At 48.9% G+C, this 68,205-nt stretch overlaps 6 protein-coding genes, 1 long non-coding RNA gene and 1 other non-coding gene across 12 annotated transcripts; 3 read left to right on the top strand and 5 right to left on the bottom strand.

Annotated features, from left to right (window-relative positions):
• Positions 1 to 6,183: 6,183 nt before the first annotated feature.
• Positions 6,184 to 12,574, bottom strand: LOC120691449. The gene is made up of 3 exons (XM_039974519.1): positions 12,434 to 12,574; positions 11,805 to 12,152; positions 6,184 to 6,558 (listed from the first exon to the last, which is right to left on the bottom strand). The coding sequence occupies exons 2-3, from the start codon at positions 11,915 to 11,917 to the stop codon at positions 6,351 to 6,353; spliced, it is 321 nt and encodes a 106-aa protein (XP_039830453.1). The 5' UTR covers positions 11,918 to 12,152; positions 12,434 to 12,574; the 3' UTR covers positions 6,184 to 6,350.
• On the top strand, positions 9,152 to 10,193 carry LOC120691450. Its single transcript, XR_005682233.1, has 2 exons — positions 9,152 to 9,684; positions 9,765 to 10,193. It is a non-coding gene; the product is annotated as an uncharacterized LOC120691450 (long non-coding RNA).
• A 9,285-nt stretch (positions 12,575 to 21,859) lies between the features above and the next one.
• Positions 21,860 to 25,519, top strand: LOC120690319 (glucan endo-1,3-beta-glucosidase 7-like). Its single transcript, XM_039972934.1, has 4 exons — positions 21,860 to 22,306; positions 23,816 to 24,195; positions 24,330 to 24,959; positions 25,039 to 25,519. Exons 1-4 carry the CDS (start codon positions 22,228 to 22,230, stop codon positions 25,246 to 25,248), a joined length of 1,299 nt encoding a protein of 432 aa, XP_039828868.1. The 5' UTR covers positions 21,860 to 22,227; the 3' UTR covers positions 25,249 to 25,519.
• Positions 25,451 to 32,054, bottom strand: LOC120690320 (DNA polymerase I-like). Of its 3 annotated transcripts, XM_039972935.1 has the most exons (15): positions 31,717 to 32,054; positions 31,162 to 31,393; positions 30,348 to 30,427; positions 29,864 to 29,902; positions 29,751 to 29,769; positions 29,177 to 29,233; positions 28,524 to 28,651; positions 28,314 to 28,382; positions 28,012 to 28,097; positions 27,821 to 27,930; positions 26,950 to 27,000; positions 26,513 to 26,571; positions 26,174 to 26,218; positions 26,005 to 26,079; positions 25,488 to 25,909 (listed from the first exon to the last, which is right to left on the bottom strand). In XM_039972935.1, exons 1-15 carry the CDS (start codon positions 31,819 to 31,821, stop codon positions 25,793 to 25,795), a joined length of 1,272 nt encoding a protein of 423 aa, XP_039828869.1. In that variant the 5' UTR covers positions 31,822 to 32,054; the 3' UTR covers positions 25,488 to 25,792. The 3 variants fall into 3 exon arrangements, 2 of the variants coding, with proteins under 2 accessions (XP_039828870.1, XP_039828869.1); XR_005681708.1 differs by lacking the exon at positions 26,513 to 26,571 and having other exon boundaries at positions 25,451 to 25,909; XM_039972936.1 differs by lacking the exon at positions 29,177 to 29,233 and having other exon boundaries at positions 25,451 to 25,909.
• Positions 32,055 to 32,134: 80 nt separating this feature from the next.
• TRNAE-UUC lies at positions 32,135 to 32,208 on the top strand. Its single transcript has one exon. It is a non-coding gene; the product is annotated as a tRNA-Glu (tRNA).
• A 354-nt stretch (positions 32,209 to 32,562) lies between these two features.
• Positions 32,563 to 39,986, bottom strand: LOC120690317 (coatomer subunit gamma-1). The gene is made up of 18 exons (XM_039972932.1): positions 39,645 to 39,986; positions 38,861 to 38,958; positions 38,674 to 38,724; positions 38,431 to 38,544; positions 38,143 to 38,343; positions 37,970 to 38,071; positions 36,843 to 36,950; positions 36,509 to 36,739; positions 36,175 to 36,425; positions 35,923 to 36,094; positions 35,178 to 35,333; positions 35,033 to 35,083; positions 34,710 to 34,850; positions 34,434 to 34,628; positions 34,229 to 34,360; positions 33,971 to 34,144; positions 33,433 to 33,672; positions 32,563 to 33,025 (listed from the first exon to the last, which is right to left on the bottom strand). The coding sequence occupies exons 1-18, from the start codon at positions 39,727 to 39,729 to the stop codon at positions 32,831 to 32,833; spliced, it is 2,697 nt and encodes an 898-aa protein (XP_039828866.1). The 5' UTR covers positions 39,730 to 39,986; the 3' UTR covers positions 32,563 to 32,830.
• Positions 39,987 to 41,509: 1,523 nt separating this feature from the next.
• On the bottom strand, positions 41,510 to 44,277 carry LOC120690318 (proline-rich receptor-like protein kinase PERK5). Its single transcript, XM_039972933.1, has 8 exons — positions 43,743 to 44,277; positions 43,167 to 43,658; positions 42,995 to 43,081; positions 42,831 to 42,901; positions 42,670 to 42,746; positions 42,430 to 42,574; positions 42,116 to 42,280; positions 41,510 to 41,971 (listed from the first exon to the last, which is right to left on the bottom strand). Exons 1-8 carry the CDS (start codon positions 44,275 to 44,277, stop codon positions 41,732 to 41,734), a joined length of 1,812 nt encoding a protein of 603 aa, XP_039828867.1. The 3' UTR covers positions 41,510 to 41,731.
• A 4,528-nt stretch (positions 44,278 to 48,805) lies between these two features.
• On the bottom strand, positions 48,806 to 52,331 carry LOC120690321 (forkhead box protein D1-like). Of its 3 annotated transcripts, XR_005681709.1 has the most exons (5): positions 51,896 to 52,331; positions 51,566 to 51,816; positions 50,966 to 51,289; positions 50,690 to 50,797; positions 48,806 to 49,436 (listed from the first exon to the last, which is right to left on the bottom strand). XR_005681709.1 is itself a non-coding variant. In XM_039972939.1 (3 exons), exons 1-3 carry the CDS (start codon positions 52,296 to 52,298, stop codon positions 51,384 to 51,386), a joined length of 663 nt encoding a protein of 220 aa, XP_039828873.1. In that variant the 5' UTR covers positions 52,299 to 52,331; the 3' UTR covers positions 50,705 to 51,383. The 3 variants fall into 3 exon arrangements, 2 of the variants coding, with proteins under 2 accessions (XP_039828873.1, XP_039828871.1); XM_039972939.1 differs by lacking the exon at positions 48,806 to 49,436 and having other exon boundaries at positions 50,705 to 51,392; XM_039972937.1 differs by lacking the exon at positions 48,806 to 49,436 and having other exon boundaries at positions 50,705 to 51,289.
• Positions 52,332 to 68,205: the final 15,874 nt, after the last annotated feature.

Here is a 68,205-nt window from a genome sequence, read left to right as displayed (position 1 = left end):
GCAGCAAGGAGGTTATCCTATTGCTTTTGTTAGTAGAGCATTGGGACCAAAATCCAGAGGTCTTTCAACTTATGAGAAAGAGTATCTTGCTATTTTGCTAGCTGTCGAACATTGGCGCCCATACTTACACTATTCTGAATTCATTATCAAGACAAATCAAAAATCACTTATCCATCTGGATGATCAAAGGGTTTCTACTCCTTGGCAACAGAAGGCACTTACAAAATTGTTGGGATTACAGTATAAAATCCAGTATAAAAAGGGGTGTGATAATAGAGTTGCCGATGCTCTTTCTAGAGTGTGTCATCCATCAACTTCTGAATCTCTTGCCCTTTCTGTGGCCCAACCTACTTGGTTAGCTGAGGTACAGCATGCATATTTATCTGATGAAGCTGCCTCCAAATTATTGACTACTTTATCCACATAATCTCCAGTGGGTCACTACAAATTGGTGGATGGTCTCATCAAGTATAAAGACAGAATTTGGGTGGGGCACAGTACTGCTCTTCATAGCAAGATTCTACATGCTCTCCATTCCAGTGCCATTGGAGGGCATTCTAGTTATGAGGCAACATACAATAGAGTCAAGAGATTGTTTGCTTGGCCTGGTTTGAAGCACAGTATCAAGGAATTTGTTGCCCAGTGCACAATTTATCAGCAAGCTAAGTCTGAGCGAGTTGCTTATCATGGATTACTCTCACCATTATCTGTTCCAGATGGTGCTTGGCAGGTGGTCACCATGGACTTTATTGAGGGTCTTCCCAAGTCTGCTCAATTCAACTGTATTTTGGTGGTAGTGGACAAGTTTTCTCGGTATGCTCATTTCCTACCCCTTACCCATCCATTTACAGCATTCCAAGTAGCTCTATCCTTCATGAACAATGTCTTTAAGCTGCATGACCTCCCTGCTGCAATTGTTTCTGACCGTGATCGCATCTTCACAAGTCATTTTTGGCAAGAACTATTTAAGCTCACTGGCACTGACTTAAGAATGAGCTCAGCCTACCACCCTCAAAGTGATGGTCAAACAGAACGTGACAATCAGTTTCTGGAGACCTACTTGCGCTACTTTGTTCATGCTTGTCCTACTAAGTGGTCTCAATGGATTACTTTAGCGGAATTCTGGTACAACACATCCTACCACTCCACTCTGGATAAGACATCGTTTCTGGTTCTTTATGGTCATGAGCCACGTCAGTTGGGTATCGATGGCATCGACTGTTTTCAAATTCCTGATTTGAAACAGTGGTTACAAGAGCGATCTCTGATGCAGCAGTTGCTCCAGCAGCACTTGTTGCGTGCTCAGAAGCACATGAAACTTCAAGCCGATAAGAAGAGAACTACTCGGAGTTTCGAGGTGGGGGATCTGGTCTATTTGAAAGTGCAGCCTTATGTTCAGACATCTCTTGCTCAGCGGTCTTCCAACAAGTTGGCCTTCCGGTATTTTGGTCCTTTCAGAATTCTCTCCACTGTGGGTATCGTGGCCTTTAAACTGCAACTACCCGAGATTTCTCTTGTTCACCCAGTCTTCCATGTATCCCTGTTAAAGAAGGCCGTGCACCCACATGTTTCGGTAAGTCAGCATTTCCCTGACTTGACTCACAAGTTGTAGGTGCCCCAGCGAGTTCTGGATCGTCGTCTCCTTCAGCGTCACAACAGTACCATCTCTCAAGTTCTGGTACAATGGTCTCACTGGCTAGTGGAGTTGTCCACCTGGGAGGATGAAGAAGCTCTCCATCAACAGTTTCCACAAGCTCCAGCTTGGGGACAAGCTGGTTCTCAAGGGGGAGGGGATGTTACCGACCAGTTACCTGCACCGCAGCAAGCACCTTCTACTACTACGCCAAGAGCTAAGGGAGAGCGGGAAGCGGCAAGGCACCACCGCAAGCCGAACACCCGGTTTGTTGGGCCGGACTGGATCACGAATGTAACAAGCTAGGCCCAAGTGAGAGAGTCGTGAGGAAGTAGTATAAGAGATGCCTCCCTGCGTGGAGAAGAAGTTGAACAGAATGTATTGGCTAAACTGAACCGAGCGCGAGTTGCCGGCGTTGGCAGGGACGGTGATCCGCCGTCGCCTGAGAATCAAATCCATCCAGTTCCACCATATCGCCGACGATTCCTACTTCTCTGGTAGTAGTTCGGTAACAGTGAGGTGCTGTATGGCGCCGACCATGCTGCGGTAGAAGCTTGGGTCGGTGACTGGTGTGCCGTCTTGTGTCGACGCCTTCGCCTTAGTGTCACAGGGCGTGGCAACTGGTTTACAGTTGGCCATGCCAGCGCACTCGAGGAGGTCGTGGACATAGCTGGCTTGTGAAAGGAAGAAGCCGTCGTCGGAGCGGTGGACGTCGATGCCAAGGAAGTAGGAGAAGGCGCCCATATCCTTGACGGTGAACTCGGACTTGAGTCGGTCGATGAGGTGCTGTAGAAGGCCTGTGGATGACGCCGAGAGGATCATGTCATTGACGTACAGAAGGAGATAGGCCATCCCTGCAGAAGAGCGAAGCACGAATAGTGACGAGTCCGAGCGGGCTTGCTGAAAGCCGATCGTCGGGACGAACACCGCAAAGCGTGTGAACCAAGCGCGCGGAGCTTGCCGGAGACCGTAGAGAGATCGCCGGAGTTCGCACACAGCCGTTGGGCGCGTAGAGTCGGCGAAACCCGTGGGCTGCTGGCAGAACACGCGTTCCTTGAGTTCGCCGTGAAGGAAGGCATTGGAGACGTCAAGTTGATGCGCGGGCCATTGCTTGGAAGCGACGACGGCGAGCACCGAGCGGATGGTGGTGGGTTTGACCACCGGCGTGAACGTTTCACCAAAGTCAACGCCCGGCCGTTAATGGAAGCCGCGAACCACCCACCTTGCCTTGTAGCGCTCTAGCGTCCCGTTGGAACGCAGCTTGTGTTTGAACACCCATTTGCCAGTGATGACACGAGCTCCAGGGGGGCGATCAACAAGAGTCCAAGTCCCATTGTGCAGCAGGGCATCAAACTCGGCCTGCATCATGCCGTGCCAGTTGGGGTCCTTGAGTGCGACACGTACTGACGAGGGCACAAGGGAGACCGTGGCGTTGGAGGTGGAGAGGGCATATCTAGGGTTGGGCTTGTGGATGCCGGCTTTGGCGCGCGTGATCATGTGGTGGCCCGTGGGCGCAGGAGGCGTTCGCGGCAAGGGACCGGGGGAATGGGTTGGAGAGGATGCATGCGGGATAGTGGGTGATGCATGCGTCGTCGTGGGTGTGGTTGGCGGTGCTGGTGGCGAGCTGGGTGGTTGGGGATGAGGAAGAACAGGCACGGTATCGTCGACCAGCGGCGTATGCGTGTTTGGCGATGGATGGCGTTGCCGAAGAGGGAACTGACTCTCATCGAAGACGACGTGCCGGGATGTCAGCACGCGATGTGTGGCAAGATCGAAGCACCGGTAGCCGCGGTGACCGGGCGGGTAGCCGATGAAGATGCATGGCGTGGACCGGGCTGGAGCTTGTGAGACGTCGTCGCTGTGATGTTGGGGAAGCACAGCGCGCCGAACACCCGTAGCTCGTCGTAGTTGGGAGGGATGCCGAAGAGGAGCTCGAACGGCATCGTGGAGCCGGTGGCGCGGCACGGTCGGCGGTTGATGAGGTGTGTGGCCGTGGAGAGCGCCTCGGCCTAGAACATGTACTCCGCGCCGCTATGAACGAGAAGGGTGCGGACGCAGTCGTTCAGCGTACACAGGATCCGCTCGGCCTTCCCGTTCTGCTAGGATGTATACGGGCAGGAGAGCCGGAACTGTGCGCCATGGTTGGCAAGAAGTGTTCGCAGCGCGCCAGTGTCGAATTCCCTGCCATTGTCTGTCTGCAAAGCAAGCACATGCAAACCAAACTGGGTACCCACATAAGCATGAAAGTTGCGCAAAATCAGTAGAGTTTTAGATTTGTGGCGCATGGGAAAGGTTCAGACACGGTGGGTGTAATCGTCGAGAAGAGCAAGGTAGTACTTATAGCCGGAGAAGCTGAACACAGGGGAGGTCCAAACATCCGCATGTATAAGTTGGAAGGGGAAGTAAGTTGTGGATTCACTAGGAGCAAATGGCAACCTTACATGTTTGCCCATCTGGCAAGAAGAGCAAGTGTGGGAGGTAGCTTTATTACACTGAAAATCAAAAGACTGAAGCAAAGTAGATAAAGTTTCCCGGCCGGGATGTCCGAGCCGCTGATGCCAGAGATCACGGGAGCTTGACGAGCTGAGCGCGATCTGTGGCGGCAGGCGCAGCGGATAGAGGTCGCCGGAGCTTTCACATCGGAGGGTCACCGTTCGGGTTGGTAGATCCTTGACAGAGAAACCGTTAGGATCAAATTCAATAGAGACATTGTTATCACGTGTGAGTTGATGAGCGGAAATCAAATTCTTGACAAGATGAGGAGAAACAAGAACATTGTTGAGAAGAAGAGGATTACTGGAAGTGGGAATGGAGGTGCAGGCCGAGTGGGTCACCGGCAGCCTAGCACCATTCCCAACAGTGATGTATGAGGAGGATGGAACGGGAGAGGAGGAAGACAGAATACCAGGGGTGTTGGACATGTGAGTGGTGGCGCCGGTGTCGAGGAACCAGTCGCCGGAGCTCGGAGACTGCTGCTGAGGAACCCCGGTGGAGGCAAGCGCCGAGAGAAGGGCCTGCTGATCCCAGGGTGAAGACGGCGCGGCTGGGGCGGGCAACTGGAGCTGGTGCTGGGCCGTCATCGCCTGTTGAGGCTGGAACGGGGGGCGCGGCCCAAGGACGCCGGCGCCTGGTGCACCGAACGGCATGGGCCAGGCCTGGACCAGCCCGGTCCAGGGGTTGTAGCCAGCGGCCCAGGGCAGAGGCTGGGAGGAGCCGCTCTGGGGTCGGTCGCCGGGAGCGCCGCCGGTGCGCATGCCCTGGGCGCCGCCGGAGGTCGAGCCAGAGTTGTTGGCGCCGCGATGCTTGTTCCGTTGGGAGTGGTTCCTGGAGTTGCTGGCGTTCCCAGAGTTGGTGGACGTGTTGGAGGACGTCCCGTGGCCGGCGGTGTACGCCTGGCCTGACACGACCTTGTCGTCGTGCTTGTCGCAGAGCTCCTCCAGGAGGAGGAAGGAGCGAGCAGAAGCGAAGGTATGCGGCGGCGACTTGGACGTGACGATGGGCTTGAGGTGACGGTAGCGCGGATTCAGCCCGCGCAGGAGGTTGAGCACCTAGCTCGGCTCGGAGACGGGGTGACCGAGATCACGGAGGATGTCGGCGAGGTGCTTGAGTTGGCCGCAGTAGTCGTCGATGGTCATGTCGCCCTGCTGCAGGGAACGGAGTTCGGCTTCGACGAGGACGGCGCGGTGCATCTCATTGTCGCGGAACAAGCCCTCGATGGAGTTCCAGACGGTGAAGGTAGATGCGCGCGGCTGGTAGATGAGGTTGAACACCTCGGTGTGCACCGTCGTCTGGAGCCAATTGACCACGCTGTGGTCGTTGAGGATCCATTCGGCGTCGCGCTCGTCGAGGGGCGGCGGCGAGAGGACGTGGGGTGCGAGGCCGAACTTCCCAAGAACGGAGTTGAAGCAGCAGCGCCATTGGCTGTAGTTGGACTCCTTGAGGCTGAGGGTGATGGGGACGTGGGAGCGGATGTTGATCTGCTGGATGACGGCCGCCGGAGCCGGTGGGAGGGCGACATCGCCGGCGTCGTCCAAGGAGGAAGAGGAGTGGCAAGGGGAGGCCATGGCTATGGAAGAGGTGGGCACGAACGGATTTTCCAGGGAGGATCGTTCGTTACTTGATACCATGAAAGAAGGGATAGAGATGGAGAGAACAACTGTAAAACTTTCATTGATCTCTCATATAGTTTATATACACCGTGTGCATACAATGAGCGGGCATGCTGGCGTTCCCGGTCATGCGTGATCGCATGCGCGTACAGCTAGCGGCGTCCGAGTCCTATGCCGCATGTGCTCATGCGGCGAGTGCGTCATGCGCGGCGTCGCGGGCGCGTCGCGCGGAGTTTGTTGGCAACGGCAACGCCTCCGCTATCAATTCCAACTGACGCCGCAGTTGACCAGAATTTTTCACATGATTGCAGCCACCAGCAAATGCACTGGACAAACAAGCTACGGGATTTGTCCAAGATTTGCCGTCAGAAACCCCAAAAATATGCATTATCTTTCAAAGTACGGAGTTTGAAAAGAAAGGGGAAAAAGGCAAAACCCAAGTGTCGGCACATATGTACGCATGCGCATAACAGCAAAAACAGGAGACATACAGCATTCTGGAAACTGGAAAGTGTAACCTGGGGCTGTGAATCGAGTTAATCTGCCGGGAATTTCCTATCTGTAGTTGAGCAACTTTACTGAAAATGTTACATGATATGGAAACATATTCACATGGACAGTGGTAACAGTAATCTCCTTTCTCTTTTCCTCTTGAGCCTTCTATGCCTAGAGATTTTGAGACTCACTGGAAGAAGAATTCCGAAAATTACAAACATGGCTGAAAGTTTGAACCATTTCAAGTAAAGGGCAACATAGCAGGACACCATGAGAAAACAAAACAAGACCGCATAGATGAGAGCAACCTTCAGATCCTTCCTGCAAAACAAAAAGATAAAAAAAACTTAAGCATAACTGACTAAATGCAAAATCAGCAACATTGGAACAAACAGGATTAACATCAGCAACATACATAGCTTTTACACTAACCAAAATATCAGTTTCAATTTACAAATATGTAATTCTATTGCTCATTTGCACCGACTTACTACAGTAGCTGTGATAATGGCTTGACACATGATGAATCCCTTTCATGATAGTCACATTCCAGAACCACATAAGAAAAATCGCTGGTACCAGGAAGCTGATGCATATATGAACATAGTTCAGACATTATTTCAGAAACTGCCAAAACCGATTAGGTTCAGGATGGGAGTTAATGATAAAATGATATCCCAGTATTATAATAAATACAATGGCATTTATTGTCAGTAAAATAAGCTAACTCCAGTAGCTACAGGGATTTATATTTTATAGTACCAAATTAGTGCACAGATCAGTGCAGCAGTTATGTATGACACTAAAAAATAGTTTACTTTCAGTGACTGATTGAAAGTAGGTTGGCAGTTATTCTCATTCATGAAGTATTGATGTCCTTGGAATTTAATAGCACTCTAGCACTGAGGACATCAACAAATGCAACACCCTAAAATGTAAGAAAATGCAGATCATATGGTTGTTACATAGGTTGAAATGAATGAGCTTTTACTTTAAGTTGCAAAGACATGGCAGCTATTCTCATTCATGTAGATATTATATTGTTGTAACTTTAAGACCCACTGAAATGTTGCAGGCCATGAATTTGTTCCTTCCATTCAAGAGTGGGCCAAATCTTTTCTAATAATAGAGGGCATGAGATTGTGTTAATGTTCAATTGAAATATTAAACACTGAAAAGAAATACAACAATAACAACAGAGCTTTTTAGTTCCACGCAAGTTGGGGAAAGCTTGATAAGAAATACACAATAAAAAGTTGGTTAACCACCACTTGTTTACTGAAAGAACTCAACTAGGGAGAGAGAAACATTGACCTTGATTTGCTCTTAAAATTTGGTGAGAATTCTTACATGACTTCTGTACTTGCTAGCCACTACTTTAACGAGCATTTAGGGTTTGTTTGTATGTATACAAAGTTACTATTAACAGGATAGCTTGCTTAGTCTTTTTTCACGTGTCATTATTTTGTGCTGAGTTCCATTTCCTTTCTTTCGGCATGTAGAATAATGCTCCTGCAGTTCTAATCATTTATTCCCTATTGATTGACAGTAGGAACAACATTAAAAACCTTATTTGTAGCATTGGAGCATGCAAAATGCGTTAAGTGACTAGATGAGAAGTGAGGAACCCTCCCACTATCCATTTCACCCTAAGAGTGCTCACTGGGAGCCATGCGAACATGAGTGGTGTTTTTGCATTCAACCTCGATAAGCCATGTGGCATCATGCCGCTTGTGTCCATCTAGATGACCAATAGTCAATAGACTTAGCATAGCTTATAGTACCATATTTTCTCATCCATGTTGGTCATATCCTGCACACATTTGCATGGATCAAGGTGAAGCAGCAGCACAAGTTAGAACTGAGCAAATTGAACCCTCGACCTGAGATCAACAGGGTTGGCTCAGGCTTAAGCCAGGAGCTAGGATCAGAGACAAGGCAGTTGGCTAACTCAGCTAGCCTTTGGGTTATACCTGTCTACCTGAATTGTGTCAGCTGGCTCAACAAGAATCTGGCCAGAAGCAAGCCTGAAAAGAGCTCTGCTCACAAGTCCAAAAAAGTGGTGGTCGTGGCATCCATTTTGTTCCTAACTCCTCTTACATTCACTTCTTCAGCTACTAGCGTAGCATCAGGGAAATGTCCATGGTTTAACAATGTTTCAGTTGGTCAGAGTTGCAGTAAAAAAAAGAAATCCATATGTTCCACCGAAATGCCAACCAAGCACACTAGCTACGATATTGTCATCACACGAAAAGCAACCCCTGTCTCTTAACTTGTACCCACGTATCATGCTTCTAGCAAGCAATCTAGCGTGATGAAAAGATTATTACTTGGAGAAAAACGAGTTCGACGCCAACACTTCTCAAGAACTCCTATCTGCAAAAGTCAAGTTTTTTTATTAACTCCAAGCATAGGTCTTCTAGTGACATTTTGTACGATATTATGCCTGTAAGTAAACATATTCTGTCTCTCCAATGAGGCCATAAGTTGATACTTTTCCTGAATTAAATACTCTATATCATATACGCCGTGGGAGGGGAGCGCTAAGAGCGCACAGAGCTAACACGCGTCGGAGAGAAGCCACCCGACGCGAGCCATGGATTGGCGGTTCGGTCCTTTGCCCGCGCCGCTGTCGCTGTGAGTGGGCCGCGCCGCTCCTGTCCACCCCCAGCCCCGCGCACCTTCCTCCCCCGGCCTCCCCTGCCCCTAACCCTAACCCTCGCGTCTCCCGCTGCCGCCCACCGCTGGTCGCCTTCCTCTGTCCCTCACCTTCCTCCCCGCCACCGGCCGCCGCCCCCTCCCGGGCTCCCCTACCTCTCGACCCCCGCCGCCGCCGCCCCTCCGACCCCCGCTGTCCACTCCTCCCCGCCGCCGGCGGGGGATCCGACTAGCGGCGTGCCGGTGGCGGATGGGTTTGCTCAGCCCTCCGACTCTACTCACATGCTCATCTCCCTTACCCCCTCCGCCCAAACAGATCCTGATGCTCCATGCTGTGGCCGTCGAGGGGTGCTCCAGCACAGCTGCACTAGCTAATCACCCCTCTTCCTTCCGTGCCATGGATCCCAAGTTTGCCTCTTGCACCTCTCACGCCTTTCCTTCCCCATGGTTTCTAGGCAGTACATGGTAAGATGCGGGCTTTATCGTTTCTGGTGGGTTTGGTAATCAAATGCTGAGATGCAGTATCGTTGCTGCTAAATTGTTTATCCCCAGCGATTTCATCTTTGTGCGGGTGGGTATTTCAGTGCAGTATGTTTGGTTCAGTAGGTCTGTTCATGCAATTGGACGCTGATATAATTTAGGCCTGAGCAAGTGCTGGTTCCTAACTTAGGTACATGAGGTGGTACATATCCAGAAAGCTCGCAGCTGTAGCTTCATAGGGTACGAATGGCTACAAATTTGAAGCAGGGAAATACATGGAAATGGGAAATGCCTAACGAAGGGCCTAAAGTAACATGCCTCCATGACATCTTGCGTTAACAAGTTTATTTTGTTCCTTCGTCAGTTCGTAACTCCATGTGAGATATCAGGGATGTATGTGAACCAATAGAAAGCCAATGCCACGTTTGGATCTGATGTGCAGGATGAGTGGCCTCTACAAACAGGGCATCATTATTCATTATTCCAATTGCTCTTCCATATGCTAACTAATCAGTGTAAGTTTTTCTGATCTACTACTAACACAATTGACAAATCCTTATATGACAACATGCATGGGTCCATTGCCTTCTTTGCCTCAGTACCACCATGCTTACTTCCAATATATAAGCTTCAAATCAATGGTAGTAAAAAAAAATAGATTAAAGAAATTCATGTGCAGGCTTGCAGAAGTCTGCCTATGTATACAATTTATAATTGGATTTCAGTCTAATCAAACTACTTTATTAAGGTTGTACCTCCTTTTGAATACTGGCTTAACTATTGACCAGCTTCCACATTTATGTTAGCATGTGTCCGATCAGTATGGCATCTGCATATTTTTTATCCATGTCATTGGGAGTATGGACTGCTGTATCAGACCAAAATTGTATGCTGCTCATTTATTTGCATCAGGTCTGATTGATTACTTCAGCTTATACATTTAGACCGTCATATATAGGCATATAGCTTCAATACCTCATCAGTCAGATATAGCTCTTAGGTATATAATAATGTAATTATTGTAGTATCCATTTACACTTTGATCTTTGTTCATGCTTATCTATATATCTATCATTCATGCATGTTAGCTTTAAGCTTTCCAACATCAATATAATTGCTATGCCCAAACCAATGTGGTGTGGCATATGTCTTTGTCCTTGGAAGTCAATAATCAGTATGTTCGGAGAGTGGCATATTTCAGGAGGAGTTTTTCTCTGAGACCATTAGTTGATTTCAGGTAGGTCTCATCGTGTGTGCCTTGGTGCTAATACTTAGTTTTTTTTACAAGAATTTCTGTTGCCTAATGCCTATTGTATGGTCTAATATTTTGGTTATGGACACATGAGTTGCAAATGTGTGCTTCTTGCACTGTAAGTGAGATAGCAGCTTAAACCTAAGTGATCTTTTGAGTTTCGACACACCTGCAGCTAACCTATCATGTATAGGTAGTAAAATCTACAATCCACCTTGAACGTGTAATATTTTTCAGTGTCATATCCCTTTCCTTAATCTGTATGATACAATCTGTTAGCTGATGTACTGGGCTGATAAGGTTTCAAAAAATTGGACCGAACTGCAACATTGGTGTTGACTTATTTTTTTTAAATACCTTCAAGTTTCAATTTAGCAATTGTGTATTGCCTAATCGTAGTTCATATTTACCTCTTATACATCCTGTTTCCTTTCTAACTTCGCGTGATTCTGTTTCCTTTTGTACCTATGGGTTTCGGATGAAGGCCAACAACTTGAGTACAACTCGAGGGATGGTGAATTTGAAGATCGGTTCCTAAAAAAGGATTAGGTGGCACCACTGCGTTTCTTCAGAAAAAAATATGCACCTTTTTTCATGGTTATCCGTTGAACATAGTTCTCTGCTGAGGGGCCCACCGGCAAAATCTAAACACTGTGTATGATCTGTTTCTTAGTACAACTGTTGTTAGTGCTGTCTGCCATATGCTGATTGCAGTATTGATATAGTATCTATTACTGATCGGTTGTTTTGATTCGAGTTAAAAACTTTGTTATCTACTCACACCCTAATCTTCCAAACATGAATGAAAATACTATAGGGTCTGGTGCATTATTACTCTTTTAACTATTTGCAAGTGTAAGTATTCCGAAAATCATACTAAGCATTTCTTGAAACGGGCGCAGCGTAGCGCGCCTGACATCCTAGTCTCTTATAACTGCTCATATCCATCTCGTGCATCGCTGCTGGCTCCTATCCGGAACTAACAAGCCAAAAAATATGCAACTAAGGCCCATACAGACCAGCCAAGATCCACAAGATCATGCCTGCACAAGATTAAGGCGCAGCCTATACCGCGCGAATCTGGGCGATTCCTAGTTCCCTACTCCCTACGCGTCACGTTAACAGCCAAGCGCACCGAATTGGAAATCGGACGTGAGCAGGTTGATGGGAGGCTGACCTGGAGGCGATGTGGGGGCTGGGCGAGAAGACGGCGAGCGCGGCGGAGTAGGACTGGGCCGACCGGATCTGGTGGTCCCGCAGCTGCTCCACGAGCTTGGCTCGCGTGATCATCTCCTCTCCCGCCCGCAGGCAGCCGCTCCTCCCGACGGCTGATCTCTCGGTCCCACCACGGCGAGAAATATCCTCGAATTGCCGGAAACGAGGAGGAAGAACCGCGGCGGGAGCCAGAAGGGGAAGAAGAGCGATTGGTTGGAGCCAAGAGGAAGAAGAAGACGAGCTCGTATCCTCCCTCCTACTGTCGGTCGCGTACCACCGTTGGATCGGAGATCAACGCCCTCGATCTCGTCTGTAAGGAACATACAATTTTTTTTTGAGAACTAAGAAACATACAATTTGGAGGGTAATGTTTGGAGTTAGCATGTCTCTTCGACACCTGATATCACATATAGATCTCCTAAAATCCCTGAAGAAATTATAATATTTTGTGCAAAAGGTATGCTACATCGCAAACATTTTCACCTGTTGAGGTGAGGATTGTTTGCGATCAAAGGATGAATTTTCCAAGAAAAAAAACTGAACTGAACATATCATCTTTTAGTGAATTGGAAGGGCTTGTGAAATCGCTACCTCATCGACGACCAAATCTGTTTGCGAAGGAGCGGTTTGCGTGTTTCTACTCCTGCGTTTGATTGGAGCGTGGGCTGGCTCTTTTCCGTGTGGTGTAGCTGCATCTGCATGTGACGGCACCAACCTTTCCAAGCTGTCTGTCTCTGACTCTCTTGTCTGAACAGCATCCGATCAAAATAATAATGGAAACAAACCCCGATCATGAATTCATCTTGGACCTCGTCATACACTCTGTTCGCTGGCCTGGAGCTGGAGCTGGTGGCTTGAGTGGTGTGAGAGAAAAATACTGTTGGCTGGTTGGTGGCTGGATACTGATGCTGTAGCTGAATGAGAGAAAAACACTATTAGGCTGGAGGCTACTGGAGCTGCCGAACAAGATCAACCAAGAAATTTCCACTGCACGCTGCTACGCACGGTAGAGCCCATGGGCCATGGGCTTCACCAACCTTCTGCAGCCCGCAAGTGATGATGGGCTTGCTTTCTTGGTTGAACTTCGGCCTTGTTTGCTTCTTTTCTACAATAGACTAGAACGTACTTTGACCGCTAATTAGAGGTGTAAAATAAAGGTAATTTACAAAACCAACTTCAGAACCTCTGCTAGGAACCCTGAAGAATGTAATGAGACTTTTGACCGCATGATTAGAGGATAATACTGTAGCATCGCTGTAGCCAATCATCAATTATATCGTCATTAGATTCGTCGCGAAAAGTTACACCCATCCCTAAAAAAGTTTTACAATTAGACTTCATTTAGTACACCATGCATGCAAGATTTTCGTCTCGGGGCGCGCATTCTAGGAACTCTAGAACAAACCAAACAAGGCCATGGCCTGCAGGTGACGAACTGGATGGAACACTTTGCATATAGAGAGGTTACCCATCACTTGCGGGTGATAGATGAACCAACCATCATCCGAAGAAGCAGCCCATCTCCTCAACAACCGGCCCACGAATGAATACATTATCTTCTTCCGCGCAAGTGAAATTCCTCAAATCGTACCGACGTTCGCCTCGCACCGTCCTCCAGCTTCATCTCTGGTGGCTCTCTCGTTGCCGGATTCACCTCCGCCACCCACCATCACTCTAATCCGCCAGCCGCCGCAACCGGGTGCACCTCCACCACCCACCTCTGTCGGACCTCGCTGTGATGCTCCCGTCGCCTCCACCGCCCACTGGGGGTCCTTCAACACCCGCGGTTGGCGGCACTTCGCCGCCCAGCCCACAACCCATCCCCACCATCGATCTGCCACCGCCCAAGACCTTTCCTCTATACCCGTAGGTCACTGGAGAAACCAGACCCCAGCAGCCCGAACCCCGAAGCCTTGAACCTCTGAAGTCCCTTACCCAAACCTGAAGAAGCAGGAGGCGACGACAGCGCAGTGGAGGAGAACGACAACAACGAGATAGAGGATGTGAGGAACCAGCCCAAGTTAATCCCGCCTAATCGAGTCATCATCCATTGATCAACTCCATTAGAGAGGACTAACCCCGGTAGTCCTTGGAATGTGTCATGAGCATCGCCCAGGATTTAAACACACTCCACTAGCACAACAGCAATACCGTTACATAAGCACATCCACACACACAAGTTCTATATTACAAAGAGGTTCAAAGTTTATTACATCAAGTCTTCAGAGTTTTTGCAGCGGAAAGTTCTACTACTCGCACTCCATACACAGCGCAAAATAAGAAGGTAAACACTATATGCCGATAGTGCCCTTCTCGTAGCCACTAGCCATCTACTCCTCACCCGCACGCCCGTCCGCGAGGTAGAAGTAGCCAAACACGGCCTCCGGCGGGGTATCACATGCAACAACTTTTAACGATAACACCATGAGTACAAGGGTACTCGCAGGACTTATCCGACATGGGTATATAGCCCGACCTCAAGGAGAATGTATTTGGTTAGTAGCAAGGATATGTCATGGTATTTAATTTTTGCATAAAAGGCATCTATCTTTAATCAAGTTATGATAAGCAAAAGATAAGCATCTATAATCTCTAGGTCATTCATCAATACAATTACATAAGTAAAGTGATCATATATAACTTGAGATCAATCTTCCATGAACTCCATCACGAGACTCTACATTAGAGCGAACCTCAAAGAGCGTGCTCACTGTCTGAGAGCGCGGCTATTGCAATAGATTAAAGACCCTGCAGGGGGGTACAACTTTACCCACACGAGGATAAGATCAACGCACATACCCCCGCCAAGGATAAGGGTTGATTCATACCTCAATCTTTCACACAAACACAACCGACTCTGAGCGAGACGGTCGGGAAGGACAAGTGCACCGGAACCGCCGATCACACTCCATCACAACTCGCACCGAATCCGATCAAGGCAAGGTGTGACTCATGCTAAGTGGCTTACCTTCCCATTATTAAGCATGTGGTTTGTACTAAAAGTGTGGCAGAACCGCCTAAATTATCCCGGCTCAAGTGCGCAGGCCATCACCATAAAAGCAACATTAACTCAAATGCACTTCAAACGGAATAATTTTGGGTCTGTCGGGTAACGTCCCGATACAACCACCGGTTCTCGGATCGAACAAGCGTACCCCGCACGAAGGCGAGTCCAGAGATATTACAACCACAAGTTTTGCAACACAGGCATAAAATGATTACAAACCAGTTCTAAAATATTATTACAAGTACAAACTTAAAAAAAAACAGTTATACAAACCATAACTTTAACTTCAGAGTTTGAAAACAGCGGAAAGAGACAACGATGGCTACAACACGTCGCAAAAGTATACCAAGCTAGCCCAAGCAAGGTATCACTCGTCATGGTCATTGCCGGCCGAAGACGAATCCCACTCTACAGACCAGCCAGGAGGCAAAGAGCAGGGATAGGTCAAACTAGCGACCTGGTCCTCAAGACTCATACCTGAAAAAGGGTATCAACAGCAAGGCTGAGTATTCTAATACTCAGCAAGACTTAACCGTCAACGGGTATAAGTAGCCCACTATAGCTAGACTATGCAAGGATTGTGAGGCTCTGGTTTTCCTTTTTGCTGAAAAGCAATAAAGAGTAGATTCTTACTTTCAAGTTTTAGCCTTCAAGATTCTAGTAGATTAACCATTCTATGTAAGCAACTACTATCCAAACATGGTAGAAAACTAAGCAAACATCAAGATTAATAAATAATATTGTTGCTCTTATTACTCTGTGTGGCAAAGGGATCAAGCAGTCTCATTTCATCGTGAGAGGCGGACGATTCTGAATCGAAATTCAACCTTGCAAGGATAACCTAGCACACACGTCTGGAACACCGTCGGGTCGTTTCCAAACAACCGTTGACCTTTCTTTCCGGCTTGTGGATAGTGCCACTCTCCCCGACTACAGGGCTCCAAGGTCCACCCGTGCCCGGTCCACCCTTGTCCCTTGAAGTCGTAGTGTTGATCAACAATAACATTTAAAAACCTATCTCTAAAGATAGAGTGGGAGGTATATCCACTCCCCGGTCCAATCGGCTACTAGGCTTGCCGCGTACCATATTTACGGCATGTGGCTAGTACTTTCAAAAACTTAACCACCGCTACCACACCCCGCGACCTTAGCAAGTTCATCAACACAGACGGGGTCTCACATAAAGTCATGATATCGATCACAACCCCGTCCGTCGTCCTTATATTGATAACAGAAGTAAACAAACAATTCCTATAAAGCTCGCGAGTGACAGGCAATCACTCGACTTTTACCGGTCATATAAGCTTAGCAAGTAGTCGATCTCGAGTCTAGTGTTCAGTACATAGGTTCCTAGGATCATGCATCTAGGGTTTCAATTCAAATCCTAAGAACTGTAAATGCACAAGTAAATAATAACAGTAAATGATAATAATTTGAAATATAGGTTATGTCCGGGGCTTGCCTTCTCGGTAGTTGCTAACTATTTCAGCTCTAGGCTCTTCCGAACTTTGGTTCGGGGCTTCAGTTAGTTCAGCTGCATTCACCTGGACTTCTGGATCATCTCTGTCAGACTTCGGGATCAACTCGTACGTCCCGTCCGATAAGGCAGTCGTATCTATATGAAATGCAAGAGGTGACATTATAAATACACTCAGATCATGGTAAAGTTGTAGGCTAACAACTGGCAAACAAACATAACACATGGGCAATCGTTTATAGAGTAGTTAACTAACAAATCTAACTACACAGGGCATCATGATCAACAGCACAACTGAAGTGAACTACTCCATAAACAAGTGGGAGTGGTTTTCTATAACAAACAAAACATAGTTTGCTAATAAATCAACTACTCAGAGTAAAAATAGTAATAAATTCTGCAAAAGTTACACTAAACAGAACATGAACAAAGTAATCTACCCTGTAAAAATCATGCCATAAAATCTAACCATTTATTCAGAATAATTCATTCACTCAGATAATATCTAGAACAAGCATGAATTACACAGGTCAAACTAGAGCAAAGTAGAAGCTCACAATTTAAAAGGAGGTTGACACAGAAAAGGACTAGCTACTGTGAAATTTTCATGATTTTATCTACAGAGAATTAATTATGAGAAAATAAACAAAACAGAACAACAGATTATAAAGATTTATTTTTATCTCCTGTTCTAGCCATGATCTGAGGCTCTAACTTCCTGGACAAGCTAAGATGATCAAGAAGAACATGCAGAAATATTTTCATGATTTATTATGAACAGAAACTATTTACCATAATTAAAGTCTACTAAACAAGGATTAAATCAAATAAAAAGCTACACCAAAGAACTGATCATGAAATTTTTATATAAAATCAAGTGTTACAAGAGTGAACTACCATAAAAGTTTCACTGCAAGACAAGCGTTTTATCATCAGATAAGAAAAAGATAAAACATTTAGTATTTATTTACCTAGTGACACAAAACCATTTATACAGCAAAAACTTTCAACAAAAGCCTAACATATTATGATTCTACTGCATAGAGCTAAACACAAGGATTCCAAAACATCAAAGTTTATATTTTTCTAAATTTCCTATGAATTTCTATGGAATTTCAAAGTTCACTGCAAAAATTACAAAGGAGTCCCTACTGGCACTATTCATATGAGTCATGGGGTTTGCAGAAAGCCCCCTGGAACTTTTGTTCCTTCTAACACGGGGTCCTTGGCCGCAGAGGAGAACAGGGGAAAGGGCGCCGGCCATTACCGGCGGCTAGGCTCGCCGGCGGCGAGGGGAAGGGGGCCAGGGAGCTAGAGGGGACCACGGCGCACCTGTAGAGGGTCTTGGGTGGGGCTGAGGTGGACTGAGGCGACGGCTCAACGGATCCCGGCGGCCGGCGGCGAGCTGTGTTGACGGAGGCGGCGCTCCGGCAGTGGGAGGGTGTCGAGGAGTGGGGGAAAAGCTTCAAGAGAGCAAGGTGAAGCTTCTAGGGTGGTTGGGAGGGGCGGAGCAAAACTAGACTGACGGGTCTACGGCGAGCTGGGCGGCGGCGGAGCTCTGCTACGACGGCGAGGGGGCTCCGGTGGAGATCTGAGGGCGGGATTAGGCCTGAGAGCTACGCGAGGTCAAGGCAAAGCTACTGGTGGGGTCAATTGAGTGCGAGCAAGGGAGGAGGAGTGGGTTCGACGGCGAGAGTGAGCTCGCCGGCGTTCTGTGGAGCGGCGGCGGTGTTCTGGGGCGTCGGAGTGGGGAATCGGAGAGAGAGCGTGCAGAATAGAGTGTAGGGGTTCTCCAGAGGCCGGGGCGCACGCAAAAGGAGGCCCTGGGGCTCTACGGCGAGCATCGCCACGGCGGCGTCGCGGTGGCGGCCGCGAGACGGTTCTGGGCGGCGTGGCGAAGGGAGGGAGCTCCAGCGCGCGGGGAGCTGGGTCCAGAAGCTCGTGGGGGGGCGCCACGTGAAGCGGAGGCGAATTTGGATTTGGCCAGGGGCGTCCCAGCGCGGCGGCGGGCGGCGTGGCGCTGTCGGTCGGCGGCGAGAGAGAGCAGAGGAGCTGGAGGAAGGGGAAAAGGACCCAAACGAAATTTCCAAAAACTCTAGGGACCAATCTGTAAACTAGCGATAACTTTTAAAATAGAGCTCAAATGAAAAAGTGCCCAACATGAAAGTTGTTCAATTTTTCAAGATCTACAACTTTGATGTTGTGCAAAAATTTATTTGATCAAAGATTCAAGAGCTAATTTTGAAAACATGGAAAGAATTTTAAATTCCAGGAACTTTGTCTTTTTCAATGTATTTTCATTTTAAACATAGACTTAAAAGCAAAATTTGCTGCCATATAATAAATGCTCTGAATTTTGCAAAAACACCCTCCACAAAAGTTATAAATGCATACTCTATTCAATAAAACTACAGAAAGGACCTTGCATAAAATCATAATTACACATAGAACCTTTTTATATTTGCAAAAAGATCCTTTTTCAAGCAATTCAAGCATATGATGCATGATTTGGTTCTAATTACCCTAAATTGGCTATTTAAAAACCTGGGCCGTTACAAAAAGGGTGCTCAAGAGACCGGCGACTAAAGAGACGGTCCTTAACCAACTCAAGCAAGACTAACCATTTGGACTCCTTTCCATCATGGCCCTACCATTCTTGCTCAAGTCCGAATCACAATTCATTGTTGTTCACATTTTATTCATCATCAACTAGGAGTGTGGAAATAATCAAACATCATATAACTCGCGAGTGGTGGTGCCCTTTCCACCTCTCGTCTTCTACCGTAGCTAAGCATGGCTAAGCATATAATCTGTGACTCCTAATCAAGCATACTCACCTAGATGATAGTGTTCTAAACAAGATTGGTAATGCATCAAATAGGTTCTAATCAAATATTGATATAATAGTAACGCATGCACAATTGAGACTAGTATAAACTTCATTGATCCAAAATATAGGACAAGGATGCTTAGGTGCCTGCCTTGAGTTTCAAAGGAAGCGTCGTCTCCCACGGGCTCCGGTTCACCCTCCTCTTGCTTCGGCGTCACGGTCTCTACACGAATGCAAATGATGCTTGAGAAATGAGCATGTCATGAATGTGTGCAATGATTTGTAAATGACATGAGGAGGCATGATCTAACGAAGCCAAACTATGATATAGGGACTGGGTATAAGGTGCATAAGTGGGTTGTTCATGAGTGAGTGCAAGGGTGTTAAGCAGGAAAGGGCGGACTGTCCGCTGAGAGGAAGCGGACCGTCCGGTTCTGAACGGCGGACTATGCGGCGGACTGTTTTAGGGCGATAACATGTTCTCTGTGTAAATCGCGGACCGTCCGCGTAGATTAAGCGGACCGTCCGCCTTACAAATTTTGAAAGGCTAGAAACGTCCAGAGGCTTTGCCGGTTGGGTCGGAATCTGGCGGACCATCCGGCCATGTCCAGCGGACCGTTCGCAACACGGCCGAGGCTCACCGGCGAGCTTGCCGTCGGCGATTCAAGCCACGGTTTGGGGCGGGGTTTGTTCCTAGGGGTTCCTGGGAGCTTAGAGGGTTCACTTTGGGAGCTAAATCCCACATGCATAGGTTTCAAAGCTCTAGGTCATCAATGGTGATTTGTGCTTTAGGTGGGTTCTTGGACTCAAATCCTAGGGCAATGGGGACGGATCGGGAAGGGTGGTGCACTCACCGGCGACGAGTAGAGTACCGGCAAGAGCTCCAAAGCGACAAAAAAGGCTTGGGGAAGCTCGGGGTCGTCTTCCTTGCTTGGAGTTTGAGGAAGGGGATGAGGATGAGGAAGAAGCTTATTGGGGAAGCTCCTCCCCAAGGAAGAAGAGGAGATCGGGCGGTGCAGCTCGCCGGCGTCGTTCTTCGGCGGCCTCTGGCGAAGCTCCGGCGAGGTGGAGGGGCTTCAATGGTGGGGGAGGTGGTGGAGCTCCTCCATGGCTTGGAGCTTGAGAGGGGGTGAGTGGAGTGAATGAGAGTGAGAGAGAAGGATGGGGGGAGACTCCCAGGTGTTGTGCAGGATGGACTGACGGGTGGGGCCGAGGGGTGGACGTGGCATCAAGTCTCTGCGCGTGTGACACACATCAGGGTGCTCTAGCAGACTGTCCGCATGTGGGGTGCGGCCTGTCCGCGAGTGGGTGACGTGGCAGGGAATCGATGCGGCCGAGGTTGACCGTGGTCAGCAGTGTGGAGGAACTGCGACCTAGGCCGTTGTGGTGCCCACCGGTGCTCAGGGGCGGATCAAGCATGGGGCAGAGGGGACTGGAGCCCTCCTACCCCCCTTCATCCTATGTATGAAGCCCCCCCCCCCCACCAATTCTTTAGCTATGGATGAAGAAGATAATGAGAAGAAGAAGAAAAGGAGAAATAATCTTTCCAATATTCACTGTTTTTATCCGCCACTGCTTCAGGCGATGTATTCATCAGTTATAACATATACTTGCTGCTTTGACACCAACCATGGCCAAGTTCGCCATACTTTGATGTGGCATGCCGGCGTGCAATGCGTGTGTACTTGTGCGAACGGCAGGCATACTCATGCACATGTCGCCGCCGTGTGGAGTGTGGACTTAAAATGCCTATAACCTGCGAAGTTTTGGACGCTTGCGTGGACCAGCCCCAGCTAGACCAAAGCAGAGAGTCCAGCTTGGGAAGTACTACGTGCAGTAACCTTGCCGGTGTGCTTTTTCTGCAGCCATCATGGCCATGACAACTCGGTCGAGCTGAGCTGGACGACGCATTGCAGTTTGATGGCGCACTTAAATCAATCTTAGAAAAAACAGAGAATCGTGAGCAAACACGGGGCGACGATCCACAGGTTCTCGTGCCGGCTCATCATGGTCATGGCTGCAGCGGAGCGGCCAGCGGGCGCGACGCCATCTTCAGTCGCCATCGCCCTCTCGCCCGACCACAGGGACCTGGTTTCGTTTGATCATCATCGAGGTGTCCCCGCCTCGACTGATAATCAGCGCGATAACACCACGTGTGGCCGCCGTAATCGCGCATAGCATCCACTCAAATCCTGCTCGATCGATCATCACTGTCACGCCAGCCTATAGCTGCATGGCACGGCGCATAACTGCAAAACTTGGATGATCAAGGTCGATTGCTAAGTAAAAGACTCCGAGACCAGAACGTACAGATCGCCATCACGGCGACCTCGCGAGCCTGCCTGCTGATTTCGCCCGCCCGCCCGCCGGGACAGCCACCCAGCACCGGCGCGCAGCCACATCCTCCCTGGACTGGGCGGCCGGAGCCCCCAAAATTATTTCCGCGAAGCCGAGAAAGTTCGATCGCGGCTGCAAGCCTGCAATGCGCTGCACTGCCATGATTCCCGACGCAAGCGACCCCTCCTGCTTTCTCGCCGCCGGTCTGGTCTGATCCAGGCATCCGGCTGGTTTCGTCTCATGAGCATCACACGTAGCACACCTGAAAGCGACCCCGGCCGGCCTCTTGCAGTCTTGCGGCTACGGCGAGCAGCACCTATAAAAAAGGTTCCGCGCCGGCTGGGCTGCGAGACACAGCTCGTGCGGGCGGAATCGGAATTTCAGATACGCGCGCGCGAAAAAGGGGCGGGGCGGACGGAGACGGTCACGGTCACCGGGGCTCCTTCTTTCTACTGCGCGTACAACGCACGGCGTCCGTCCTGTCGCACCCCCGCCCCACGCCCACGGTGCCTCCTTCTTTTACGCGCGGCGCGGTAGGCGGAAAGACACAGCGCCCAGCGACGGCGCGCGAGCCCTCGCGTTGCTTGCGTCTCCCGGCCCCCGCCCACCTCGCCCCGCTCGCTTTCCTCAGCTAGAGCCTAGCGCGCGCCTTCGTCTTCGTCTTCGTCCTCGCCGCTAGTCGCCGACCTGCCATTGGGGACGCCGTAGGCCGGCTGCGGTGAGCAGTCCGTAACATGGGGATCAGGAGGCGGCGGGATGCTGCTGCTACGATCCTCCTGGGCCTCCTGCAGGTCTTCCTCTTCCGCTCGGCGAGTAAGTTCATGCTGCCATTACTTCCCCTGCTGCTAATGAGCACACTCCAGAATTCAGAGTTCTTCCTCAGTCTGCAATTGTGCTGTCGACTATGCATATTTACTATGCTTCTTTCTACTTGGTCGTCTCCTTTCATTCTTTAGGCTACCAGAGTTAGTTGTCTCCAAAAGGGGTGAGCATCGGCATGCATACAGGCTAGCACTGAACCACATCAGTCGCTCTTTCCCCCCTTTGGAGTAAAGATCATTCGCTGAAATCTCTGCTTCTACTCTAGTGTATGCTGCTGCTTCGTTTCAACGACGAGCTAGAGTAGTACTACCGCACATCACTCTAGCTATCATTTGTGCAGAGACAAAATTCGTTATGCGTTGGACGTTGCACATACGTACGCAGCTGAGCTGACTCATTAGTGGGGGCAGTTTCGTTGCCGGGCTTTGCTGCAAGCTCCCCAAGTAGTGGCGTGTAAAGCCGATGGTGATTGATGGTACAATTTTCGCTATTCTGAAGGTGGGACGGATTTGCCGAGATCTTTGCTTTTGCTCCCCATGAAAATGAAATTCCTCCAGCAACAAAAATACAATAAACAACTGCTGAGAGCTGAAGCTTGTCCTCCTTTTCCATGTGTCATAGTCGTATTCTTAACGCCTGGATATAGAAAGGGGTCATGTCAGGTTGGAATTGCTCTCAAAGGCGATGCTGGCGAACCACACAAAGCCAAACCATGTCGAGTTGGGTTGAATAGAGTGGCAGCATGTTCTGTTGTGTGACCAGCGACGACTGTGCATTGTAGGACTGACTTATGAAGCAGTAGTTGCTAAGCAACTTCACACGAACTGTTGATTGGCTCTGGAATGGGTCATGTTCAGAGTGGACTGGCATGAAGGTGACTTTGACCCTTCTAGCCCACCAAACTGGTTGGTCAGGGAATCTAGCAGGGGCTGAGGGACATGCTACTAATTGCCGAATCATCAATGCGTGGAGAATCAACAACTCCTCTGATCAAAATAAACAAATAAATCAACGACTCGTGGACAAAACACAGGAGTAGTTGCAGCAGCCACCAATGCTAGGGCCGCCGAAGCAGAGATGATCCGCCATGTCGCGGCGTGGCGCCCGTTACGTGCGTGCCAGATGCTGCCGCCCACGGCTGCACAACTGTGCGTATCGTTGCCTTCTAACCACCGCTAGTTCTGGACCTTCTGGTACATTTGCATGTGACCAAACGCGTCATGCGTCGTCCCCCACAAATCATGCTCACTTCCAGTTTGGATCCATCCCACGAAGGCACGAACTGATCTACTTTTTTCTCTTAAACTTCTTTAAAATCCGGTTCGTGCCATCATCAGTTTTGGAGTTCATGGCAAAGCTTTCTGCAACTAGTCCAGTTTTAATTTTAAGCTACCCGCAAAAAAAAAGTTTTAATTTTAAGCCGGTTTTTCGCAGCAGCTGAAGCTCGTGAAGTGAACTGAACATGCACCGTAACTCATTACGTTCGTTCACTATTGACAGCGTCGCAGTCGTTCATCGGCGTCAACTACGGGACGATTGCCGACAACCTCCCGCCGCCGGCGTCGACGGCCAGCCTGCTCATGTCCACGTCCATCGGCAAGCTCCGCCTCTACGAGCCCCAGCCGGAGCTGGTCGCGGCGCTCGCGGGCTCCAACATCTCCATCCTGCTGGGCATCCCCAACGGCGACGTGCCGAACCTCGCGTCCTCCCCCGCCGCCGCCGCGTCCTGGGCCGCCGCCAACATCCCCACCACGGTGACCGTCTCCGCCATCTCCGTCGGCAACGAGCTGCTCAACTCCGGCGACCCCACCCTCGCGCCCCAGCTCCTCCCCGCCATGCAGAACCTCCTCGCCGCGCTCCCCGCCGGCTCGACCACCAAGGCACGTATCTCCTCTCGTCACCCATGGGTGGCAGTGGCACAATGCCTTAACTAAAGCAGAACATACACTGCGCGTGGTTGGCCGGACGGTTGTTGAGCGAGCTGATCAGTGAAGTTGGCACCTTGTACGAACAGATCTCCACCGTGCACTCCATGGCCGTGCTGTCGGCGTCGGACCCGCCGTCGTCCGGCGCGTTCCACTCGGACCTCGCCGGCAGCCTGGACCCGGTGCTGGACTTCCTCCACCAGAACGGCGCGCCCTTCATGATCAACCCGTACCCCTACTTCGCCTACGCCTCCGACACGCGGCCGGAGACGCTGGCGTTCTGCCTCTTCCAGCCCAACGCCGGCCGCGTCGACGCCGTGTCCGGGCTCACCTACACCAACATGTTCGACGCGCAGCTCGACGCCATCCGCGCGGCGCTGGACGCCAAGGGCTACGGCGACGTGGACATCGTTGTCGCCGAGACCGGGTGGCCGTACAAGGGAGACGCCGACGAGGCTGGCGCCACCGTGGACAACGCCAAGGCCTACATCAGCAGCCTCGTGGCGCACCTCAAGTCCCAGGCCGGCACGCCGCGGACGCCCGGCAAGTCGGTGGACACCTACATCTTCGCGCTCTACGACGAGGACCTCAAGGGCGGGCCCGAGTCGGAGCGCTCCTTCGGGCTGTACAAGACGGACCTGACGGCGAACTACGACGCCGGGCTCGCCAAGAGCGGCGGCACGGCGGCTCCGACCATTTTGACTCCGTCTCCGCCGCAGGTTCTTCTTCTACGGGATTGATGCTCGCCAGCCAATTGATGGAACGGGCGTTACTGATCTATGCCATCTGACTTTGCAGGGCACGCTGCAGCCGAGCAGGGGGGCAACGCCGATGGGGTTTTGTCAGACGACGGCCACCGTGCCGGGCAGCACGCAAGGCCAACAGGTGCCGCTGAGCAGCTCGTGCTACATCCCGGCCGGAGCCGTGTCGCGTCAGGCAGACGCCGGCACATGGCAGCTTGTTTGGTTCGGTGTTTTGCTGTGCCTGGCAATGGTAGCAGGCATGTAGTTACAGCGTTTGTAACATGACGGAACAAGTACAGTACAGTACAGGTTTTTTTTTTTTTGCAACCCACTCCATACCACGGCTTTGCCACCATATTAGTAGATTTCACGAAAGAACAACTACACACAGTGACACAGAACATTGGGCCGATCGGCTGCCTTGCCTTTGCCGCGATAGCTCCACCTGCACTGCACCCCTTTGGAAGTGGATATAAAAGTCAGATGAGATGGATTGCGTGAGCCTTACTTCTAAAAAAGAAGAGCATTGTTGTAAATTTTATCTACAGAGCTAACTAAAGTTAGTTTCGTGATATGAACACTCGAGCTGCTTGCCTGAGCAGCGGCACCCTGGATTTACGAACTTCGGCAACCTATGCCAACAATTTGATTTTTGCAATTTGGAGATGGCTGCGCGCAGAGTCCACATGAAGTCGAAGGCATTGAATATTTTGGGATCAGAACGGCACCAGCAGGGCTTCCGATCTTCTAATCCAAACTTTAACCTTGGCAAAATTCCTTTATAATCACTGATGGAAACATCAGCGTCATCACGATTTAAGCTTGTTCCAAAGATAGGTTGCTCTTCTGATGATTGGGTCCGCTGAGGAGCCTTCTGCATATGCTTCCAGAGCTCGTAAGAGCTTTATGAATTTGGTCCCATCATCCTGAAGCAGTAAGTGACAGGAATTTATGCAGGGAGAAGCATAAAAATTACCGCACTGTAGTTACTAAAAAGATATGGTGCTAAGTTTTAAGTCACCTGCGGCTTCTGAAATACAAGGTCAGCTGTCTTGAAAGGAACCATATAAGAAGGAAGATCAGAACGCAGTGTGGCCTACAGTTAGATGAAAAGAGTTTTGTTGAGATGTAGTCTCTTAACAAATAGAAAGGAAGGAATACTTTTTCACATAAATAACAATAAATAATACCAAGCTTTTGCAAAGGATAGCCTGTTCCTCTTGAGATATCAGAGCCTGAGAGGAGCCACGTAAACTCAGTTCAATGATATCATTTCATAAACTAAATTACATTCTATTTGAGAAGAGAACAATGATGTCAATAATCAAGAAGATGCCATATTAATTTAAGTGTACGGGCACAAAAATTATATTTAGCTTTTCAGGTGGTAAAAAAAATCTATTGCTGAAAAAAGAGACACCACATAACCAAATGAAGTGAAATCATATCAGCATTTTTGCTAGAGTTCTGTGCAAAGACACATGTGGATGCATAAATGCAGACAAAGGAGAGGAGTTTGTACACCTTACCTGTTTAATTCGTTCATCCTCAACTTCATCCTTAGATTTCAGTAGATTCTCTAAAGAACCTATTTATTTTTTTAAAAAAAACATAAGAACATCATTGCTGTGCTTTTGAAACCTTCCAAACTAATCAGGGTGACATATATGCTGAATGCTCCCCAAGAAAAACTTGACAAACAAAACTAAACAGGTGAATGATCTATAAAAGACTGAGGTAGATTCATGAAGGGACCTTGGTAATCTTTTCACTGTGGCACAGTGGTGGTGTGCAAGATATTATAAAATCTATCCACCCTTTTATAGAATGTACCTAGATCAATCAGTTTGCACCAACGCTAAATCCAAAAAATTAAACTCTGCTCATACAAATCCTAAACTAATTAATCGAGATTTAATATTAGTCTTTAAGTGCAACTTTTTTGTAAAGAAAGTAAGAAACATACCAAATTTAGTTATCAGCTTGACTGCATTAACATCTCCTATCCCCTCAACTCCTGCAAAAGAAAGTGTTTCCAGTGATATCATAAGCATCTCACGGTCAACGGATTCCAGCAAAGATAAAGTCATATCAGAGAGATGCATTGGGGGCAAGGAATGATGAATAATCACTGGCAGCATTTTTCCGTTCTTTTTTTTGGGGGGGGGGGGGGGGGTGGGGGCAGTAACAGACTAACAGTTATGATCAGAAGATAATTTTTGGCACAGAATGATTTGCATTTGTAGTAAAAAGGTAGGTAGACTTAGTATGGTTATAGCTCATTTCATAGGTTAGTTAAGGTCTTTATGCAACAGGTAAAATTAATCACACAATACAGAATAAATGAAGCAATAACTAAACAAGTAGAAGAAGCACAAAACAATATTTATAGAAGATCAATAAATTATCCTCTCCTAAAAAAGAACAGCAACAGAAAAGAGCACATGATGCTGGATGTCTGTATTTATTTATTTTTTAAAAAATTACCATCTTCACAATGGGACTCCTGAAGTAAGTTAAAGATGATGACACATAGTAGACAAGAAAAATAAAGATGATCAAGCACAAGGCAGTATCTATACGGCAATAGTCACTAGTGTGCTTGGTGCCTAGCTTCGTGCAAAAGAGAATGAGATCTCCATGTTTCTCATCAATAATAATCTGAAAAGACAATAGCTCAGGTTCATGCAGCAAACAAACCAAACAACACAAAGTATGTTCCATACACTTAATTCTTTCTTTATCAGTGGATGTAAGGAATTTAAAAAAAAAGAGGAAAAAGGAAATCATGCTAGAAGAGGCATGCATCATAGGAAAAAGCAGTAGCAGAAGACTACCAGGTATATTGTCAGCTTTGTCTCCTGAAAGTGCGACAACATCAACAAACTGCGAGGGTTTCAGTGCTCCATATCTCTTGACGAAATCTTCAACTCCAAATGAAACCATCCTGCAAATCCAAATTATGAAAATTAACTATTTGAATCAATCAGTTTAAACACTTGAAATGTAACAAAAGATTTAAACTGACCCTGAACCACGTGGAGCAATCCTGAGCAAACGCAAAGAAGGTGACAAAATTTGGAAGAAGTCTTTATCAGGAGAGACAATCCGTACCTTCAGATGACATGGGCATTTTACAAAACAGAAAGGTATTAGTCATAAATAAGGACCAAAGTACATGAAAATTATCTTGTGCATATTTGCCAAATTTTCTAGTCAATTCTTTTCAAGATTTGATGCTCGAATAGAGAATAAGAAATTCTAAGCATATCAGTGATGAACAGTTGATGGATAAAATAACTGAAAAAGATCAATGGTACAAGTATTTACCTTGTAACCAGCCGACACACTGTTTACAGCCAGGGTACCAATAACATCATCAGCTTCAACACCTGGAACCTGCAGCATCAATTGTTTGACAATGCCAAATATGAACAGCTATCCCATCCCATTTAACAGAGTCACATGTGTGTTCCCCAACATATTAAATAGTAAATAACTACCCAGATTGTAATAAATGCGTACTGATATATTTTTTACCTCAATTACTTTGATTGACATCGCCTTAATGGATGCCTTCAAGTATTGCATGCCCTGGACAACGGTGTCCGGTGTTGGGGTGCGGTTACTCTTGTAAGCAGGGTACATCATATGACGAAAGGTCATTCCTACATGGAAAAAAAAAGAGAGAGTGGTATTGTCTCTTTGTAGAGTTCAAATGATGAGAGAAAACAAGATCAATAGAGGCAACTGAAAAGCACTCAATTGGCACCGAACCCTCCAAAACCAAAGATATCTTCTGACAAGTCGCTCATGCAAACATCAATGCTTATATTTGACACGTTCTCTTTCCATTTCCAACATTTAAGTATCGAAAACCCTTGAGGCCTTGACCTCTCATATGTTTGGTGCTGCAAAGATACTACTCCGCGGTTTTGGAAGATAAAAGGACAATTGGAAAGAGAATCAGAATTCAGAATCAAGAAACTAAGTTGCCAGTGCTATGCAACATTCAAAATCTGCTTTTATCCAAACATTCCTACTGGCTCTCCAAGTCAGGGCTCCAGGCCATCACGAACAAAATACGTGCATCGCAGATCATCCAAGATCTTTGATGTCCTAAGATGCTAATTGACAGCCATAAATTACCTTCTCCCATGATCCCATCAATTTGAGACATCTTACACTCTTACCTTTTGCCATGTGACAATCTTTGGATGGCATGGCAGTATAATGACCATATGGAACTCCTGAAAAGAAAAGTTTGGTAACTTATTTGTTGCTTTCAGAAGTTGAAGGAAATACATCACTTTAAATTTGCACTTATACTAGTCTATCTCACAATCTAATCCTCCAGGGATGTTCAGCTTTGAGATGAAATTCAAGGAGAAAAAAGTAGCCCCCCCCCCCCCCCCCCCCACACACACACACAAAGAAGCTGTAAAAACATATATATTGTTTCAAATTTAGTCAATCATCTTTCATAAAAACAATATTGAATAAAAACTATCCGTGAATGGCAACGAGAAATCAGATAGCAAGGAAAAGCTTCCAGCAAATCAATATGCTGGTCTAGTGCAATTATGAAGCTTTATAAGCTGAACAATGCAAACATCACATTATGACAAGGCTTCAGTGCTTATTGAGTTAAAAAAATGTGGCAAGTGTCTGCTGCGGAGAGTGATCAACAAGAGACACTGCATGGGTACTAAAACGTTAAACAGAATGTGTATACTCAATAAAAGAATTATCCTGGGCACAGCTCACCATCATGGTCAAACACGACCTACAAATGAGTTAACAAAATCATAAGGGGTGAAGGCTATGAGAAAACAAACAGCTATCGATGCCAGTGGAAACCATGCTAGAACTGAACATACCGCAGCATGAGATGGAATGAACTCTAGCATGTCAAGAAGCTGCAGAAAAAAATTAAAACAATCACAAAGATGAATAACACACAAAGCAAAATATAAAGTTGTAACATGTTAATATGTAGTTTGGCACCTCACTACTAAAAAGATGTGCGGCCACAACAGAACATGTAAAACAGATTAATCCTAAAACAGGCAGCTATGCACAGTAAATTTTACTTTTTAGACTTTCAGTCTTACCAGCAAGTCCAAAATTACAATGGAATGACCACCTAGATCCATGCTAGTAGACTTCATAAACACTATCTATTCCAAAATTCCATAACATCACTACAGCAAGAGTGGACTGGATTGATGCTTACAGTACATTTACTCTATTTGTAACAAATGAATTAGGAAACAAGCTGTAAAATTTATAGAAATCTCAGGATATAGTTTTGAACTTCTTAGGATCAAGGACTCTGTTTGACTATGGAACAATCCTACTCACCAGGGATAGAGCTTTGAATATAGTTAAAACCCAATCCCCATTTCCATCAGCATGCTCCAACTGGCCATGCTGCAGCTGTGCTACACCCGTAGAAACAAATATTGATGAGTTGCAGATTCCAGTAATTAAAAAAGTGCAAAAAGAATGCAGAGAAAATGAGGATGATAGAAAAAATGTAATAGAAAACATACGTCCAGCAGTTGCTTTTGGTGGCCTTTCTTTTGTGAATTTCAATATTATGGAGGAAGTTCAGGTGGTTTAGCTAAAGGCAGTTTCATTGGACACAACATTGAAATGATTAAACTAACATAACTACAGAAGAACAAGATGGTATGCATCAATTATCAATTTTTTTTGTAATCAAAAGCTTTAAAAAAGCACAGCACAAATTATATCCAGAAAGGTAATTTTCAGGATAACAGATCTGTGTAGCATAGGCTAGGCAATCCAGCAGGTAAACTGTCAGCCTACAAAGACAATGCACATCTTTTGGGTAAATGACATAAGAAAAATGGATCCACATTATGAAATTAAAAGTGTGTTGACAGGTGAAGTTTCTCCTTTTCTTTTTTTCCATTACATTTTTGTATCTATGCCACTTATTTCATTATTTTATGGTTTCAACATCACATAAAACAAGGCCAGCAGTTTTGTACTATAGCTAAGTTATATCATTTATCAATGGCACAGTATATATACACATAAAAATGCAGACATCAAGGCTCTCTAGATGTTTACTAGAAACAGGAAGCAAAAGGTAACAACACATATCAGCAAAGTGGCGCAGTGAAGAAGAAATCAGGAAAGTACTAACCTAATATCTTGTAGTAGGATCTGTACATCACTGACGTTCCATCAACTAGCATTATTCTGCCATTTGAAGGATCGGCACGAGTGACACCCTCTGTCGGATTCGACAATGTGTCCAATATGCCTGAGGATATGCTGTCATCATACAGTGGAATCCGTGGAGTATTCTGCACTGATGGTCCTTGAAAACTCTCAATCGAGTCTGTGATTGGCAGAACTGACTGCTCTGAAAAACCCTGATATTTAAGAGAAAATTTAGATCAACAGTTAATTGATACTCACATCCTTGAAATTATTGTGATGACGACCAACCCAACACGCAACGCTGGAAAGGAGGGGAGGGGCTTCACAGTAATCAAATTACACATTTCCAATTTTGTACATCGAAGAACTTTGAGTCAAGTAAACCATGGGAATACAATCCAAGTACCAGGAGATTGCTCATGACCTTCATGGTGCTACTAGGGCTAATGGGCATCCCGCAAAATTGTCTCACTCCTTCCTAACCCCAAAGTCGTAACGCCATGAGAGGAGGAAGGGGGTTTACAGTAGCATTTACCTTTCTGAGTATGGTGAGTGGCGACGGGAGCTGCCGGGAGGCGGCGGCGGTGCGGTAGAGGAGGAGGCGGGGCGCCACGGCGGCGCGGAGGAAGCAGCAGGCCATCGGCGTAGACTACCTCTTCCGCATCTCCCGCGCAGATGGTGGAGGGGTGGCAGTGGCGGGGAGCCGGGCAGAAGGGCTAGGGTTTACTTGGTGGGGATTGGGAAGACGGAGATGAGGATGAGATTGAGGTAGAGCCCTAGCCCCAAGGCGAGGTGTTCGACGGAATGCGCGGGCGGAGTGGAAAGACTCAAAGACCGAAAGAGGAGCTGCGGCGACAGCCGCAGAGCCAGGCAGAGCCCTGACCCTGAGGCTAGTCTGGGACTGGGTATATGTATATCGTTCATTACTGTAGACTCTTGGAGGAAGTCGCACATCCATTGTCGTCTAGTCCGGTTAGGATACCTGGCTTTCACCCAGGCGACCCGGGTTCAAATCCCGGCAATGGAATTAATTTTTAAGAATTATCCATGAGCGTGCGCGAAGTTTGTGACACCTTTCTCTCATTTTTTGGGGGTTCCTTCGGGAAACCTGAGCACGATACTTGTCGAGGACACTATTTAATTTTTGTCGCAATTTTTATTGGTTTTGCCTACCATTAGAAACAATTTTGTCCAAGAAAATCCCAGGCACGTAATTCACAACGGCCTCCAGTCAAAACTCAAAAAGGCCCTCCCAACAGGCCCAGTTCAAGCAAGCCACCACCATTCACAGCACAAGTCAAAACAGCACACAAGCATGAGTTAAAACCTCGGAATAGCCCACACCTTACAGAGTTCCAGTTCACCAGCAGTTCAGCACGCATAAAAGCAAACGACGATAGAAGTGTACATTTCTGCTCCCACTGTTCCATGAAAGCAGTACTTCAATTAACATTATGGCAAACTACCATCTGAAGTTATTTGTACAGCAAAAAGTGAAACGAATACAGAGTATGCTATCTGAGAATATTCACGAAGCGATGAGGAGTCTGTAAGCATCGAAATATTACCACTATTTCTAGCACAAACGAGTGTTGGTGAAGGCTATCTACCGGTTCTACATTGTTTTGGTAGAAGATATGAGTTGTGATCTATCCACTGGCAACAATCTCGTGAATCTTGTCACTGATTTCAGGGTCATCTGATCTGACAGCCAGCTTCATTGCCACTTCATTAGGCCCACTGAGCCCAAATGATAACCTGACTAGAACCTTCACATCACCGATAAACACGCCAGAAAGCAGGCAGGAGTGTGATCTTGCATTTTTTGGTACAACCTCGGTGCCCTGAAAATAAAGATTTACTGGAACAGTTAGCAACCTTTCATTACCCACTTCAAGAGAACCAAGCTTTGGACATGTGCTCTAGTCCACACTGGACTGTAATGGCATTGTAGTCATCTAAGTGTCCTGATATTCCAAATAAATGCACACAGATCAAATGGTATAGCCCACGGACATCGACCAGCCAACTATCAGACTATTGCATATTAACTGTCCCAACCCCCCACCAAAAGCATAAGAATATCAAGGTTCAACTCCAACATAAGTGTAGATGAATAATGTGTCATTTGACACGCAGCGTGCTTCTAGATTCTTGTGTTGAGCTTTATTTGTGATGCTCAAGATGTAATGATGCACATGGAAGTTGATAATTGCTTTCCTCAGGTAAGTATAGAGAATTGGAAGCTGACCTCACACGGCTGCATCCCAAGGATGTTAATGACAGCACTGACAGCCTCAGCCAAGCTCTCTCTAACGCCAAGACCATACTCATCGACACGCTCACTCTCTGGGTCCATATTTTCCCAGGCATTCCTGAAGTTGGAGACAGGGACCCTCAGCATATAATCAGCAGCAACAACTTCAAACTCCTCTAACTGGTATTCATCCTCCACACCATCCTCATCAGCTTCCCCTGTAGATGTGTCAACCTGACAAAGTGGGAAGGTATTAAGTATTTTACAGTTATAGAACAATACAGAAAGTGGCTTAACATATATTAAAACCCATATCTCAGATATCATCTAAGTTAAAAGGCCTTATAGAATTAAAGGATGTAAAACTAAAAAGTTACTGATTGCTGAGAGGGTTTTCAGATGAGCTAGTTCATATGGATTGGATAGGAAATCCCAGATGTATACAAAATTCATATGATACAGAAATCAATGGAAAACAGAGATAGTATGATTAATGTTGGATATTGGGAGAAGATTATACATGAAACATTACCTCTTTAACAGTAAACTTCAGCAAATTTAAAAATTTCCCAACAGCAGGTACACGTTCCGGCTTTTCAAAAGCAACAAAAATTTGCCCAGTAGAACTATAAGGCAAGCTTGCTAGAGGCTTTGAACAAATTTCTGAAAACTCCTCAGCATCTGAGGCGTCAACACAAACAGTGACCTGAAAGAAGCAAAGACATTTACTTAGCGTTCAGAGAGTTAAAATTTACAACTTGACAAAAATACTTGAAATGTAGCTGCTTACATCTTCTAACAGTTGTTCTTCTATAGTGTTTGTACAATTGTACTGCAATACAACATAGCTGTCATAAATGTGCTTAACCACATTAACAGCATACTCAGTTTCTGCCTCTGTCAGCTCCACCGGTTCAGAGGACTGCAGAAATTGAGAAAATCAGCATATGTGCTTTTCAAAATTCAAAATACACTGTAAAGTATAGTATGCAAACCTTGAACAGCCTTCCAAACCCAGCAAACTCAGGAATGGATGAAAGCATCTTCTGATAAGCATCAACAGCTGAAACAGGTGCAGGGGCGGCAGCAGTAGCAGGTGCCTTCTTTCCAGGGGCCTTCTTCTCTTGAAGTGGTAGCGACCTGACTTCCCTCGACACCAATGAAATGTCAAAAGGTTCCTCTGAAGGTTCCTGTCAAGTTCTTGAAGACATAAGCAAAAGGTATGCATTCAGTTGAAACATGCAGAATTTTAATGCTCGTCCAAAACATACATAGGTTCTTAGGCTTGCTTCTAAGTTGGCAAGTGGCACATCCAAAGATCCAAATAGGAAGTCCTTCACATCCTTCTCATTGTTACCAATGGCAACTTCACCACCAAGAGTTTGGAGATAGAGTGTAGCCCGATCACGAACCTACAACAACAAAGACCAATGGCACTTTTACAACACATAGGAATTCTGGGGTTTTTTTTTGTGCTGTAGAGTCCATTTATCAAGTACTCTGCTGAGCAAGACTACCACATCAGCATTCTTCAAAGTTTGGCATGCGCTCAAAAGTCAAAAGTATATTAAAACAAGTCGATTCCCAGAATTACCTCATCTTCAGTATCAAACAGGCATCGTCGCAAGAGAACAAAGATCCGAGGCTGAAACATAAATACAGAAATTCTAAATCAGCTAGAAATACACAGGAATTACAATGGTATAAAAAGACAGTAAATAATCTAAGATGTCACATACCTTGAGTGTATCAACTAGGGCACCAAACTTTGCTAGCGTGCTGACAGCACTAGCTCGAACAGTGGCATTTTCCAATATCACACGGTTGTGGATGTAACGAATGTACCTGCTTGGATCTGATGTCCTTGGCCCTTCATTCCCCAGAAAATGCAATATCTACATGGAAAAAAAATCCCCAAACATTTCATCTTACCTCTCACTATCACAGCGAATGAACACAACACTAAGCACTTGAACTTGCTACATGCTCCGCATCCATATTGTCATTTTTCAAACATACATATAATAGAATATTACTCTCACCAAACAATAGAGAAACTAGCTTTTCAAAACGTCAACCAAAATGAGAACAACAGATTCCTTAAAAAAATTTACTACAAAAACTGTCATATCCAGTGCTGTTTTTGCACCATAAATAGACGAGTTCCCCAACAATATGAATTAGAAAACCACCCAAAGTCATTTGGCGCAAAAACATCTTATGCTCATCTAGACATCCGCTTTTAGATACTTAGCTGGTGCTGCACATTTTAATTGTTCTACTAGTTATCAGTATGTCATGATAAGGTTTTCCATGTGCAATATTGTGTAATCAAATCGAGAGATACTTCCAACTATGAAGCACTTTCTAAGCATAAGCATTTAAAGAATATCAAATAACCACAGCAAACGAAGATTGCTTATGATAGCTGGAAGCTAACAAATAATTCTTTATCAACAGCAATAACATAATAATTGTAGTTACCTGACTAGAAAGATATGTGAATTCGCAGTCTTCAATGAATTCACAGAGATGTAGTAGTCCAATTTCTTTGGCATCTGGTATCTCACTTATCAGAGTAATTATGGAATCCACTATGGCCTTTTTATACTCGAAGCCCCCTTCTTCTCTCAAACTGTTGCTCAAAAAGTTCAACCTAGAAGACAATGAAATAGTCAAGGCAGAAGAATTTTAAAAAGAAAAAAAATATCAACACTATTCCAATTGTTCACATACATTGAGCGATATTTGAGCGGGAACTTCAGGCACAGAGACCGGATAGCTTCTACAACAACTATCTTGAATTCGTCTGCTATGTCAGACATGAAATTGGTAATCTGTTTCATGAGGCGATCCACACTTGATTCATTGCCAGTTTTAAGAAGAGTAGTGATTGCCAGGGTTGCTATACTCCTGTTCGTGTCTGACATCAAACTCTCCAAGTCCACATTGCAGTTTGTCACCGCCAGAGGGCGTGTCATGGCAACCTGCAATATAATGAGCAAATCAACAAACTAATAGTGCAGAAATATCTTTGAACAGCTAAGCTTGAAAAACATATATGGATAACCTTATTGAGAGTCCGGACAGCAGCAAATCGAAGCACAGGTTTGGATGAACTCAAAAATAACTGCAACACTGTAATTGCCGGTGCCAATTCACGACTTGTAACATCCATCTCAGTTATCTTCCGTGCAGCTTCTAAAATCACCATTTCTGATTTATGTCTGAGGGATGATTCCAGAAAATCAAAAAATGGACGGTCGCCAGTTTGTGTGTTCATGCTTGACTCACGCATAACCTGCAAATTGCCCTTTGGATTTCAGTAATTCACGTATTTTGCATGGTTTTCAATAACGCAAGATATACAGTAAAAAATAATGCAAGATATGTTATTGGGTTACCTGACTTGTGTAACGAATCAGGAGACATTGTGCAAGAGGAGAACGCACGGATCCCCTTGTCAAACTAGAAACTAGCTTGCTAACAGCTAAACGATCATTCTGTCTGATCTGCAAGTTGGAGAGGAATGAACTGAATATTAAGTGCCTTTTTTTAGAAAAGGGTTCTACCCGGCTTTTGTAAAAAGCAATAAGAATATTAAGTGCCTCAATCTGAAATTACATCACAATACAATTTTTCCACAACGCAAGCACCCTACTAAAACCTACCATTTGCCAAAAAATTGGAAACACCAGATAATTTACCACATGCAGTAAAATGGAACAAAACACACAAAAAGCCCGAAATAGGGTATGAGTAAAACTCAAGTAAACTGGATCACCTAAAAGAATATTGGCTACCAGTACCACCTAAGGGAAATATCAGTGTGAACTAAAGCCACATTACCAAGATTAATAAAACAGCCACAAGCACAGCCCCCAAACTCCAAAAGAAATTTTCCCAAAAAGCTGATCATCAGAACACTGATATAGCTAACAGCAGCAAGTAGCGTACAGGTTAGTAGCCTGCAATGCCTGACCCACTCCGCTAAAGCAACCACAACCTATTTCTGACAGGCATGCTACAAAGCATATGACATGCAGAGATCACGCCCACCATCACCAAATCTATTAAGTATAATGCATTAGGGACAAGGCCTCAAGTGGAACAAAAGAAAAATGCCTTCCTAGGGCATTAACAGACAAATGGAGGATACAAACTATAAATTTTTGTTGCATCTTTAACATGCCTGGTTTAGTAAAAACAACTAGCTTGCCTTTTTTGGTGGGTGTGAATGTGCATATGTATGATATTCAGAGAAAATTATTTTCTACTAGTACTACACAAACTCAATCGGCAGTTCCATCTGACAAACCATCGTTCATCTGAAGACCAGAGAGGTATACACATCTGACAAAACATCGTTCATCCGAAGACCAGAGAGGTATACCATGATGTAATTCACCCTTCACTTGGATAAAAAAGGATAAATTCCACGAACAGCCCTTAATGCAGAATAGGCATCTTGTATTCTCTTTCTTTTGCACTTGCTTCTAAATTTAACTGGACCAAAAGAATAAGATTATACCTGGTGAAGAAGAGCAAGACCATGAAACTGGACAAGAGGAGCTCTTGATTGAACAGCTTCCTGGACTTCGTTGCTCCATCTTTTCACAATTTCTGGGTTTGCCTGTAAATAAAAGATGATATTACGTAACCTTAAACAAGAGATGGATAAATGCAGTACAATTATAGCAGTACCTGAGCAAGGTGGATGCCACTAACAAGAGCAGCACTAGCAACCACTGGATTTTTGTCAACAATAGCTTGCTTCAAATATCTCTCAATTTGAGTAAGTAGGGTGCCATCAATTATTCTACAAAGAACTCTAATAGCATTGGCACGGTACATATCCGTCTTGCTGTTCATATCTTTCATCAATGAGCTTGTGACTATGATGACCTGTTACAAACATGAAGCTCAAACACCTTAGAATCAGAATGGCATGAAATAAGTTTGTATCCATCTGAGAAACATCATTTATTTAACCTCATCTGATGATGTAGAAACCTCTTTGATCATTAAATACACTAGCCTCCTAAGACCAGCATCACTAGACTGGAACAACTTTGTTACTGCAAAGAAGACTTCGGTGGCCTCAACCTGTAATAGAAACATGCACAGTTCAATATGTCTTCTCCCCCATTCAAACAGTTTGGCTTCTTTGAATAAACAAATGCACGCGCGCACAAACTACACAACTCATTACTATGCGGCTGGTGTGTACCATACCTTTGTGAATGTCTCTCCTTGATTAAGCAAATACAACAGCTTGGTGATAACCTGTAACAAAATTCAAAATAAGACAGGAAGCAAAGAACAAAGTCACGAGGATAGGAGGGTCAAAATATATACCTCATCTACTCTGCTATAAACTATAAAGAGAGTCAAAATGGGAGAAAGTGCAATCAATTCTTACTTGTGAGCACCGTCTGACATCAAGTTGTGGATCGTGGAAAGCCCTTGCCTCCTGCAGAACAGCCCCCTTCTCAATCCCAAAGAATGGCGAATACTCGACTGCAAAACCCATGTGCACACAGTTCATGAAGATGAAACAAGTTGAAAGCATTTTGTAACAAACATAAAAACAGAAGAATAAAATTACTCTTAGGACCTACAGGGGGGGCTCAAACCCACCTGATATTACTAAATAAATATTTTATCATTGTAAGGTAGCAAATGGTTGATTTCATCAAGCACTCGGGCTTTCTGGTTAGGAACATTACTATAATGGTGCCACGGAATTCACAATGAGGCAACTAGACTAAGGATCTAAACGAAAATATGCGCGTGAAGCTCCAATGCTGGAAAAAAGTGGTTCCGATTAATGGGTTAGAGCATCTCCATGTCGCAAGGGGGACTAGGAAACAGCTACGCGAAGCAGACCGCCCGCCCGATCAGATGCACCAAGGTGGCGCGATGCCGCGAAGGGAGGCACTCCAGATCCAGGTAACTCCGAGCCCTCCCGCCCCAATTCCCAGCCAAATCCCGCGAACGATCTCCCCTCCCCGACCAGCAAAGCGTCGTCATAGTCCGCACCCCTGAAGATGCAACAACGGATTCCGCAAGGAGACACGACGCGAGATCGCGCCAGATCCGGCACGCTAGCGCAGGCAGCTGCTCGCGGATCGTGCCCGGGAGAAGGCAGCGGGAGGAACGGGGGTAGGGTTTATGTGGAGGAGGAGGGAGGAGAGGTGGATCACCTTCTTCGTCGTCGTCGTCCTTCTTCATGTACGGCTGCGCCATGTCCGGTCCCGCCAGGTCACCGCCGACGAGGGAGCGAGGCATGGCCTGCTGGTTCGCGGGTGGCGGGGTGTTGTTGGCTCGGGCGGGGAAGGACGATGGGCCCAGATCGTTTTGCCCGGGAGGAGGGTGACCCCGTGCCCGTGGTGCGTGCGCCGGTGCGGTGGGGGTCGCCGATCCGGCGACTCGGGACGGGACGCGACGCGACGCTGGATACGGATTCTGGTTGGTGGTTGCGCGCCCTTTTTGCACTTGGAACCTTTGGGTTTGGGTGCGTCGAGTGGGAGACTGAGGTGAGGGTGAGAGTGCGAGACTGGCGGTGGGGATGTGTTATCAGATGTTACTTAGGCCTGATTTTTGTCTTTTTTTCATTTTTTTAATTGCTTATAATAATTGGAATATCCTCTACGGAACAGCAATTTTCCTCCAACCGGATGGTACACCATCTCAGTCCAAGTACTCTTAGGTTGAAAGAATATTCTGGATGCGCTAGTACACTAAACCAAATGTGTAGAGGATCATTCATCAAGATGAGAATAGACCGGGTCGACTCATTGGGTCGCTGGCCCGACCTACAATAGCGAGGCCAATGGGCCACCGGATCCGTCTCAAATGAGAAATGATCCATTTAGAGCCGGTACGTGTGCGTGTGCCGCTAGGCTCCTCCCCTCCAATCAGCTTCTTGTCTCTCCTTTCTTTCCCCTCTCCCCGTGTAGCCATCTCGTGCATTTCCAATTTGCCATGCCGAGGTGTGAGCTTGCATTGCTTAGCGACTCCAGTCTCAAGTGCAGTCTAAAGGAAAGCATGCCCGTGATTATCATGGTCAGAGGAGACGGTAATTCAAGCACCAGATTCCTAGAGCTTTTTTTGGGGCATTCTCTTATGCTGCACCAGGTTTCATTGCTCTGTTTGAGGTGAATTTCGTATGCACTATATCTGCGTTTCTTTGTCTCCAGTCTGTGCTTTTTGATTACATATCTCCATCTTTGAGGAGCTTCTACAGGTGTGAATTTCTCCATCATTTCGTTGCCGTATCATTGCCTTGGGTCCTAGATGATCACTGAGCTAAGGATAAACTTGGACTATGGCAAAATATTGTTCAGCGCTGTCATATGACAGTTGTGCTTTCAAATTCACATCATTCTTAAATTTTAATCAGAACACTATGAGTGTTGACAGTCTTGCATTCAGACATGATGCTTACTCGATTGAAAATGAAGGATGCATTTTCTTGCGTGCGACTGCAAGCTACCTCTGATATGTGGTTTCTTAACAGGAGAACAAAAAAAAAACGGGTTCCATTATTAATCCAATTTTTTATGGCATGTCGCCTTCAGTGTGAATAATCAATAATCTAGGATAAAAAATGAAATCAATTGTCCAAACGATGCTGCTGAAATGATTGTATATGCATAAGTTTGATTGGACCGATCCGTGATACCTATTGGGCTATCAAGGCCATATACAAAATATTGATTTGGGTCTGCCCATGGCCTCAGAAGTTGGCCTTGAGGCCATAGGGGCTAGGTCCAAAGCCAGATCCAAGCCGACCCATTGTCATCCTGAATCATTCAACCTTATTAACCGCTTTCATCCATATATCATCCGATTATTCGATACATATAGACAAACACTATCTCAAGAAAACCTAGATCCAGTCTTACTGTCACGAGCCCCTCGGATGAACATTTTAATACCAGAACACATTGCACGAATGTTCAATTGTCAATTCTAAATGCAAAGGCGCTTTGTATTTGGTTAGAGAGACACAGTTCCAAAACTGTACAAGAGGTGGAACGTGGATTCGATCACGGAGGTGCCAAAGTGTCTTCCAAGTTCGAGACCACGGGCCTGTGTTGTGTCCTCAAGTACGTCTTGACGTCCAGGAAGTATGACCATCATAGAATCACACAGATTCGTATATTATATACACGCTGATGGGGGGTACATCTCATACTACCCAACAATCGACTTGCCGATTACTTTTGGTATGTCACACCACAGGCTAGCATCTCGACGAGCTCTCACGCGCCGCCGCTCGAGACGATCAGTGATGCTGCTGCCGACGGGGCGCCGCCGGCGCTTCCCCGGACTCGCTCGTCGCGCTGTACTCGTTGCTGTACTCGCCGCTCTCGAAGGCCACCTTCCTGAACCTGCTGATGTCGGAGGTGTAGTTGCCGCCGCCGGCGTCGTACTCCGAGCTGGAGCTGAACATCATGCTCTGCCCCGGCTTCACCCCCTCGTTCAGGTCGTCCAGCAACGCGTCGCCCTCCAGGGCACGAACGATCTGCACACCCGGTCGATGGTATGGACGCGACGTGAGGGAAGAAGAAGAACAAAAGTTATTTGCGCTGTTCTAGAATCTAGACACCGTGACTCTTCACGATGATGAGCTCCAAGGCTTCAGAAGCTGAGGCTGCAGCTGGCTCACCTGTTTCATCTTGGGGCGCCGCTTGGCGGAGTGGCGGACGGCGGCGGCGGCGGCGGCGCACATGTGCTCGAGCTCCAGCCGATCGACCTTGTTCTCCAGCCGCGGGTCCAGCAGCTCGTCGAAGCTGCCTCCCTCGGACAAGGCGCGCGCCAGGAGGGGCCTCGCCTGCGCATCATATCGATCGCCATCGCGAGCGTGAGAGATCGAGCGTGCATCAAACGCTTGCAGCCAGCAATGGCGGCAGCGGCGAGGCAGTACGGAGATGGCGGCTCTATCTGGAGAGGCCGGGAGACCGGCTTGGCTAGCTAGCTTACCCAATCAACAAGGCTGTCCTCCATGTAGTTGGTGGGGTCAACCGGGCGCCTGCCGGTGATGAGCTCCAGGAGCATGACGCCGAAGGAGAACACGTCCGACTTGTCCGTGAGCTTGCCGCTCGACGCGTACTCCGGGGCCAGGTACCTGCACGCACGCGAGCAGCCGGCCAGTCATCCCGTGCGTGCGCTTTGCCGCAACCTTCGTGTCACCGAACTCTCTATCTGCAGTACTCTGCTCACCCGAAAGTTCCCATGACGCGCGTGGAGACGTGCGTGTTGGTGTCCGTGGTCAGCTTGGCCAGCCCGAAATCCGCGACCTGGGGTGACCAATGCGAACGAGCTCTTACAATTTCACTCCGACTGGTCTTGATTTGTTTGTTTGTTCAGTACACAGCGCTTACCTTAGCTTCGAAATTCTCGTCCAAGAGGATGTTGGCGGCCTTGATGTCTCGGTGGATGATCCTGGGGTGGCCTTAATTTGTGTTTCACCATGCACATTATTAGCAGGGAAAGATGTCAAAGAACAGAGAAGATCAGGGAGCAAAGCAATTTGTTCGGAGCTTACAGTCTTCGTGCAGGTACGCCAGGCCCTTGGCGGAGCCGAGCGCGATGGCGAGCCTCGTCGTCCAGTTCATCACCGGCACGCCCTTCCCTGCACCCAGCGCGCAAGCATCACGACGACCAATCAGAATCAGGGGAGGAATCGCAGGAGCAGTGTGTCATCACCGCGCACTGACCGTGGAGGTGGTGCTCGAGCGTTTTGTTGGGCACGAACTCGTAGACGAGCAGGCGCTGGGAGGACCCGGCGATGCAGTAGCCGACGAGGGAGACGAGGTGGCGGTGGTGAACGCGGCTGATGATCTCCACCTCGGCCTGGAACTCGCGCTCGCCCTGCCCGCTCCCGGCCTTGAGCTGCTTCACCGCCACCTCCTTGCCGCTGCCCGGGAGCACGCCCCTGTACACGTACCCGAACCCGCCCTGCCCCAGCACGTTCGCCGACGCGAACCCGCCCGTCGCCGCCGCCAGCTCGTCGTACGAGAAGGAGCTCTTGGAGAACCCCAGCGGCGGCATGCCCGGGGACGTCGCCGACGACGGCATCTGCCCCGCCCCGTGCGAGCCGCTCATGTCCCCGCTCGCCGGCGAGTACGGGGCGTGCCAGCCCCCGCCGTGGTCCATCATCGCGGTGCTGTTCTTCCACTTGGGCATGCTGTTCGCGTAGAACACGTTCCCTGCACGCACACGCGCGGCACCGCCATGTTAGCCAGTTTCACCCTCGCCATCGGCGTGCCAGCGCGCGGACGCCGAGGGTGTACCGTGCTCGTCGGTGTAGTAGGGCATGTTCATGTGCGGGGGCTTCTTCCTCCTCCTCCTCCGTGCGCAGCACACGCACGCGGCGATGCACATCAGCAGGCCGAAGGCCAGGACCCCGATCACCACGCCGGCCACGATGGCGGCCACCGGCGGTGACCCGTTGCCGCTGCTCCCGCTCTTGCTGTGGCCACTCTTGTCGGATTCGCCGGCGCCGCGCTTGGCAGCGGGCGGGGACGGGGAGCCCCTTGACGGCGCTGCCGGCAAGCCTCTGTCCGCTGGCGCCGGGGGTGACAACGCGCTGCTATTCTGCGTCGTCGCCGTTGGAGGCGACAGCGACGCCGCGGGTTGCGACGGTGAGGGCGGCGAAGGCGGTGGCGAGCCCGAGGCGGAGGAGTTGGACGGTGGCGCCGACGGCGTGGACGGCGGCGAGCTGGACGGTGGCGGCGACGACGTGTCGTCGCTTGGTGGTGACGGTGACCCCGAGGAATCGACCGAGCCTGCCGACGTGCCGAGCATGTTGTCTAGCGGCGACGCCATGATTATTAATGTTTAACGAGGATGGAGTTCTCTCCCGGCCGGCGAGGATGATCACCTCACCCTCGAGAGGGTGGGCCGGGATTGGATTGCAATGGCGCACCTCCTCGCCGCCGCCGTCGTGATGAACCCCTGCGCCAGAGAGCAGAAGATCAACAAGCCGATCGATCAAAAGGCGTCAAAACGCGCAGAAATTGGGTCGTCCTGGCGCACCTTCCTTTTCTCCGTGTTCTTCTGCGGAAGAAGAGAAGGGGTTGAAACCGAACCGCGGAGGCGGAGGAAAGGGAAGTAGGCTTCAAAGCGCAGGTTTCGTCACATTGCGCCAACCTCCAACACGCAGAGCGCCATGCCACATTTCCAGGATGGGAGCCGTTGCCTTCCTTGTACTTTTCCATTTTTAGCTTCAGTAACAAACGGGATGCTGCCAACCATTGGGGCCCGGCTGATGATTAGTTGCGCTGCTGTTTGTGCCTTCGTGGTCGTGGAGACGTGGACTCTGGCTTTGGGAGTCTCTGTTTGTTAAACACGCATCCAAAGTGTGGCAAATCTATTCATCGCGGGTGGAGTCGCCACATCGCATAAGGCCGCGGCGGCTCCCGTTCATCTTCCTCGTTGAATGTAGCAGCGGTCGGAGTTCGGGACTTTTGGGTGTCGGGTTGCCAGGGTTCGATGGCCACCGGCAACCTTAGAAGAGGGGGATGGGGTGTCTGGAAGTCCGGTGGTAGAGGCGGGTTACGAGGGCGGGGTAGCAAGGCGGCAGGGATGCCGGCGGTAGGGGGATAACCTGTGAGCCAAAACTAGGGTGGGGGAGCTTGACGTCGCTGGATGGGGGTGGGTGGCAGAGGCGAACCAGAGGTGGCAACGCCACTTGGACGGTGGCTAGAGGGCGTGGCAGGGGCACAACTGCGATTGGATGAGTCCCAATCTGAGCTACGATGAATAAATGCCCCCATTTTACGGTGTGTTTTTATTTTGAGTACAAAATAGTACTGACAAAAAAATTTATGATACTTTTTCAACAATGCATAGTGCAAATACCCATAAAAATATAGAGGACTTAGACCCAGCTTTGCGACAACGTTGATTCTCAAAACCACTACCAACAAGCAATTCCTCACAAACAATCCTCACACCAACAGCGGTTAACTACCCCTTCTCAAATTACAATTTCTTTTGACTTTTCTAGATACATATATTTTTACTATGCATTTTTTATAAATACATATATTTTGTTATGTGATGAAAATGTATCTAAAAATCAAAATGAATTGTAATCTGGGACGAAAGTAGTAACACTAAAACCAGTAAACTAATGACAAACGATCCCTATCTTTGCAGAGATCAAATAAAGTAAGAAAATGTATCAAAGATGAGATTGTTTGATCTAATGACGTTACAAAAACTTAGAAGTAACCAACCAGCAACAAATGTGTGGTTTTGACAATGCAGGCGCAGCGAAATGTTGCCAGTTTTAATAGAAGGTAATATATAATCTTATCACATCAATACGCTGAAATCAGCTGCACGAATTAAATTATCAATCAAGCACTTTTTCCATCTCAACATCTTCGCCTACTGAAAACATTGCAGATGTTAACCTAAACCTCTCAGGTAGCTTGAACAGTGGTCCATCCAAAGAACAAAAACCGGATCAAATGGTCGTTGAACCGCTTCAGGTGTCGGTTCACTGGTTAGTGGGTTCAACCAGTAGTTACACTTCATTTACCTTAACTAGTAGTGTGCACGCACGTGTTTAAAGAACAATGTTGCGAAAAAAATAACCACACTAAATTTTAGCTACCACAAACATTTTTAGAAACTATATTCGGTGACAACAAGTAACGAGGTCTCAGTAGTGGTGAAAATAGATAAAATATTCAAAATATGGAAAAAGCATACAATTATAAAAAATAGGTAAATGATATGTATAAGGTAGTAACAAGCACGTAGAAAAATGTTTTAAAAAAATAATTTCATTACAAGAAATGACTACTAAAGAAATTAACCTTGTTTATTGATACTGGACCAATCACTCTATATAAACTAAATGGACTTTTGCAAATATTCCTTAGTTTTTATATTCCTAGAAGACTCGAGCTGCTAGTTATGTACTCGTGCATATATTTTGCTGTAGAATTTTAATCTTCAGAACTTGAGCATGGTACATCATATAACTGTTTAGCTCCTCAGCTCAAGCCACAACCGTAAATTTGATGCCATCATGCAAGACAATATCTGTGTGTATGCTAATCTAACATCTGCAATAAAAAAACTATAAGTGTTGATGACGTAGCATGAATATTTTTTAAACAAATATCAATAATCAATAATAATACTAAATCACCATCTAGTGCTGACCCTATAGGTATCCTCCAGCATTGATCAAAGAGATTGAAGTTTGTTCAGATGCCGCCAAACATCCAGTAAGTGTATGGTTTGAAAAAAATACATATTGCATATATGTACGAGTAAACAAATAAATGATTAATATTTGATAAAATTGTACTCGTCAGCAATGAAATTAGTTGCCATAATAATATGGTCCTGGGTGTCCGCTCGATGAATAGTTTACATCTCTCATCTTTATAATGGGTTACAAGGTGCTAGGGCTCTATGATACATGAAGAGTATTGTGTTATAGAAAAGCAAAAATTATGATATCAGTGGAAAAAACAAAAAACCAACTTGGTATCCTTATTATATTGTTCCACGCAGATTAAGCAACCTGTAATTCGCTGGACCAATCTAAATTACTACAGATACAACATCGACCATCAAGCTGTGCCATAGCAGATTTGTAGATATAGAAAAGAATGACAGTGGGGTTATTTTTAAGTGGCCTGTTAGCAACACCTGAATACAGAGGAGGAATGGTAACTAAAATCCTTAAGCTTTCAAAATCTTGTACAATTATCTCCACATATCATCAAAATCTCAAAAAAAAATTAAATTTTTCTAGTAGGTGCAGCACACACATGTTACTAAAAACTTAGTAAAGAATAATTTTATATTTATCAAGCATCTTCAAAAACTATAAATAGGCATAAGTTATTATTAAACACACAAAGCTATGCATTTATTATTTAAGTGCTAACGCTATGGGTTAAAAAATAAATATATTTAAGTGCAACATCACATAATTCTATTCAGAAAAAAATAAACAATTATTACATAATCAATAACTAATCAAAAGAACTTATCAAAAGCATACAAACAAGCAGCATGCATTGAATTCTTTCAGAAATTTCCCATTTGTTACCATGAGGTAAAATTCAATTTTTATGCCATAATTAGCAGACGTAAGTTGAATAGTGATATGCAAAATGCTTTTAAGAAAAAGGTAAGAAAAACTACGTGAGTGCACAACAAAATATCCATAAAAAATATAGGCAACTTTGATCAATTTAAACTGCTATTATAAATGGGTCTAGTTATCAATCTTTGATCTAGGTGGTTGCACTATCAGAGTGCAAACCAGCCATGGATGATCAATTTAAACTGCTATTTATAAATGGGTCTAGTTATCCATTACTTGTAGCAATGGATAAGAAAAAGATCTCGCAGCGTGTGTTTCTCTCGGCGTGGCCAGACATGTTCAGCTGTTGCAAAGAAATTCATGATCCGCAATGTAACAGAACCGTCCAAATTAAACTGGCTTAAGTGTGCTAACTATCATCTTAATGGTTAATCAAGTTATCACGCACTTAAAACGGTGTAATCCGGTCGTCTGTCGGGTTAAGGATCGAAAAACACTGAAAGTCTCGCATGAAGACGAGCACAGATGATTACAAGCAGACAAAAGTTCTCAAAGTTAATTTACAATGAGGAGTTTTACAAACAAGTTTACGTAAAATATCAAAGTTCAAAATGCAGCAGGAAATTAAATAAAAGCTTAGTTTAGAAAAACAACGATAACTACGATGACGTGAGGACGTCACATCGAGCCCACCAATGTGAATCCTGGTTAGCTCCAACCAGCAACAGCTACACCTGAAATAGGGTAACAACAAACCCTGAGTATACTAATACTCAGCAAGACTTACCCGACATGGGTATACTTAGCCCATTATCTAGATATGCAAGGCTTTTGGGCTGGTGGGTTTGTTTTGCGGAAAAGCATCTAAGGGTGGATCCTTACTTTCAATATTTTAGCTCAAGATTCTATATAGATAAATTATCAGATAAGATTTGCATAGCTAAAGCAAACATGGTAAATATTGAATATTAATTCAGAAAATCATTTCCAAATATCCTTCATGTTCCATTTCCTTACTACGATACGGTGCTGCGATCAAGGTGCTCATATCCGAGAGCGACTGACGGCAAATCGATCCGATTTAACCTTGCAAGGTGGACCTAACACACACGTCACATATAGGCCCTGTCGGACCATACGTGGCAACCCTTCACATATGCACACCAAATAGCCGAACTGCCCTGCGACCCGGGACTGCTAGCCCCACCGATACCAACGACGGGTCAGCCATGAGTTTCTATACTAGCTCCATTGGTGAAGACAGTATCAAGTCCGCCTACCGGTGCGCATATGGTACTGAGCTTACCGGTTTCGACTACCTCCTACTCCCGGCATGTGGTTAGTACTGTTCGAACTCGATCAGCAGGGCCAGACAACGGTACGGGCCTTAATCGACACAGGCGAAGGCTTACTCTTCATCCATTTCATATCCATAATCATATTCATCTCCGCCCGGTCTCCATTTCTCTTTCCTCATCAATTCTTTCTCCAACAACTTTGCCATAAGTAACAAGATCCTATAACTCGCGAGTGACAGGAATCACTCGACTTCTACCGAAACCTATTTAAGCATTGCAGTACTAACGACCTGCGCACTAGTAGAGTAACTGAGGAAGCTTAGGGATTATGCATCTAAGGTTCCAATCAACTCCTAGAAACGTAAATGCACAATAATTATATAGTAAACATTAAATACTAAAATTAAGGGTTATGCTCCGGGGCTTGCCTGGGATAACACTAAGTCAGTGTTAGTACTAACAAGGCCTTGGGCCCTTCTGACTTTGAGCCGGGTCTTTGGTTGCTCTAGCAGGTCCTTCTCTCTTCAGGATGCGTCCACCCAACACCGTCTTGTGGTTCGGTTTCGTCAGCACGTGCTCCACGTCCACACATTGTACGTCTAGCGTACCTAAATGATATGCAACGAGGCGAGTGCATGAACATAAAGAAAACAACACATGATGCATTAGTGCTCAGGATGCAATGCAATGACAAGAAAGGCCTGACTGGGCAATCATTTATCAAGTAAGCACCGCAAACAAGCTCAAAAGACAAAATGGGTTGGTGCTACACCATGAGAGTTCATTCAATTTGTTATAGCCTGAAGTGTTTCCTACAAGAAGTATTACTAACTTATTTAGAACGACCAAGCAAAGACATAAAACAAGAAAGAGCAACTAGGATAACTCATTTAACTAACAAGATACATGGAACCAAACGATATAAAAGTAACCTACATTCTAGTTTTTAAAAGAGTTAACAAAACTTAAGCCAGGTCAACATGATTTACTGAAATTAAACCTATAGCTTTACAAACAGAAAAGCTATGGCTAGCAACTAAACAAAAGCAGAAACATGACTTGCAGCCTTAAACTTGTAACCAAAATTTACCAGTGTGATGAGTTATTGATAAGGCATGCAACAATATTTTTCCAACATTTATTGACAACAGAAAATATTTAATTTAGCCCTAGCAAGACAAACAGAACAAAAATAGATTTACAAACATACACATAGCTTCTGGTTCTGAAATTTTTACAGTGAACTAACATGCAAAGAGTAAGCTACCTCATAAATTTCATAATTTTTTAACATCCAGAACTGTAGATATTAAATAGACAAATATAAACAAGCATTAACCACGATTAAATCAATACATCCTAAAAACATTAAACAAACAACAGGTTAAATATTTTAGAGAATGCAATATGAACATGCATTAGCTTGTCTGAAATGGTACCATGCTCTAGCAATCTCATGAGCAAACCAACCTTGAAATTAATCATCTCCTAGATAAGCAAATTCTTACAAAAATTGAGCATAGATGATAATTTCAAGCATATGTTTTAGTCCCTCCTATTTTCTACTGGTGGAATACGGCAGCAAGCTGAAACATTCAGTATCATTCGAATACTCAAAGAAAATGTAGCTAGAACTCTATTAAACTTAATATTAAACACCAAAGAAAGTGAAGCACCATCCTGGTTTGTGTCATACTGAATTCAGAAGCCATACAGATCAACTTCGAAATAATTTGTACATCCAAATTAATTCAACCAAATTCAGAAACACCTGATGAGATTTACCCAGTAAACACCTGATGAGACTTCCTGTATGTCAACCCTTCAAATCACGGATAGAGGGCAGCACTGAGCCACTAACCTTTTTAGTTTCATCTTTTCTCTTCGGAAGAAGAAATCCCATCCAACAAGATAACACACCTCTTCTGAAAAAACCTGACCTGTGACTCAGTGACTATGAGAGGACAAGCTGAACGAATCCCTCATTGTCCCCGAGCAGGTACCCAAGTCAGGAAGCAACAAAGTGAATATATAGTTAGAGGATATTAATATTCAGAATTAAAACAACTTCCATCCAAAAAGTACTTTTGGCAAATTCAGGAACTGATATAGCACGCGAACTCCAATAAGCACATACAAAGCAAAAGCTCTTCATCACATATGTCACATCTGGCTCCTGCAAGTAAGCGCAATCTATCGGGAGACGCAATAACAGTGAGCTAAACATCACAATCGATTTAGACATCCAAAGTAGTTTATCCTGCAAAGAAATAATCAGCCAACCGAAGTATAGATCCGAAATCACCAGCATTATGAGTAAAGGAAGATTCATATGACTGATTGAATAAAAGCCATTGTGTGTCGGCTAAATAGCTTATCTTAACCGTACTGTAGATGGAACAAATTGGTCAAGACCTGGCACTTGAGGTGACCTGCTCGATGTCCCTCCATCATTGTAGCACTGTTCACAGCAACAACAACAAAATGGTCATGGCACTCTGAAAATTGTACAGGAAAATGTGGGTGTGCTATGACACTCTTGAATTCTTGTGCTTCTACCAATCCTGTACCAAGATTCATGGAAGTGATCTAAAATTAAAGGATTGCCAAACAAAGAACAAAGAAGCAAGGAGTAACATAGCACATTGTCATATTATCGAACACCTAGCAGGCATGCAAAAGGCAGCCGGCCTCCTGATAAACAAGATGGAGGCACAATCGGAAAGTCAGTCCTCACCGGCAGTAGAAGTTGAATGGCAGGCGGCGAGGACGGGGTCTTGCAGACCTCCGGATCGGCGGCCGAGCTGGGCCACCTTGGAGGGCGTGAAGTGGAGGGGCGTCGCCGCCTTGTAGAGGAGGAAGATGCGGAGGCGCCACGCAACAGGGAAGTCATCAGAGTTGTAGAAGTGCACGACGCCCCGCCGCCGCCTTGCAGAGGAGGGAGGAGCGGGGCCGCAGGAGCCCGGGTGAAGAGCCGGCAGCCACGAGCTGCGCCATTGAAGTCATCTGCTTGTGCCGGCCAGGGAGGAGCGGGAGGATTGGAGGAGAAAGGAGATCGGGAGATTACCTCGAGGACAAGCGCGACGAGGCCGGAGATCTCGCCGGCAGTGAGGTACGTGGACGCCGAGCCCTTGCACCACTACGCCGGCGGTGGGGGGATTGGGAAGGGAGAGGTGCGGCCGGCCCGAGCTGCTCCTCTTCCCGCTGCCGCCATGGGCGCGGCGGCCTCCTCCGCTGCCACCGACCGGCCCCGCGCCGCAGCTGAACGGCGGCGACCCCACTGCCGTCGCTGCCACGTGCTGAGCCGCGCACGGGTGCCCACCGGGGCAAGGACAGGCGTAGCGAGATCCATGGGGAGGCGAGCCGCCAGGGAGGAGGGGCGCTCGATCATGGCCGTGGGGTGGGGGAGGCGGGCGGCGTGCAGGGCTAGGCGCAGGCGGCCGGGGTGGGGGCTCGGCGGGGATGGCCATGATTTGGGGCGGAGGGCATGGGGGCGTCGGGGGGCAGGCGGCGTGATTGACGGGCCGCGGGCGCTGTTATGGCAAGCTGCCGGGCCAATAGAATCGCAGGTACACAAGGTGGGTAGACAGCCGCGCAGTGAAAAAAATTTTGTCGGAGGGGGGGCGCGGCATCGCGAACAACAGGAGGGCGTGACAAAATCCGTCTGTCATCGTCTCCTATCAAACTTTTAGTCTTACATGTGGATCTCAAAGTGGTGATTTGTGAGATGGGTATAGGGACTAATTTTGGTGAGAAATGTTTCAATTTCTATGAATCCTTGTAGTATAGATTCTAAACCAAAAGGCCTCTTTTTTATTTGATTGTACAGGCTATCTTGTACTACAGCTCGAAGGATCAGTTAGGTCCTGGTCAACTCTAATAACTATGCTTGTGAGTTAGAAATCAAATGTCGTCACGTCAATATGGTCACGGCTCAATCATATATGTATATGTCCACGGAAAGTAAAGAAAATGGAATATAATTTTTTAAGGGAAAATGTGTAGTATTTGACAGTGTTTGACATTATTATACAAATTAAATGACAATGTGAACATAGTTTCTAGATGTCAAAAGATCTAGAGCTTACCCCCAAAAGATAATGAGAGCCAGAGCTAATGCCTATTGTGTGGAGCAAATTATAATCTAAATTCTAAGCATTTGCACATATATTGCAAACATGTAGAAAGCAGAACAATAGCTTTCATGATGGTTACATAGACTTTGAAAACTAGAAGTTTTGATGAAGAGATAATAGGATAAAGGCACTGAAAAGTGTAGCGTCAAAATTTTGTGTCACCCATATATACAGCCTCAGTCTCATCTGCTAGAGTGTGACCAGGTATGTCGCCCCAAGACTTGGTTCGGCTGCGTAAGAAACCTCCTCCTATCCCCTCTACACTCAACAACCTAGACACATGCATGCAACAAACTTCACAATTTTCCACTAGAACTAGCACTTTGGGACATTGTCATCAGGATCAAGTAATTGTTTAGGGTAATAGCTAGAAATTGTGCAAGCAAGAGAACCACACAATTTGATAGCGTTAACTTCGTCTACTTTGACAAGAGTCATGGTAGAATGAGTTGACTAGATCTGTGATGTCTCCAAGATGCAAGCCTTCATCAACAATTATGTCACGAGGCACCAAGGCGGCGGCGCTGGACAAGGTGGAGCTGGTGACATGATTATGTGTTGAGAGGGTGGAGGTTGGTGGCCAGCAGGGCGGTGCTATACAAACTAGGCGGATGTGTCGATCAGTACGACGGTGCTGGATAAGCAGGAGGAGGTGCCAGCCAGAGCGGGAGAGCTGAATAGGGAGTCGGGCAGACGCCTAATAACTAGTATTGATTGACAACAGTTTTAGCAATAGTGTGCACACGTAGTTCTCCTTACTACTTTGATCTATCTAATAGATTTTGTATGAGATGTACTATGTGGTAGTAGTAATGGATGTTCTGTTCTGTATCTTTAAAAAAACAAATTGTGTCTCGATCAATCATTTCTATGCCAAGCTTAACATCAAGGTTACACCAAATATAAGCAGTCACAAGGAAGACAAATCTTAATATTAATAAAGTGTCTATAAACATTTGTGTTCATTGATACACTAGCTACCCCCTGGTAAATATTAGAATAAAAATACCAGTGCTCATATTGAGTCGAATACTTACAGCTTGGAGCATAATCGACTATTATCAATCTAGACATACAGCTTGGAGCATGTGTAGAAATTTAGAACTTTTAGAATATTTGAATTTATACCCAGCCATAGTGAACTTTTCATAGGTTTTGCACATATTTTAATTTCGAAAAGCTCATGCAACTTCCTTAGACGTTTGAACCCAACACATTTATTGAAATAACATATACATAATAGTAAAAATATAGTTGGATGGTTGAAATAATACAATCACAATGTTGATCTCTTAAAAATACAAGAATATGAATTAGTAACACCTATCCACCTCCAAGTTCACATAATCTCTTTTTGGAACAATAGGGGGATCCCCACCTTTTTTAAGATAAAGGAATGGTAAATATCCCCACCTACATTTTGCATTGATAGAAGAGCTGATAGTTCATTACGTGTCAAGATCCTATTCCTAGCGTACTAGGATGAGATTTTTTGTGCTTACACCTCCATGCATATAAATCACGAATGACTCGCCCAATTATAGGTTTGTAGCAAAAGAGTACCGCTGATCAAAGATGAAGTTGTTCATAGCTGTCGTGGTGCTGCAACCACAGCCGGGTGGCGGAAGGCACCCGCCCTAGCCCAGAGGGTGTGTACTCGGGGGTTAGCTAGTCCTAGTTAGATCTCTCTCAAGAACACGATGAACACAGCGGGATTAGAGTGGTTCGGGCCGCCGGAGCGTAATACCCTTCGTCCACTGTGTGTTGTATTGCCTTCCCTCGAGAGAGAGAGTTCGCGAGAGCTTGTGTGTCCGGGGAGTCCCCAGTGCACAGCGAGCGCCTCCCTTTTATATCTCAAGGGAGGCGCGTACATGGCTGTTGGGTCCCCGACAGGTGGGCCCAACGAAGTAATATAAAATAACATACTGTTCATACATTATGGCGTCGCAGGCAAAGGAGATCTCTCGCTTATCATGTCCAGGCGCTGTCTTGTCGGGGACGATGCCAGACGTAGCCGATGGCGTCGCCTGCCATGTAGCTACGCGGGCTGTGTAGCTTGCGGCGTAGGCGGCATGATGGAAAAGCGTCGTGCCGTCGTATCCATTTAATGCCGCAGACGGGCTCTGCGCGGGTGCGGCACAGGCGGCTGCACTGTGCACCTTGGTAATACGCGGTGTACAGTGAGACCTGACAAAGGTTGTCCCGCGTGCCGCGGCGACAGAGCACGCCTCAACTCACCGCATTAAATGCGGTGGGTGGGCGAGCCTCCCAGCGGAAGACTCGCGCTCGAGCCCGTGCCTCCGGGACACGTGGCTGCTTCGGACCTTCATGCGGTAAGGGGGGTCCGGACGGACGCAGGAGGTCCCGGACCCCTATGGGAGGGTCCGAGGCCTCGGCTGTCAGTTCGGAGTTTCCCTTCCTTAGAGACACGTGGCGTCTCCGGACCCATCCCCAGGCGGGGAACGGGTCCGGGGCCGTTGGCCTGGTGAGGGAAGAGCCTGTCCCGTGGGGCCTGGCTACTCCATCCTTTCCGCGCAGTTACGGATAACTACGCGGGTCCTGCTTTGCCGCAGTAAGAGTGGGTATCCCTGCTACAGGGTACCGACAGTGGCCCCCGGGCCCACCTTGGGGGAGGTACGAACCCACAGGTGGGGCCACTACTGCGATTTGGCTCTGTATAGCTTGAAGCTTCTTACTGCAGGGGTCTTGACCGGCTTTGACTACCCATCGGGTTGTTTGCTGCCTCATCACATCGCAACGGCTTACTGACTATGGGCCCCACGCACAGTGGTTCACCTAGTCCCGCGCGCGACGCTCGGCATTGTTGCGGCCGGAGTAAACGGATCATTTACCACCGGCGCAGTCCCCGAAAAGCTCGGCCACGCCAGCGCTTAATACGCGCACGTCAGCTCAGCTTCCGCCTCGCTCCGCGCGCGCGGGGGCGACGGTTCAGATCCCGTCTTTTCGCACCCTTGTTGGTTACCCGCTCACCCCGACAGGTGGGCCTGGCCCCCCATGTCATGGACTGGGCGGTTAATACCAGGTGCAGGCGTCGCTTGGGTTCCGGCGACGGTTCCGGGGTGTGCCGGTTGAGTCAGGCTTTATAATGGGGCGAACCGCATTCCGCGGTTACTTTCCCGCATTCGCCTTCTTCCTTCCAACCTTTGCGCCCCTTTGCCTTCGAGCTTTCCTTGCCCCCTCTCTCCCCTACGCAGGCTGCTCCTCACTCCATCGAGAGATGGCATCCCTTGTTCATCCCCGCCGCTTCCAGACCGAGGGAGAGTTGAACACAGTGCGCCGCCTGCTTGGGTGGAGTGCTCAGGAGACCGGCTGGGGGGTCCGAGCAGGCTCGGTTCCCCTGGGCAAGCTCCGCGCCGGGGAGTTTGTGCTATTCACCTCGCACATCTCCACTGGCGTGGGACTGCCGATTTCTTCGTTCCTGCTGCTGCTGCTGGAAGACTTCGGCCTCCAACTTCAGCACCTGACGCCCCACTCCCTCCTCCTGACGTCCATCTTCGTGCACTTGTGCGAGATGTTCGTGGGAGTGCGGCCCTGCGTCATCCTCTTCCGCTACTTCTTCATTCTGGTGAGGTCCGGAAGGAGCAAGGACGAAGTGGGGGGATACTACTTCCAGATAAGGAGTGACCTGCCGACTCCTTACATTCCCGGCCTTGCTGGCGGGAAGTGGGAGGAGTGGCGCAGGGATTGGGTGATCGCCACCACCGAAGCCAACGAGCGCTTCGCCCTGCCGACCGAGGGGCCCGCCTCCGACCGCGCAACCTGGAGGGCCAAGGCGTCCCTGCAGCTGGAATTCGACTCTGTGCTGGGCAAGATCAGGTCGCTGGCAGAGGGCGGCCTCACCTCGTGGCACGTGCTTGGAGATTTCTTGTAGCGCCGGATCGCTCCCCTGAAGCAGCGGCCGCGTCCTGCGTGGAACTTCACCGGCCTCAACGATTGCAGCAGGACCCACCGCGGGGAGGGGAGTGACCTGACCCAGGAAGCCTTGGAGGTCCTGGTGCGGAACATGACAGGAGACGCCTTCATCCCGGAGAACCTGATCCTCCCCCAGGGAATTGTCCCCCTTTGCGAGGACTCCGCGAGGGTGGCGGTGCTGGCTACCCTGCCAACTCTAGACGACGGGGGACTGGCCCCACGCCAGACCGGAGGCGACCCGAACCGCGGGCTCCGGATCCCTGGCGCGTCCGGGGATCAAGCTACGCTGAGCGCCGCGGGGTCTGGCGCCACCACGAAGGGGAAGCAGGCCGCGGCCGGCAGCGCCGCCACAGCCAGCTCCAGCCAGGCACAGAGCAGCTCCGGTGCGCCGTCGGGGGATGCAGGCCAGCGCAGGCTACTCAGGGGCGACGGGACCCTGGTCTCGGAGCCCGCCACGAAGCGTCAGAGGACCTCTGAGGGTGCAAGCCAGGGTAGCTCCCGGGTTGCCGGCCCCCGGGGGTCCTCTGGGGCGACTGCACCACCACCATCGCCGCCGAGGGACTCCTCCCGCCGGCAGCAACAGCAGCAGCAGTAGCCGCAGGAGCGGTTGCAGCGGGCGCGAGAGTGGCAACAGCAGCAATAGGTGCAACCCCGGGTCGCGCCCGCGCCGCAGCCACGGGAACAACAGCAGCAGGAGCAAGCCCGGGTTGCACCTGCATCGCAGCTGCAGGAGCGGAGGCCGGGCCTCCGAGGACGCTGGGTACCCGACACTTCTGGGTTAGAGTTATTCTGCTCTCTTCCCTTGTGCCAGGTGCCCCGCTTTTTGCTGAAAGCTTCTCCACTTTGTTGCCAGGGGTCGTCGCCCCAGCAGTTCTTCCACCAACGCCGGCTCGTCGGCTGGTACCCAGGCGTCCGTGGCCTCGGCGTCGACAGCAACAGCGACGGCGGGTGCGGGATCCTCTGGTACAGTGACCTCTGCCAGCCCGGTGGTGCGCGACATGATGATGACAGGCGCGTCATTTCCAGGCTCAACATCACACAATGCTGCGGCAGCGGGGGCACCTGAGGTGGGCGCAGCAGACGTAGCAGCGGTGGAGGCACCGGTGCTGGGCGCAGCCGCACCCGACGCAGCGACAGCGGAGGCGCTGGCACTGGACGCAGCCGCACCCGACGTGGCGGCGGCGGAAGCGCCGGTGCTGGGTGCTGCCGCACCCGACGCAGCGATGGCAGAGGTGCAGGCACTGGGGGCATCCGCACCCGATGCTGCGGCGGCTGAGATGCCGGCTCTGGGCGTTGCTGCCCCTGACGCTGCGGCGGTGGAGGCGCCGGTGCTGGGCGCAGCCGCACCCGACGCGGCGGCGGCGGAGGCGCCGGTGCTGGGCGCAGCCGCACCCGACGCATCGGCGGCGGAGGTGCCGGTGCTGGGCCCTGCCGCACCCGACGCGGCGGCGGCGGAGGCGCCGGTGCTGGGCGCAGCCGCACCAGACGCATCGGCGGCGGAGGCGCCGGTGCTGGGCACTGGCGCACCCGTCGCGACGGCAGCGGAGGCGCCGGAGACAAGTGCTGCAGCGGAAGCCCCCACCTCCAGCTCCGGTCCTGTTGCAGAGGAGGAGTTGGAGGTGGTCTTTGGCAGGCGGCTCTTGCAGCTCCAACTCCCAGAGGAGGATGTGACTCCCCTCCCCCAGGTGCTGTTTCAGGTCCGGCGGTCGATCGAGGAGGCAACCTCCTCCACCGAGGCGGCCTTCCGGTGGGAGTGGTCTGCTCTGGAGAGCGAGCGTCAGCGCCTCTCCGACTAGCACACCCGCCTGGAAGCGCACACGAAGGCTGAAGCCTCTCGCGCTGCGGAAGCCCGGTCGAAGCTCAAGGCGGACCAAGAGGCCTACCGAGCCAACCTTAAGAAGGTGTTTGACCGGGAGTTCGCAGTGTCGAACCGAGAGAAGACCTTGGCGCAGCGGGAGAAGGATTTCGCCCTGGAGGTTGTTGGCTTCGCGGCTCAGCGGTCTGACCTCGAGACTCGCCTCGCGGCCCAGCAGACCGAGCTGGAGTCTCGCAGCCAGGGTCTCGAGGTCCGGGGGCAAGAGCTCGACATCTTCTCTGCGACTCTGCAGGGATTGCGCGAGCAACTGCAGGAGGGAGCAGACAAGCTGGTTGTTGCCGAGGCGGAGCTGGAGGAGGACCAGAAGTCCCTCTATAAGCGGGAGGCCCACGCCACCGGCATAGAGAAGGAACTTGGGTGCCAGCGGGACTCCCTCAAGAAGCTGAAGGAGTGGTCGGAGAAGAGGAAGGCCGAGCTCGAGGAGAGGTCCCGCGAGGTGGAGGCGGCCAAGGCGGCTCTGGACACCCGGGTGCAAGAGGCGGTCCAGGAGGCGGTCCGGAAGCACCAGGAGGACCAGCGCGCGGGAGCCCAGCGGATCGCTGACTGGGCGGCTGAAGCGAGCCTAGCACTGGTGCCATTTGGAATGAGCCCAATCCAGGTGGCGGAGCCGCCAGCTTCGATAGCTGACGCCCTCCCAGTGCCGAGTTCTGCTTCGGATAGACTCCATCGACTGGAGCCGGTCCTTGCTGGTCAGCTCGAAGCCGAGGGTCGCGAACTGATCCGGATGGTGGCGGAGCACATCCTGACCTGCCTCCGAAGCCATGACCCGGCCATCTCGCTGACGCCCGTGGTCAACGGTCCTGTAGCGGAGACGGAGGCCGCCGCTCGGGACAGCGTGCGGGAGGTCGTCGACCTCGTTGCCGCCTACTTCAAGCGGGAGTCTGCAGACCCTTGAGCTGGGCATTGTATCTTTTTCCTTTTGCATTATGTAACAAACATTGTACTAGCTGAAATTTTTTGAAATAGAAGAAACTTCAACTTAGCTGTTTGTTAGTTGCTGATTTGCGGTATGCACTAGCTTGGCGCCCTGCCCCCCTGGCGGATAGGTTCAGTTGTTTGGACCTGTCTGCCACGTGAGCCGTAGAAGATACTCTGGACCTCCTTGGGCATAGGTGCCGCATAGTTTGTAAGATGAGCAAGCGTCTTGTTCCCTGTGTAGCATACAGAACTACAGAGAGAGGAATCAAATTCGCTTATACGGTAGCAATGATTCTGCAACTTAGCTGTTTGACGCATGCAGAATCCATTCATGATGTCTGGGACAAAGCGGATGCTTCGGGCTCCCTGGGAGATAGACTCAGATGTTTTGAGTCTGTCTACCATTGAGACTGGACCTTGATCTGCATGAAGGCTTTGAAGCGGATGCTAGGACCCCCTGGTAGGTAGGCTCAATGGTTTGAGACTGGCTACCACCAGTTAGGGCTTAACCTGTGTACCACTTTAAAGTTACAGCTTAGTAGCAGGCCCGCGGGACTCATCCCTGACCAGTGCCAAGCTGGTACCAGGTCCGGGGCTCTAGATGAGCAGGTCCAGGTAGCTCAGTGCTTGTTACAGAGTGGTGGAGTGCGTAGGCTTAGGGTACAGAACCAGGCTAAGGCGTTACACAGGGCTCCGGACCACTCCAGGAAACAGCACGATCTTTCCGGACCTGGCTTCATCGCCCCAGACCTTTCGCAGCAGTGGGTGAGGTCACTTTGTTGTACTCGATCCTTTGAGATATAGGGCTGGACATGCCGGGTTGGACTTAGGAAGCCAACTCTTGAGCTGGAACGAGGTCCGGGCCCCTAATCACCCGGCTCCGGGTACTAGAGCACTTGTTACAGGGTGGTGGAGTGTGTAGGCTTTTAGGTACAGAACCAGCTAAGCGGCTACACAGGGCTCCGTACCACCCCGGGAAACAAGCACCCGCTCTCCAGAGTAGGTCCCTAGGGGTCCGGACCCCTTTCCAGCAGTAAGAGGGTCCGGATCTGTACGGTAGTCCAGCAGCTCAATGCAGATCTTAGTTGTAGCTACAAGAGTAGAGGTCCCCGCAGGGGTTAGAAAAGCGAAGTCTTACAAAGACAGTCTTCGAGAATCGAAATGCGGAAATTAACTTGACACAAAGACAGAACTAGGAGAAAATCTTTCCTTTGCAACCTTGATGTACATGGCTTGCGCGATGGATGCCAGAGGCCGGGTTTACGAGGTCGGACCTCTACCGTTCTGAGCCGCGCGTTAGCCGACGGTGCGATGGATGCCAGAGGTCGGGTTTACGAGGGTGGCCCCCAACCTGCTCTGGACCGCACGCTAACTCTATCTTATTACAAAGGAAAAGTTTATTTCCCTGCCCTGCCTAGGTGTAAAACTTACGCAGATGCTCTATGTTCCATGGGTTGGGCAGCGGCACTCCATCTTCTGTGGCGAGGCGAACACATCCGGGCCGGCACACCTATATAACCCTGAAGGGCCCCTCCCAGCAGGGGGAAAGTTTGTGGAGCCCTGCTCGACTCAGGATCCGTCTGAGGACGAGGTCGCCAGCCCGGAGCTCCCTACTGTGCACGAACCGTTGATGATAGCGCCGGAGCGCCTGGTTGTAGCGTGCATTTCGGATTGCTGCTCGCCACCTTCGCTCGTCAACGAAGTCCACGTAGTCATGCCGCAGCTGCTCCTGCATGGATTCGTCAAAGGCCTGGACCCGTGGTGAGCCCAGGCGAATTTCTGGGGGAAGGCATGCTTCAGCCCCGTAGACCAGGAAGAACGGAGTCTCCCCGGTGGCTCGGCTAGGTGTGGTCCGGTTGCCCCATAGTACGCACGGAAGCTCGTCAACCCATTTGGCACCATGCTTCTTCAAGCAGTTGTAGGTGCGGGTCTTGAGTCCCCTGAGGATCTCTGCATTCGCTCTCTCAACCTAGTCCATTGCTGCGGGGATGTGCTACGGACGCAAAGCATAGCTGGATGCCGATGTCCTCACAGTACTCTTGGAAGAGTCTGCTTTTGAATTGGGTCCCGTTGTCCGCGATGATGCGGTTTGGGACGCCAAATCTGCACACAATGGACCTGAGGAATGCGACTGCTAATTTTTTAGTGATATTCACCACAGGGGTAACCTCCGGCCACTTGGTGAACTTGTCGATGGCGACATAGAGGAACCGGTACCCGCCGACAGCCCGGGGGAATGGCCCCAGGATATCCACACCCCACACAGCGAATGGCCATGAGGGCGGAATCATCTGCAGAGCTTGAGCCGGTGTGTGTATTTGCTTTGCATGGAATTGGCATGCTTTGCAGGACCTTACCAGCTCAGCCGCATCCTGGAGTGCTGTTGGCCAGTAGAAGCCATGCCGAAAGGCCTTGCCAACAAGCGTGCGAGAGGAGGAATGACTTCCACACTCGCCTCCATGGATCTCCGCGAGCAACTCGCGGCCCTCTCCCTGGGAAATGCACCGCATGAGGACACCGTTGGCGCCACGGCGGTAGAGATCCCCTTCTACCACCGCGTAGCGTTTAGCCAATCGGACTATGCGCTCAGTGGACACATCATCATCAGGGAGGATGTTATCTTTCAGGTAGCCCCGGATCTCGGAGATCCATGCATCGGAAGCTTCTTGAGCAGGTGGGAGTAGCTCTACGAGGTCACCAGGATCCTCAACAGAGCACACAGCCCAGGTTGGGCACCATAGGTGGAATGCCGCCGGGATTGCTAGCCTCGATATGAAGCGGCTAAGAGCAGCGAGAGATCCAGTAAGCTTCTGGACGTCCTTGATGCGGCCAGGAGGCCTCATTGCTTCGATCGCCTTGATCTTGGCTGGGTTTGCCTCGATGTGAGACCAGGAAACCCAGCAGCTTCCCTGCTGAGACGCCGAAGATGCACTTCTCGGGGTTCAGCTTCGTGCGCGTGGCGCGGAGCCGGTCGAAGACGAGGGACAGGTCGTCCACTAGTGTTGACCCTACCTTAGTCTTGACCACAATGTCATCGACATAAACCTCAACAATATCTCTAATTAGATTACAGAAGGTTTTATTCATAGCTCGTACAAACGTGGGTAAGGCATTCCTTAGACCATATGGCATGACAATGTAGCAATAAAGCCCATCTACTGTTACAAAGGTAGTATGCTTCCTATCCTCTCTAGACATCTGAATCTGGTGGAAACCTAGAGTATGCCTCTAGGAAAGACAAAAGGTCACACCCGGAGGTGGAGTCCACGATCTGATCGATACGTGGAAGAGGATAGGGGTCTCTAGGACATGCCTTGTTGAGGCTGGTGTAGTCGATGCACATCCGAAGCTTCCCATTGGCCTTTGGGACGACGACCGGATTGGCCAACCACTCGGGGTGGTAGACCTCCTCGATGAAGCTGGCGTGTAGGAGCTTGCGGACTTCTTCGCGGATGAAGTTCTGCCGCTCCACAGACTGCTTCCGAGGCTTCTGGCGCACCGGCGTAGCGTCGGGGTAGATCCTCAGATTGTGCTCGATCACTTCCCTAGGGATCCCGGGCATCTGTGACGGTTCCCAGGCGAACACATCTACATTTGCCCGGAGGAAAGCGATGAGCGCGTCTTCCTATTTCTCCTCCAGGTTTCCCGCGATACGGGTAGTCCTGGTGGAGTCCGCTCCAATCTGCACCGTCTTCACGGGAACATGGTCCGGATCGGACGGTTGGACCTTGGGAGCCTTTGCAGGCGCCTTGGGTTGCGAGGTGGATGGATCCTCCTCGGAACGTGCAGCCTCTGCCGCCAGAGCATGCAGTCTCTCAACTGCAGCGACGGCAGCGGTGCGGTCGCCCTGCACGGTGAGGACTCCGGCAGGGGAAGGCATCTTCAAGACCAAATACCCGTAATGAGCAATGGCCATGAAGCGGTAGAGTGCCGGTCGGCCAATGATGGCGTTGAACGGGAGGTTTACTTCCGCAACATCGAACAGAACGCTCTCTGTGCGGAAGTTTTCCTCGGTCCCGAACGTGACCGGCAATGTGATGCTCCCCAGAGGGAACACCGGATGTGGGCCCACCCCGGAGAATGGGCGAGAGGGAGTCAGCTTGGACTCCGGGATCTGCAGCTGCTTGAACGCTGCATAGCTGATGACGTTGAGGCCTGCCCCACCGTCGATCAGCACGTGGTAGAGCCTCACATTGGATATGACAGGAGCGGTGACTAGAGGTAGTACACCAGCTCCAGCCATATTTTCCGAGCAGTCGGATGGCCCGAAAGAGATGGTGGTGTTCATCCACCTCTGGTGCGGCGCCGCCTTCGGGACCCCCGGCTTCACCGAAAGGACCTCTCGGCGAAGGGTCTTCACGTCCCGCCGGGAGACAAGCTCGCAGCTTCCGTCGTACATTACGTACAGCTTCTTGCGGCGGTCGCCGTTGTCAGAATCGGAGTCGTCGTCGTGGTAGACGCCCTTCAGCTCTCGAGCGGGGGATTGGTACCCCAGCTCCTTCTCCCCGGCCGCGGCCCCGCTGTCGGAGGCCTTCTCCTTGCTGGCGAGGAGGGGGTGAACCGTCTTTGGAGGACTGCTCACGCCGCCCACTGACCCGCTTCGCGAGCTTCTGGATCTCGCGGCAGTCAGCGGCGCTGTGGCGAGCGGTGGGATGCACTGGGCATGAACCTCCGCTTCCACCTTGCGGGCGAGGGCGTTTGCCATGTGCATTCTGGCCCCCAGCCGCTGCTGCCACAGCCGGCACCGCCGCTGGTGCTGCTGCTGCAACGACTGGTCCGCCAGAATGCGGTTCCCCGTGACTCTGGTTCTTGTTCTTCTTCTTCTTGCCACCGCCCTGAGCGGTAGCACCGGAGCTGCCAGCCTTGGTGTCTCCGTCTTGGGGGGCTGAGTGCCATGCACGGCCCTCAGCGGCCCTGGCACACTTGTCTGCCAGGGAGAAAAGCGTAGTGACGCTTTCCACCTCGTGCGTCGCCAGCTTCTCGAGCATCTTCTCGTCACGTACCCCCTGACGGAAAGCAGTGATAATAGATGCATCGGAGATACGAGGAATGGTACCCCGTACCTTGGTGAAGCGCGAGATGAAGGCCCGGAGCGTTTCTCCGGGTTTTTGCCTCACGGCGTGAAGGTGTGCCTCCACACCATGCTGCTGGTATGCACTGGCGAAGTTCGCTGTGAACCTCGCACAGAGCTCTTCCCAGGACTGGATCGTCCCAGGCGTGAGGTTCATGAGCCAGGTCCGGGCTAGCCCAAACAAGGCTACATGAAAGTAGCTTGCCATGACGGCGCCGTTACCACCAGCCGCTGTGATGGCGGTAACGTACACCTGCAGGAACTCCGACGGGTTAGTGGTACCGTCGTACTTTTCCGGCAGGTGGGGGCGGAACTTGGATGGCCATGCCATGGCGCGGAGGTGCTCCGCCAGCACAGCGCAGCCCACCCCAGCTACTGGTGTGCCTGGCTGTATCCGGGCGTTCACCGGGGGCTTGGGTGCCACCACGTCCAAGTCGGCATTGAGGTTGCGGCCCTCAATGTTGAGACGGCGCTCTCGCGCCCTCTCGACGGAGATGCGGGCATCGTCTCCCGCGCACCGGCGGTTGAGCTCCGCCCGCAGGTCTTCTGTTCGTGCACCCCTCACGGTGGGGGAGCGCACGGATGCCGACGCACCGCCCTGACGCTGGCGGTAAGGTACCACCGCGTTGCCGGGCGGAGGTCGTTGCCCAGTCCTTGCAGAACTAGGGGAGGCCTGAGCCTAGGTGGAGGAGACGGTCAACGTCGTCCCGCCACTGCCTCAGGGCGTCTGGCGAGGCTGCCTCAGCCGGGGGGTTGCGAAGCAACTCCCTAGCCGCTGCCAGCGCTCCGCCGCTCGCAGCCTGTGAGGGGGCCCTTGATGGGCGCCCTGACTCTTGCCGGCGAGCAGCGCGTGTCGCCGCCGATGGTGGCTGCTCCACAGGCACAGTTGCCCTTGGAGCAGGAACGCGAGGGGCGTGTGGCGTCGAGGACGCCACACCCTCCGTCATCTCCACGTTGTCCACACGAACCATGGGGGCGAAGAAGAGATGAACTGCGACCAGCTAAAAGTTTCCCTACCTGGCGCGCCAAATGTCGTGGTGCTGCAACCACAGCCGGGTGGCGGAAGGCACCCGCCCTAGCCCAGAAAGTGTGTACTCGGGGGTTAGCTAGTCGTAGTTAGATCTCTCTCAAGAACACGATGAACACAACGGGATTAGAGTGGTTCGGGCCGCCGGAGCGTAATACCCTACGTCCACTGTGTGTTGTATTGCCTTCCCTCGAGAGAGAGAGAGTTCGCGAGAGCTTGTGTGTCCGGGGAGTCCCCAGTGCACAGCGAGCGCCTCTCTTTTATATCTCAAGGGAGGCGCGTACATGGCTGTTGGGTCCCCGATAGGTAGGCCCAACGAAGTAGTATAAAATAACGTACTGTTCATACATTATGGCGTCGCAGGCAAAGGAGATCTCTCGCTTATCATGTCCAGGCGCTGTCTTGTTGGGGACGATGCCAGACGTAGCCGATGGCGTCGCCTGCCATGTAGCTACGCGGGCTGTGTAGCTTGCGGCGTAGGCGGCATGATGGAAAAGTGCCGTGCCGTCGTATCCATTTAATGCCGCAGACGGGCTCTGCGCGGGTGCGGCACAGGCGGCTGCACTGTGCACCTTGGTAATACGCGGTGTACAGTGAGACCTGACAAAGGTTGTCCCGCATGCCGCGGCGACAGGGCACGCCTCAACTCACCGCATTAAATGCGGTGGGTGGGCGAGCCTCCCAGCGGAAGACTCGCGCTCGAGCCCGTGCCTCCGGGACACGTGGCTGCTTCGGACCTCCATGCGGTAAGGGGGGTCCGGACGGATGCAGGAGGTCCCGGACCCCTATGGGAGGGTCCGAGGCCTCGGCTGTCAGCTCGGAGTTTCCCTTCCTTAGAGACACGTGGCGTCTCCGGACCCATCCCCAGGCGGGGAACGGGTCCGGGGCCGTTGGCCTGGTGAGGGAAGAGCCTGTCCCGTGGGGCCTGGCTACTCCGTCCTTTCCGCGCAGTTACGGATAACTACGCGGGTCCTGCTTTGCCGCAGTAAGAGTGGGTATCCCTGCTACATGGTACCGACAATAGCCTTCTAAATTGAAATGCTTGCTATGCTACTATGTTCATGCATCTCACCTGCTTATTTTAGCCCGACACTAAATTTTAAATGCATTACATCACCCACGGAGCAATTTAAATTTTGTATTCGAGTGAGAAATTTAAGTTAACTAGTCATGATTGCAACTTGAATTTAAATATCTTGCATGAAACAAACATTACTACTATGGAAATTGTTCAGATTAAATGCAATTCAACTAGCTCATCACATAGTGACATTTTGAAACAATGTGTATATAATCAAAGGATCTAAATTGAAAAAGATAGAACGATGTAATTCACTTTCTTGCTTAAAAATACATACCACCACATGGTATCGACCAATAATTCTAATGCAAAATCCCAAGATTTACAATAAAACTAAAAAAATTTACAAGACCCAAGGTTTAAAACTATGCTGTTTCCTAAATCCAGACTCCAATACCCCCTTATATCTGTTTCGAATATCCCAAAGATCTATTTCCAACCACACTATTATAATGTGTACATAGAAGGTTCAACCTTAAAAGCTATAGAACATATCATGGATCTCATGCATAACAATGATCAATTTCAAGCAGGATTTGCATGATGCACATAGAAACATCAATCATTAATCTTTATAATCATTGTAAAATTAAAATAACAGACAATTGATTCGTAGGTATAATTGCAGTACAAACAACTGAAGAATTATGATGCAAATTTCCGGTTTATAGTAAAACTAAAGCATGCTTTTGAAGCATATATTGTTTGCTCCACTCAAACTAGACTCAGATACGTATACCCCAAAGATAACTCTCAATGTTTGCGAATCGAAAACACTAATCAGATCTCCTGACACTCTACGCAATTCTCCTAAGGTTGGTCATCTTTCCGCAACTGTTCCCCCCCCCCCCATTTTCTCCAACCTTCTTACCTCCATGGCCACTCATCTTGGCATCGCGACCCTCCTAGCGTTTCTAGGTAAACTTGGCTTGGTCGCTCTGCAGATCCTTGTGCGTCTTCAGGTGCTTCTCGAGCGAGCTGCTGCCCACCCCAACATAACCCACATGCCGCACGTGCAGAACCAGTGGCGGATGCAGAACAGAATCGAAGGGGGGCTGATCTCTTCTTCTTCCACCATCTCTCCATTTTTCTTCTTTCTTCCACCTCTTCTTCTCCCTCACCCTCCCCATATTTCCATTGATGCACCAGCAGTAGGGGGGCTGGAGCCCCCCAGCCCCCCCCCTTTGGATCCGCCCCTGTGCAGAACCACCTCTCGCCGCCCAGCGTTTGAATCTAGAGTGAGGGGGCGTCTTGGAGTTGGGACGTTACTTCCTCCATTCAGTTATGATAGATATATTTCTAAAATTGAGAAATTCAGAATTGATCGATGTGCCT

The sequence above is a fragment of the Panicum virgatum genome, chromosome 9N, assembly GCF_016808335.1.
Source record: "Panicum virgatum strain AP13 chromosome 9N, P.virgatum_v5, whole genome shotgun sequence".
Lineage (NCBI taxonomy): Eukaryota > Viridiplantae > Streptophyta > Magnoliopsida > Poales > Poaceae > Panicum > Panicum virgatum.
This window is presented reverse-complemented; position numbering and strand designations above follow the sequence as displayed.

What these genes read in the sequence shown, in the direction of transcription:
- LOC120690321 (XM_039972937.1), bottom strand. Translation starts at nt 52,298, where the DNA reads ATGGCCATCCCCGCCGAGCCCCCACCCCGGCCGCCTGCGCCTAGCCCT. An exon ending in TCGTCGCGCTTGTCCTCGAG is followed by an intron (nt 51,817 to 51,895) that starts GTAATCTCCCGA and finishes TCAATGGCGCAG; the next exon opens with CTCGTGGCTGCCGGCTCTTC. An exon ending in CCATTCAACTTCTACTGCCG is followed by an intron (nt 51,290 to 51,565) that starts GTGAGGACTGAC and finishes TGCTGTGAACAG; the next exon opens with TGCTACAATGATGGAGGGAC.
- LOC120691449 (XM_039974519.1), bottom strand. Translation starts at nt 11,917, where the DNA reads ATGATCACGCGAGCCAAGCTCGTGGAGCAGCTGCGGGACCACCAGATC. An exon ending in AGCCCCCACATCGCCTCCAG is followed by an intron (nt 6,559 to 11,804) that starts GTCAGCCTCCCA and finishes TTTGTTTTGCAG; the next exon opens with GAAGGATCTGAAGGTTGCTC.
- LOC120690320 (XM_039972935.1), bottom strand. Translation starts at nt 31,821, where the DNA reads ATGGCCTGCTGCTTCCTCCGCGCCGCCGTGGCGCCCCGCCTCCTCCTC. An exon ending in CAAGCTGATAACTAAATTTG is followed by an intron (nt 26,572 to 26,949) that starts GTATGTTTCTTA and finishes AAAAATAAATAG; the next exon opens with GTTCTTTAGAGAATCTACTG. An exon ending in AGGATGAACGAATTAAACAG is followed by an intron (nt 26,219 to 26,512) that starts GTAAGGTGTACA and finishes GGCTCCTCTCAG; the next exon opens with GCTCTGATATCTCAAGAGGA.
- LOC120690317 (XM_039972932.1), bottom strand. Translation starts at nt 39,729, where the DNA reads ATGCCTCGCTCCCTCGTCGGCGGTGACCTGGCGGGACCGGACATGGCG. An exon ending in GTCTTGCTCTTCTTCACCAG is followed by an intron (nt 36,951 to 37,969) that starts GTATAATCTTAT and finishes TCCAACTTGCAG; the next exon opens with ATCAGACAGAATGATCGTTT. An exon ending in CTGTCCGGACTCTCAATAAG is followed by an intron (nt 36,426 to 36,508) that starts GTTATCCATATA and finishes ATTATATTGCAG; the next exon opens with GTTGCCATGACACGCCCTCT.
- LOC120690319 (XM_039972934.1), top strand. Translation starts at nt 22,228, where the DNA reads ATGGGGATCAGGAGGCGGCGGGATGCTGCTGCTACGATCCTCCTGGGC. An exon ending in CCGCCGGCTCGACCACCAAG is followed by an intron (nt 24,196 to 24,329) that starts GCACGTATCTCC and finishes TTGTACGAACAG; the next exon opens with ATCTCCACCGTGCACTCCAT. An exon ending in TGACTCCGTCTCCGCCGCAG is followed by an intron (nt 24,960 to 25,038) that starts GTTCTTCTTCTA and finishes CTGACTTTGCAG; the next exon opens with GGCACGCTGCAGCCGAGCAG.
- LOC120690318 (XM_039972933.1), bottom strand. Translation starts at nt 44,277, where the DNA reads ATGGCGTCGCCGCTAGACAACATGCTCGGCACGTCGGCAGGCTCGGTC. An exon ending in GCTCGAGCACCACCTCCACG is followed by an intron (nt 43,082 to 43,166) that starts GTCAGTGCGCGG and finishes CGCTGGGTGCAG; the next exon opens with GGAAGGGCGTGCCGGTGATG. An exon ending in AGGACAGCCTTGTTGATTGG is followed by an intron (nt 42,281 to 42,429) that starts GTAAGCTAGCTA and finishes TATGATGCGCAG; the next exon opens with GCGAGGCCCCTCCTGGCGCG.